Below are 72,089 nucleotides of genomic sequence, written 5' to 3'. Positions count from 1 at the left end.
ATTACTTCAACATCAATAGAAAAAACATAAGCTGCAGTATGATCAGCATTATGCAGAATATGGGCTGGACATTCAACACCTTCCATTGATTCATTCATGCTTTCCTTGAATTTTAAATAGACATTATTTATGACATTATTTATGTGCATATGTCCACCAAAATTAGTATTTGTGTTATCTCTATCAAAAGTTATACATTTCTTCATGTCCAGTCCTAACTCGACAAGGCTCTCTCTGCAGAAGCTCGCTATTTTCTCTGAGGTCTCATTTGGGAGGGATCTTGCAATACTTTATCAGCAAACACTTTTCATATGAAAAACATTGCACAATCAACAGGAAAATTTTCTCACCATTATGATTACTTGTATCTGTAGATATGCCATAAAAAGAAGAGTTATTTATATCTTTAACAATCTACAATAGTGTATGGAGCCATAACATTTTTATTGTTACAGCACATTTAGCCCTAGCAGTTGAAAATTTGCCTGCAATTTTGGAATAGTAGTATGTTTGTACAGCCATTTGAACTGAATGACTGATGATGACAGACAATATAAAATGCCATTGCATTTTCATCTGTGGTTTCCTTCATCAAGAAGTTTGTCATTTTACCAACTTCTTTTGAAGTAGAGACAATGCTACTTTTGTGCTTTGCTGTTTCTATGTGTTGCTTTATATCAGACTTCCCGCCATGTTCAATACTGAAAGTGCAATTACATTCACCACATTTTGCTTCAAAACAGCTTATATTAGGGACGTCTGGTAACCATATTCTAGAGGGATGGACTATTTAAGGCGACTACCAATCCGTTGTATGGGACACGTTTGGTCGTGTGCTGCTTGGATGACGTTAGAGAATATCAAAACTGCTACAACATATATCCGAAGATTCAAATTTAATTACTGTTGTGGAAGTCTATAATTATTATCATAAATAAACCATCTTTAAAATTTCAATCTAAACTAATAGAATGAATTATTTAAATTGTAAAATGTTAACATCAAGTTCTAAACGCGATTGCATGCATTGATGGGAGATAACTAAGATGGGAGATAACCAAAGATAAATACGGTCACAAATTTGAAGGGAGTCGACTAAATTATACCCAAATAAATTACTGATATTTCATATTAGCGACTCTACAAGAATGAAAAGGAAAGTCGATACAAGTGAGAATTGAACTTATAACCTAAAAGGTGCATAAATAAATATGAGAAGTTATTTTTCTGGCCCTCCACGATTTCTACCATTCACCAGCCTTGACAATTTAATATGGAGGGGAGAGCATTAGCTGACAGAAACAATAAGAGTGCTCAACACATTAATTTGAGATATTTAGTGTCGTCCCTTTAAATTCTGAACCAATATTGAGAATTTAACTAAAATTACCATCATGGGAGATCATCAAATATTGTTTTATTTGTAAAGCTTTTGAGAGATTTAGTTGTGTACTTAAAAAGAGTAAGTACAAGTTTGTTTCTTTGATATGTATAGTGATTGCGTATTTGTGCCGCTGAAAGAAACTGTCATCTCATTTGAAGAATGTTTCCAATATCTCTAATTAGTTCTGAAAACAAGCTGTTATTGAATTTCTGAAATTGAATACTATCAACCAACTCTTGACTTAAATGTACCACTTTATAATCATGTTAAAAAATATCTTCCAAAAAAAATAACTATAGTTACAGGCGTAACTGATTACAATGATAGCATTGCAATTGTTATCATAGTAAGTGTAGTCAAAACTATTTTATAGACATCAGAAATGAATTCAATCAAAACAAATTAAAACTATTCACTTACCATAGTTGCTGTAATAAATCTCTTCATCACGTTTTTTCCTCCATTTATATAAATAGGGTGTCAGAAAACTTTTAGCAAATATTAACAGTATAACAACAACAAGTAAAATCCATCCATATTCCTCGAAGACAAATTTGACTGAAATGTAGAAACCAAATGTAGCTTTTGATAATATTGGGAGAGAAATATAACCAAGAAAATACTTAAATATAAATTGACATTTGAAATATAAAGTATTAAGTTTTGAATATAATTAAAAACTAAAGAAACGTCAATAAATTTTCATACACTATTCAATATAGAACTGAACTGTAGGTGAGAGAAGTAGAATCAGAGCCCAATTAGAAATACAGACAAATGAATCATTACAATGTTCACTAGTGAGATGGTTGTATCAGCTAAATTTAATTAATATTTAATATGTAAAAGAATAAAAAATAGCATTCCATTCTAAATGCTTTATGTGTGTTTAATTACATCTTCTTACATTCCATATACAAATTCTAATATTGTTGACTGCTTTTCATCCCTCTTTCATTGATAGAATACCTATCAAGTACTGTGGCTGATTAAATTGACTGCAACTCTTCCCCAAAATTGGAGTCTAAAATATATATTTTCTTTCAGATTTTGTTTTTTTTTTGTTTTTTTTTTTCTTGTCTACTGAAATAAGTGTTTTTACAGTTAAACACGCTTTGAATTTCTAACCAGTCATCAGTGTGATTAGAGAGATAACTGTTGGTTACACTGTGACAAGCCTTCTGGAGATCCTTTTATATTCTGTGTAAAATCATGCTCAAGACCAACTGCTTAAACCTCACTTATGTGAAAAGTTATTGCATCAAGATCAATTAAAATTAATAATCGAGTAAATCCTATAGATTAATATACAGTGTAAAAAATTCTTCCATCATAAAGCAGATTGCATCACATTCAAACAGATTGTATCACATTGGGAATTAGTAAAAGAAAACTATTAATCTTCGTTTTTGTGTCTCGTTTGCAAGATTCTTTATGTGAATTCGTGTGTTGAAACAAATTTTGTTGTGTCTAGAGAGAGTCATTATGCCATTATAATTAGCACACACACACTGGTTCAATTCCACTCCTTTTCTTTATCATTAGTCAATTGATTAACTATCCAACTAACTAATTTGTTTTTGTTTGTCAAAGCTCTTTCATTGCTACTTGCAACCTTTTCAATGACTTAGTCCATTATAAAGGCTGTGTTTGTCTGTTGGATATTTCACTAATTGACTAATAATAAGAAAAGGAGTGGACTTGAACCAGTGTGTGTGTGCTAATTATATTGGCATGATGACTCTCTCTGGACAAAACTATTAAAGTTTTTCCATAAAGTAAAAAGAAAATATTTTTTCCTTATACAACTACAAACATATTAATACAGATATTCTTCAAATTGTTCTAAAAAAACTTCAATATCAATAAAGTGTTGTGAAATTTCAACATTTTTTAAAACAAAAAGACATGTAATGAACATAAAGTGTATCCAATAAATACAATATGTATATACAAAAATAGAAACAAAATGAAGCATTCAAATTATAATATATATCTTCCAATCAGAGCACAGTGGTACTACATGTAAGAGCAATACTGAATACCAGTTTAATGCCATATATGTAAAGAAATAATGTCATTTTTATGAATTCTTTTTATAAACTTTACATCAGTTATTATCAGGTTGGATTTAAAGACTGATACATCACATATAATAAATTTGTTTCATCTTAATACTGTAAGGCAAGTATGTAAATTAGATCTAAACAGTGTACAGTATGAAATACCAAGGGAGAATCTTTTAAAGAATTCTTTCCATAAAGCAAAGAAGTGCTATAACATAAACATTTACTCAAGCACTGATTATGACTAAGAGCTCCATATAAGAAGGCAATTAGTATAGACTATGTAAGAGGGTTAAGGTAGACTTGTACTTATTCCAAAACATAAAGGGATGTAATTATCATTGGTTATTTAAAACACAGCAGCTAAGTTGGAAAAAGTTTTAAAAAAACAAAAAAACTCTGAATATTTTTCATAAAGATAGGTGCCAGCATGGCTGAGTGTTTTAGAAGCTCACTTTACAACTGTGTGATGTTGGGTTCAGTCCCACTGCATAGCACCTTGAGCGAGTCTTTTCTACTATAGCCTTGGGCTGACCATTGCTTTGTAAGTCAATTTGGTGGATGAAACTGTATGGAAACCCATCGTGTGTGTGTGTGTGTATCTCTGCTTGCCATCTCTCCACCACATGACAACTAGTGTTGGGTTTTTATGTCTCTGTAACTTAGCAGTTCAGCAAAGGGATCCAATAGAATAAGTACCATACTTTAAAAAATTTACTAGGGTCGATTTGTTCAACTAAATTCTTCAGGGTAGTATGCCCCAACACAGTTGCAGTCCAATGACTGATAAAAGATAATGCATTTCCCTCCCAGCTAGAACGGTATATGAGATGTACAAAATAAAATTTACATTTTTTCCCATATATAGTAACTAGATTTAGTAAACAATCTTTATCACTTAATTATGGTATATAAAATGTGAATAATGAATATGACAAGCCAACATTCAAAGAGGGAAGAGGGCAGATGCAGATAAAAACAGATTCATTTGAATATGTTATTGGAGGTGCTCTTTCAGTTAGTCTGCACTTTGTTTTTATTTATCTAATGTCGCAAATAGTAATCAATAGCATCAGTGGTTACGAGCCATATCTGATGGCGAGAGCGATAAAGAAGGAGTGTCAGTGACCCGGGCCAGAACAAATACCACGTGGAACTCACTCAACTTCCTGTTGATGTTTACATCCTTCGCCGACGTACATCCGTGAAAGACATTGCCCCACGTCAAGCGTCTGTGTCTTCCTGTTTTTTTTTTTTTTCTTTACATTTATGACTACATTTTCCACTATATCTTTTCTTGAAGACTGATGTGTATAATACGAGGGAGGTTTGGCAGTTATTTCTAATGGGTGTAGAGACTCCTGTAAAATCATAACCTAAAATAAGATGTTGGAAGGAATAACACTGCACAAAGTACAGCTAAGATTACACAACAGACTTTCTAAATTCAATAAAAATGTTGAAAGCTTTCTATTTTGTTTGTGAATGTCCGATGAGGAAATATCATTGATTTCATTTACTTTCATTTCTTTGAGGAACAAGTGAGCGAAGACAAATAGAGTATTTTAACTATGGATCTGAAATATATTGAGTTTAAAGTAATTTAATTGATAAAAGAAAAAGAAATGATGAAAAAGTAAAACTTAGGCATGTTACTGTTAGTTACTTAGTCCCATGGTAACCCTCACCGAGCAGACCCACGATCAAAGACACTCCAATCGTGACCATGGTCCTCTTAGAGAATTTTGTGTCCATTGTGCCCTTTCCCTTCTTCAGACAGTCGGGTGTAAGTGAATATAATTTGGCTGCTGTTTCCAACATATCGAGAGACCGCATAGAAGTTTCTTCGTTGTTTGATGTCGTGTCATAATGAGTCAACATTGTTTTGAAATTTGTATGATTCCTAATAATTCTCACTACAGACACATATATAAAATATTTTTACAAGAAGAATTACAAAAGTAATTGTACTAACCTGTTTCGAAAAAACTCAAAAGAAAAGTTGGGTCCTTATTGACAATATTTTCCTGTTCTTCTTCTGCGATAACGTTTTCCACGTCCGCTTCTTCCATATTGGATTACCATATGTGAATTACGTGACTTTAGTGGTTTAAGAGTGACTTCCCCTTACTCAACAAAACGCAGCTATTAATGTTTAAAGTTAGAGTTGATAGTAGAGTCGATGCCCGAAACATTAGTATTTACCTCATATCACGACTCAAATTAAACACCTTATTTTTTATTCCAAACCAATTCTTGTTGATGTAAGCTAAAATTCTTTCAACTTTTTCATCATTTTCTCTACTAGTTCTTACTACTTTCTCCTACATCGAAAATGTTTTTGAGAAGGGATTAATAACAGAAGACCTTGTTATCCTCTTTGCAGCATACGACACAATCAACCATAGATATTCGATCAGCAAGATTATGGAGATTATAGAAGGTTTGCAGAATTGATTGAAAATACATTGTTGGAGAAAGGATTTCTTTGCTGAGTTGGGACGTAAACAGTGTAAGATGAAACCTTGTTTTGTTTCAAGGGAGTGTGCTTGCTCCCTTGCTTTTCAACATCTCCACCAATGACCAACCATGAAGTGATGACATGCGCTCATTTGTGTATGCTGATAATCAGAGTACTGCAACACACGTTATAAATTTTTCTGAGTTCGTGCCACTTAAAAAGTGTAGCAGGGCTACATATTTGTAAAATTTTACACTTCCTTTTTCCGAGCTGATATTCGAAACCGAATCTAAGGATTCTCGCCCATCTGATCCACCACTAACCAAACAAGCGGAAAAGATATTTCTTTGTGCTGTCAAGAAGTGATGGATGGACTTCCCTACATCCTGAGCTTTGTCATTTAAGGTTCAAGTGGACAGGAGGCGACCTACATAAGTAGTATTACTCCTGTGGTATGTCTATCCTTCTAGCTGTCATGACCATTATAAATACAGCAATCTGTTAAGGGACTGCAGATAGCCATCACTAGACGAACTCTCAAGAGACAGGCAGACAGCCAGCTAGTAGCTTGCGCCAGTCAAGCAGCCAACATAGAACCACATATTCAGCATGAATGACCCAATACAGTAGCAGTCGGAGAACATAAGCAGACACCACTGAATGACAGACACCACTGAATGACTAACACACACACAGACACAAAACATGCCCGGCTCTACCTCATCACATCAACACAGTATTTCCCCTCTTTATTTTCTTCTTCGCCAACTCGAAGCAAGTTGATAATGTCATGTGAAGTTTTTGGTGCATACAACAAGCAAATGCAAATGGCGATTAAATAAATTATTTAAACCACAATCCGATGCTTTCCCATTATTTTACTTTGATGTCATCCACATGCCTATTTCATCTGCTACCTTAATGACATCTTTTGCTACACCTTTCCTGCTATATATTACCTAATATGTTAGTAGACCTGCACAGCAGACAAATATATCAATGAGGTGTCTATCTTCGCTTTGATACACCAGCCTCACTTTGATACAGTAGCCTCGTTCTGAGCTACACTGTAGAAACTAGCAGTTCCTGCCAGGCTTTGGTCAAAGACACATGTCTTCTCTACAGTTCCATGTACAATCTCCCATGTACGACTCACATATCTATTCCCCTTGACACAAGATATATGGGTTGTAAATGAAGATATTTTATCACACACACATTCTCAAAATGACTGTTCCCATTACTCACATGCATACATACTGTAATACAAATATTATGTTACTTCTATCAGTGCAAAAGCAAAAAATCAAAACTTTCCTTGTATGTAAACACACATGTTTTTGCATCATACTACATGCTTCCACCTCAAAAGGTGAACACAGAATAAACAATATCTTATGGTGATTCATACTAACTGTTTTACCATTTAAAAACATGCACTTGAACAGCCAACAACAGCCGCTATAAACACACTCAGTCCACTCTTCTGGGTGGTTGGTGTTAGAAAGGGCATCCAACCAAAACAGACACAGAAGTCTGGTGCAGTCTTCTTGCCTGGCCAGCTCCTGTCAAACCATCCAACCCATGCCAGCATGGAAGACGAATGTTAAACGATGGTGATGATGGAAGAAAGGCTGACAATTTTCCTCTATCAGCAAGCACAATAGGGTGAAGAAAATCATTTCTGTGCTAATTCATTTAAAATATAAGTGTACTTCTTTCAACTAGGAAACTGTGAAGCAAAGCTCCAACTCCAGACAGCTAGATCTGGAACACTTCTTGAGTACTTTGTCTATCTATTGTACTTAGGTGTTACCATTGATCACTTGCAATTTCTAGACCTATGACCAAAAGTCAAAGGCAAAAGTCAGTGTTCATAATTCTATAAATAAGTTCACAAATACATGATGGTCAGCAAGTGCTCAGATTCTGTGTTCATCAGCTCTAGCTCTCTGCAGCTACACTGCGAAGAATACCAGCCTATATTGGAAAGAGTTCTTCATACTATGAAATTAAATCTATCTTTTAATACTTCCTGTTGATTGATCACATGTTTTAGACCAACAAATATCTGACAGCCTCTACATGTCTTCCTGGGTCTCCCTCTTCCACAGGTACCATCCACGTTCAGTCACATGCAATTCTGTATACAGCTGTCTTGAGTCATATTCTAGCAAGCAGAGCCCCTCTCTTGCCTTTAAACGATTTGCAACTAATATATAAAATAAAGTTCAGTGACAGCAAATATATTAACAGTAGTTAACAATAATGACTAAAGTCCAAATTTAATAAGATTAATTTTACAATGATGAAGAGGTCTAAAGAAAAAGGAGTTGTCTGTCACATTCATATCATCATCTGGTTTCATCATCATCATTGTTTGACGCCCATCTTCCAAGCATGCATGGGTAGGACAGTTGACAGGAGCTAGCCAGGTAGAAAATCTACCCATGGCTACTGTGTCTGTTTTGGCAGGGACTTTATGGAAGGATGGCCTTCCTAACACCAACCACTCTACAGAGTGGACTCAGTGCTTTCTATGAGGCACTAGCACAGGCAAAATTAGTTTTGGCAAGATTTTTACAGCTGGATACCCTTCCAGATGCCAACCACACTACAGTGTGGACTGGATGCTTTTAACATGGCACCAACACTGACAGGGTAACCAAGTAACTCACAAGACAAAGAATTATGAGAGGGGCAGGGTATTTATGTCAGTTAGAGTGTGACAGAGAGACTGTAGCAGGTACAGATATTAGAAGCAGGGGTAGATATTAGAGGAGGTGATCCAGTATCGAATGATGAAAGGTTTGAGTGTAACAGAGAAACTGAGAGGCAAAAATAGGTGTCTTTCTATAGAGGAGGTACATGGTTACCCAGTGAGAGAGAGCGAGAAGTACAGAAAGAGGCCAGAAACAAGTGTGCTGATGTAAAAGTGATACTTGGTTACCTGGTCAGAGGAAAACAAGAGAAGGTGAGAGAAAGAGAGTGTGTGTGAGCAAGGAGAAAAAGAGAGAGAGAGTAGGAAATAGCAAAAGTGTAAGAGAGAGCAGAAGAGAGATGATGTAGTACTAGGGTATACTCATAAGTAACAAGAATATGTGTTTAGAACCTGGTTAGAAAAATAGGGAGTGGGTGTGAGTGGCAGGGCATGTGGGTAGCAGTGATACAGTGAATATGGCAGTGAGGGAAAGAAAGGGGATTGAAAAACAATCATGATGTATGAGGAGGAAATGTGAGGAAGAGATGTAATTAGAAGAGGAGTTGTAATTTGATTCCTGAGGGTAGAGTGGGTGAAAAGTGTGTGGGATACATCTATTCTAGCACTCAGTTTTGTGGATGGGTTTCCCCTAGGACCTCATATCACCAAACATCTCAATCTACTGTCGTTTCCTCCATGAACCCCAACATCCTAAGATCAGTCCTCACCACTTCATCCCATGTCTTCCTGGGTCTCCCTCTTCCACAGGTACTATCAACTTTCAGTGACATGCACTTTTGTATACAGCTGTCTTGACTCATATGCATGACATGTCCAAGCCAACACAATCTCCTCTCCAGCACACAACATTTGTGTGTGTGTGTATATATATATATATATATATACACACACGCGCACACACACACACACCACACACACACGTGTGTGCGTTTGTATATGATCAGTAGTTCATATATCTGAAAAAGAAACACATCTAAAACATTAGAGCAGTAATATATTTAGATGGTTGATTGTTATGGCTGGTCAGAGTGACCATTGGTTTCACACCTATAAAGTGCTTAGCTGTATATGTGATTCATGAGACTCAAATGGTTGGAGGCACATAATCTCTCTGCAATTGGCAGGAGGAAACGCCATAGTCAGTTTTATAAACAAAAAATATATCCCTGCAGGTGGCACAGGGTTTTCTCCCTTACATCGGTTCCAACTTGTGAGATTTGTAATGTTGATGGCATGTTCCTATTTGGTGAATGGGAAATTTCAAGCTTGCAACAGGAGACGTCTCTGACGAGGACACTGACTAAACACTCCTTTTTTGGAGTTCAATAAGGCCCCAGGGTCAAGCAAGTTTTTCAGGATTCTTTTGCTCCTGTTGATATGTGATCTTCAGTTGTTCGAGAAACCTCCATTTAATTATATATGGCATGCCCTTCTCCTTTAAATGCCATAAGTGGCTGATCAGGGATGATATGTTGTGGCTGACCAGTATGCAAAAGGAAGACCTGTGGTTGCTCAAGCACTGCTTAAGAAGGCTGCCTGTAGAACCAACATATTACCATGTCTGTGCACTGTCTGTGTTACAGCCATTGTTGTTGCTTTTGTTAACTCTGCTGCTGTTGCTACTGGACCCAATGTAGGAACTATCACCATTGCTTTTGTTGCTGCACTGTTTTGAGTTCAGTTCCACTGTATGGCACATTGAGTCAGTGACTTCTACAATAGCTTCAGGCTGACCAAAGCCTTGTGAGTGGATTTGGTAGATGGAAACTGAAAAGAATCTTGTGCATACGCGCGTGTGTGTGTGTGTGTTTCCCCACCTCCATTGCTTGAAAACCCATGTTGGTTTCTTTACAGACCAGTAACATAGTAGCTCAGCAAAAGAAACTCATAGAATAAGTATCGGGTTTAAAAAAACAATTAGTACTAGGGTAAATTCATTTAACTAAAATTCTTCAAGGTGGTGCTCCAGCATGACCACAGTCTAATGATCGAAACAAGTAAAAGATAAAATGTGGCTATAAGTTAGTGAGATAGTAAGGCAAGTGGTCGTAAAGTGCTGGTGAAAGAAGGTTTATTTATCAGATTCATGACCTTTGTCGAGTGGAAAGGCAACTGAAAATGATTGATAAGAACAAAGCATATCATCAGACTTTAGAAGGAAGGAATATAATTTAAAGGTAACATATTAGGAGATAGAGTTTGTGGGTAATAAGAAATGTGTGTGATCATCATGAAAGACTTCAGAAACTCTGGGATCTAACAGTTGTTGGGAAATGGAATGGTTTTAGCTATGTTGTGTATTTTCCACTATATCATTTTGTACCATCCTCAGCTCTTTTGTCAGCCCCTGTAGTTAATAAAAAAATATTATTGATATTATTATTGTCATCATCATTATTATTATTGGGGTAAGCTGGCAGAATAGTTTGTATATGAGACAAAATGCTTAGCAACATTTCATCTGTTTCTTTACGCTCTTAATTCAGACTCCACTGAGGTCCCTTTGCCTGTCATCTTTTTGGAATCAATAAAATAAGTACCAGCTAAACACTGCGGTTGACTAGTCCTCTCCCCCAAATTTCAGTCCTTGTGCCTATAGAAGACTTCTTTTCTTTTCCCCTCTGTCTTACTGTTGTATACTGTGTATACTTCCCTTCTTTTATTGTATACCATGATTACTTTTCTTTTTTTTATCATTCCATTATATGTAAACCCCAACACTTTATGTCTTTGTAATGTCCACCTCATCCTTCACCCTGGTGGCAAATAAAAGAAACTATTATTATTATTTTTATTTCAATTGTTGTTGATGTTGTTCTACTTCTACTTTTATTTGTCCTAATTATCAGTCCTAATCTCCTGTCACCGTCACTACCTTTTTGTCATCACAGTCGTTGTTATTGACTTTGTCATCATCATCATCATCATCATCATCATCACCATCACCATCACCACTACCACCACCACCACCATCATCATCATCATCATCATCAGTCATAGCAGCATTACCATATTTATTTAATAAAATTTGTTTTCCATCTAGCATTGGAGAGATCTACCTAGTAACATAACTGCTTAATTTTTCATCTTCTCAGTCATTTCATCAGTAATCACTTGGTTTTTTTTATTGTTCTACAGCGTTTCTTGTTTTAACTATTCATCATTTACTCTTCACTACTTTCAACTAGAACTTTAACCTTCAACTTTGTTAAAACTGTTGACCTCTGCCTTAAGTACTTGTAACTTTCTTGATAATGAAATATATTTTTCTCATTTGTTCATCGATTTACATATCTCAGTCTTATCACGGTTACATTATACTGTATAAATGACTTACCTTAAAAGAAAATGAACATATTTGCATCAATCAAGAGATATATAAGTAAACATGAATAATAATGTTTCAAAGGTCATTTCAAACATTTACTCTCTTGTATTTACATTAATCCATAAAAGAAGAGTTCTGTAAGAGATTATACACGTTTTCTGTTTCAACATTATTTAGTAACATTTATCATTAAAAAAAATTATGGCTGACCCTCTTCCTCGCAAAATGGAAGCTCTCATGAAAACATCTGAGAAAGAATCATTTGAACTTAAAACTTTAGATTTACCAGAACCTGTTGGGGACGAAGCACTCATAAAAGTTGAAGTTGTATCACTATGTGGATCAGATATCAATTTATATAAGTAAGTTTTTGCTTAAATGAAAATATTTTACCAATATAACTTCTTCTTCTTCTTCTTCTTCTTCTTCTTCTTCTTCTTCTTTGCCACCATTATCAGTGCTCTTGCCATGAGCATCATCTTACATTTAGGGGAACATTACAAATTGCAGTGGAATCTTCAAACAACACTAGAATCTTTACTATTCTTTGGAACACTGTTCACACACACACACACACACCACACACACACACACACACACACCACACACACACACACACACACCACACACACACACACACACACACACACACAGAAATATACATACACACACATGCATTCATGCACACACACTCACATGTGCATAAACACATGGGTTCAAAATTCATATGCACACAAGCAAACATATTTTATATTCAATATCAAAGAAATTACAATCTGTATTTTGGAAAGATAGTCAAAATCAAAATGGAATGGAATAATACAAGAAAATTATTATTTTTCCATGAGAGGATTTTTATGGACTTAGAGAAAGGAAAATACTAAAATTATATTAATTCTATGACCTCATCCATAATTTCCCAACAGTTTTCCACATATTGGTTCTAAATTTTAGCACAGGGCCAACAATTTTGCGGGTGCAAGTACGTCAATTACAGTGACCTTAGTGCTCTACTGTTATTTATTTTATCAACCCCAAAAGGATGGAAAGCAAAGTCTACCTCAGTGGAATTTGACCTGAGAATGTAAAGATGGATGAACTGTCAATAAACATTTTGCCTTGTGTGGTAACAATTCTGCCAGCTCAGTATTTTAACTTCTCTACATATTAAGTACAAGCTTGACTGTGATAAGAGGCTTGCTTCCCAATCATGTGGTCTTGGGTTCTGTCCCTTGCATGGAAAACTTGAGCAAGTGTCTTCTACTGTAGCCCTGGGCTGACCAATGCCTTGCAAATGGATTTGGTAGACAGAAACTGAAAGAAACCTGTTGTGTGTGTGAGAGAGAGAGAGAGAGTATGCGTGTGTGCCTTGACAACCAGTTTTGGTGTATTTACATCTTGTTATTTAGTAGTTCAGCAAATGAGACTGATAGAATAAATACCAAACTTTAAAGATAAGTACTGGAAGCAATTTGTTCCACTAAACCCTTCAAGGCAATACCCCAGCACGGCCACAATCCAATGACTGAAAGAAGTAAAAGATAAGAGATATTCTTTCACAAATTTGTATTATATTGAAATTTGTATTATAATACAAATTTGTATAATAATAATAATGATGAAATTATTGTACACAGTGCTCAGGTGCACCACAACTTGTCAGAGTATATGCAGTAATGTACAAATGTCTGGAAAGCGAACAATGCATAAGTCACATACATGCTTGTGTGTGTATGGAGGGGAGAAAATCAGGTGTAGTGTTGGCGAATCTCAGAAAGTATGGAAGTTTTGAAGGATGCAGTGCTCCGACAACTAACAACTGATGCCGGCAGTTTGTTCCATGCTTCAGCAACTCTCAGCATGAAAAAATATTTCCTGAAGTCATGGGAGCTGTGCTGTTTTCTGACTTTGTAAATATGTCCACAGGTGTTAGATGGGTGGAGTTTGAAAAGGTGCTCAGAGTTATTGTTTGTACGATGGTTGATAATTTTATGGATGTCTGCCAAGTCAGCTGCCAGACGTCGGAGTTTCAATGTGTCCATGCCCAGGGAAGTAAGGCGTTCAGAATATGGCAAATGCCTGATGGAGGGTATTCTTTTGGTTGCACGTCACTGAACGGCTTCCAGACGATTGATATCCTGGGCAAGATAGGGGTTGCAGACCAGTGATGCAAATTCCAGGTGAGGTCTTACCATAGCTATATAAAGCCGCAGATAGATAGTCGGAGAGCGGCTCACAAAGGATTTGGTGAGTGATGCCAAGACACCCTCAGCCTTCTTGACAATTTTAGCGATATGTTTTGTCCAACGCAAATCACTGTTGACAATAACACCCAGGTCACGTTCACATGAAGACTTTTTGAGACTGGTGTTGTGGAGGGAGTAGGTGGACGCTGGGTTTCTCCTCCCAAAATGCATGGTGGTACATTTGTCCACAGCCAGCTTGAGTTGCCAGTCCATGATCCACTGCTGCATTGTGTCCAGGTCTGCTTGCAATATAGATCTATAGTGTACAGGATCTGACCTCTTTATTTCGAGGTACAGCTTGATGTCATCTGCATATTTCAGCACTGTGGCATTCTTTAAGTTGGCATCTATGTCATTAACATATGCAACAAATAAAAGGGGGCCAAGAACAGATCCCTGTGGTACACCAGATGTCATCTCATAGGGCGAAGAGTGCTGTCCTAGAACTGTGACAACCTCTTTTCAGCCAAAAATAAAGGACTTCAACCAGTTATAGAGTTCGTCTCTTACGCCCAACGCAGAAAGCTTCACCATAAGTCTTTTGTGTGGCACAGAGTTAAAAGCCTTAGCAAAGTCCAGGTAAACAACATCCACCCAGGATCCGCGATCAGTGATTTGGGTAATGTCCTCAAGAAACTCGATGAGTTGATTACAGCAGCTGGAGTTAGGAATAAATCCGAATTGTGACGGCTGGATGAGGCTGTGAGATTTCCAGAGGGTTTCTCTGATACAGGATTCCATCAGTTTGGCGATGCAGCTAGTAAGACTAACGGGGCGATAGTTGACAGGCGATGTGCAGTCACCTTTTTTGAACAGAGGGATAACACTGGCAGTTTTCCACTGTTCTGGAGTAACACCATTGTCAAGACAGAATTGGAAGAATAGAGAAAGTTGGCTTAGAAGAAAGTACCAACTGCATTTGAGAAGTAGGTATGTAACACCATCGAGACCAGGAGAGGTATAGTTGCGTTTATTCTTAAGGTGGCGTTGTAGCATTGCTGGTGTAAATTGCATAGTAGATATGGATTATAGTAAAAACGAACGAAAAAACATTATATAGGCTATGATTAATTTATCTTCTGACTGTATAAAGATGTCTGAACATTCTATATTTCTCATTGCCATTCAAAACACAAAGCCTTATTTATGCTCTCTTGGCAGAATTTGAAATTCCCTATAGATTAGATATTGGAAAAGGTAATTGAAAATATTTTTTTGAAATGCAACTTCCAATGTGTTAAGCTTCCATTTATTTTTCATGATATTTCTCCTGTATTTGAACATTGATGTCCTGCATACTTTTTACCCTTGAGATTATAATCCAAAACTGGAATTGCCAAATATCCCGTTAGTCTTTTTAATATAAGGCTTACTCTTCTCCTCTTATATCTTGCTATTTGTTAGCCAATAGATTTTTGCTTGATTTTGTCCAAAGGTTTTTGTTGTTCACACTTTCAGGCTATCTTAATGGTTGAGATATTCCTTAGGCATCTGTTCACAAATGTTTGGAGCTTTCAGGGGATATTTGCATTCATTTGCCATATTTTGGAATCATATAGCAGAACAGATTTGATGCTACTAAAGAAAATTCTCAGTTTAATAAGTTTGGACAGAACCTTTGCCTTCCAAATATGCTTTATGATTTTAAAGGACATGATTTACTCTTCCAGTTCTCATTTCAATGTCCTCCTCTACACTTCCAGTTACAGATATAATGCTTCTTAGATATAAGAAACATTTCACTTCATTCAACATATGGTTTTCAATCATGATTGAGCGAAAATTTACTAAATCACCTCTCTTGTATTTCTTTGAAAGAGGTGATTCAACAAATCTTCATATTTTTTCATTTAGGTTTTTACAGTTACAATATTAATTTTATTGTTATTAATGTCAGTTGTTTCAGTTTTGAAGAGCACAGGGCTGAAGTATCTCCTGACTCTGAAGAAACATCTTAATCTTTATTATACTAGTTTGGCAATGTTATAAGTGTGGGAATATCATGAATGATCTTCAAATTGTGAGATTTGGGATTTACAGTGATTTGTGAGTTTTAACTGTATCATAAATATTATTTCTACATTATTATTATTATCATTATTATTATTATTATTATCATTATTATATTATTATTATTATTATTATTATTATTATTATTATTATTATTATGTTGATGTTGTTGTTATTGCTGCTGCTGTTGCTGTTGTTGTTGTTGTTAAAAACTAACACTGAACATGTGCCGCAAACAGAACAATACTCTGCACAGTTGAACTGCAGGCAAATAACAGCAATCGAGACAATCAAAGTCACATGATCAAAACGAAAATCACAACACCCCCCCACACACACACAAAAAAGAACAATTAGCCAACAAAATGCAAAATACAAACATAACCATGAGCCAATCACAATGTAATAATGAGGCATTCATAAGCATTACACATCATCAATCATAAATTTAACCTATCAGGAACTTTTTTTGTTCTGAATGAATGCCAGTGCAAAGTAGTCTGAGGTTCTGGTTCTTAAGCTGGTGTAGGTGGGACAGAATCAATCATGGTATCTGAAAAACCACCATGGTGTTCATGCACTTGAATAGGATCAGTGTCAGCAACATCAGTTTGATCCTTACTTGACTGATACTCCTCGGTCGTTTTACCAGTAGGAACTAAATCTCTAATGGACACAGTACTTTCACATCCATGGTTAGGGTTAATTTGTACCAATTGGGCTTCATCTACTAACGGATCATACTTATTGCATACATGTTATTTAACAAACACTTTGTCAGGTCCTTGCATTAACCAAGTAGGAACAGAAACACCATACATAGAATGTCTAGGAAATTTAAAGAATTTCTCATGAATGATATTTCTAGTAGGTCAAACAATCATGTAGAGACTTCCTTGATGGCTCACTTTTAATAATTTAGCTAGAAGAAGATGATCAGTGACCACAACTTTTGCAAGTCCTCCAAGACTGATAAAATTGGTATTTAAGATGTTCAGTTTCAACACCTATAATGGCAGTATCCATAGGAAATGTAAGGCTGTTAGAAATTCAGTAGAATCATTGTCCTGGAAAGAGTATTGAATGAAGCATTTAGTACAAGATCTGTGGCACGTTAAATGTAACAAGAGACAGAATGAGTGAGCTTAGGTAGTGAAAGTAAACAGATAGCAAGTTCATATAAATAGAAGAGATTGTAGTAGTAGTAAGGGAAGAAGAGGAAAGAAGCACCATGTCTGTGAGCCAGTAGTTGTAGCATGTTAGTAACTAAATCTTCACAATCAATAGAAGGACCTTATTTCAGATTCAGTATAAGATTATGAGTATGTGAAACAGAGCAGTACCATCTCATGTATGTATGTATGTGTTTGCAGTGTGAAGTTGGAAGCAAAGTGAGCTGTAAAACATGGAAACTTTGTGGGACTGCTGCTGGTTGAAATAGGGTGGAAATGAAAATCTGTAAAGTTGGTGGGATCCCATTGGTGAAGACCAGTAAGATCTGCTGCAATTTGATAAATGGAAGACCTTGCAGACTGAACAATGCTGAACAATGCTCAAAAAGCATCATTTACTTCACTGGTGATAGTTTTTCAGATATTGCGGGGTTGAAATCAGTTCAAAAAATTCTGAGGCAGGAGGTACAGTCAAAAGGCAGAAGGATTGATAAGAATAAAGCATGAGAAATTGTCAAACATTTTTCAGGATAGAGAGTCTGTGAAAACAATTGATACACGAAAGCTGCAATAGGAAACCTAAATTTTGGAGTTGGTAGCAGCATGAGAAGCCAGTTCTGAAGATCATGATTTCTTGATATGATTTGCTGGTATTGGAATTAGGTTCTGTTATATGGAAGATATTATTTATGCTGGAAATGGTTTAAATCTGCTGAAACAAAGCAGGCAATGTTCAGAAAACAACTATCATTTTTGGTAATAAAACGTTTCTTTCTTATACAAAAAGATTTTACAGTGTGTTTGTAGCAGGAATACTCAACCTGATGTCATGATTAACTAGAATATTACCAGCATGATAAGAAAATTTAACCAATCATGACTTCGCATTGAACTGGCTCCAGCAACAATTCCATCTTTTTATGCTTTTCTCTCTCAGCCTATCTAGCACTATAAATTCAGCATACCTTAGCTACTTGATAGAGAGTATTAGCAGATATCAGAGACTAGAAAGCAGACAAAGTAAACAGCAGCTAAACAATAACAAATGATAACAGCTTCTGCAATCACACTATGAACGATATCATTCTAACTCTCTCCATGTTTTGTAGTTCATAGCAATGACAAAATTTTTCTTTATTTATGAAAAAAAAAAATATTTTGTTTGTCAAAAATCCAAATAGATTCCTCTCCTCTCCCTCATAATACGTTCATAAGAAGCATAATTCTATGTGACAGGAAGATATATATATAGTAAATGTGGAAGATCAGCAGCAATTGGAAAGTAATAAATTGCATATGAATTTTTGGGTATCCAATGGCTATTTACAAGAATGTTGGACATCAGCAAAATTACGTGTGTGCAGGAGAAATAGCTATGTTTGTATATGTAAGGGCAATAGATTATTCATAAAGTGGTGAAATACATATCAAATGAGGATAGACTGTATCTTTGGCTGAGCAAAACAAAAGAAATGCAAAAGGAAGTTGTTGGAACATATCTGAGGATGCCAAGCTTTACAGAAGAGATGAGGTACAATAATTTTGTCTAAAACATTGGTGATGATTACAGAGGTGATGTGTTACTGTGCTGGTGGTATTTGTACCATTAAACTGTTTAATCAGAATTTTTAAGATATATTTTTATAAATATAACAAATGAAGCTATTTTATATTCAGTAGACAATGTATAATTTTATTTATTCATTTATTTTTTTTTATTTCTTTAGGTGGAATGAAATTGCAAAAATCATAGCTAACATTCCATTTACTCCAGGTCATGAATGTGCTGGTACTGTAGTGAAATGTGGTCCATCATCCACAGTCATCATAGGCCAACGTGTCACTGTAGAGAACCATTTTTTTTGTGGTCACTGCTACCAATGTAAACATGGGTTACAAGGTATCTGTAAGAACATGGGGCAATATGGTCATGGAAACAAAACAATTTATGGAGGATGCTCCCAATACAGCATTGTACCTTCAAAATATTTATACTGTTTAAAGACCAATATATGTAAATATAAAATTATCTTATTTTTGTTTGCTTAAAAACTCTTATTCTTTTATACATTTCAGCCCTGGTGAACTTCATAATCTAGTTTGTGATAGGAGAACTAATGAAAATATTGTATTCACATAGTGCATTAGTCCTCAACCTTTTGTAGCTCAGTGCACCCTTTCACTGAATGATCTTTTATAAATGGCTCCTCCCCATGTTTTGCAAAAAAAAAAAGGCAAAAAAAACCCCACCAAATAGTTGATTGATTTAATCAAACAGAAATAAATTTTGCACTAAGATTTATAGTCTATATTTCTTATGCATTCTCACCCAGTATATGCTTCCTTTTATTAGGTCATCAAGTATGAAATTTGTCGTAAGGTATATGGTAAACTTTGACAGCTGCTCATTTTGCGCCATTATTATATTTTGATAATCTTTACCTTTTGTTAGAAAGCTTACACATCTATTTCTTTATTCTAACTCATTTTGTGCTTTATAAAGTATTTATAAATCACTTTTTGCTATTTTTGTTTAGAGATGGATAAGTCGGAAATTTGTACAGTTTTGAAATATGAGTTCTTTCTTGGAAATACAGCATCACAGACCACTCAGAATATTAATGGAGTATTTCATTCTAATATTATTACACAACAGACAGTATCAAATTGGTTTGCAAAATTTGATCTCACAAATGAGCAATGCAGTCAACCAGAAACAAAGGTGGATTATGACACACTGAAAGCCACCATCAAGTCAGACATATCTCAAAGTACCTGTGAATTATTGCTGTTTGGTGTTAGCAAGCAAACAATATTGACCCATCTAGTTCAAAGTGAAAAAGTTGGATAAGTGGGTTCCACATGAACTTAATGAAAATTAGAAACAGCAACGCTTGGAAGCTTGCATCATGCTACTTTCTCATCACAAAAATGAATCATTTTTTAATTGAACTGTAACATGTGATGAATTGAACTGTAACATCCAATACAACAACTGTAAACGTTCAGCACAATGGTTGGACAAAGACAAACCACCAAAACACAGTCCAAAAAGCAAAACTCATCAAAAGAAGCTGATGGTGTGTGTTTGGTGGTCTGGCACAGGTGTGATTCATTATAATTTCCTTAAACCTGGCTCATTAATCATGGCCAAAGTATACTGCAGCCAACTGAACCAAATGATGCAGAAACTTACAAAAAAACAGCTTAGATTAGTCAACAGATCCACTCTTATTTTATTGCAAGACAACACCAGACCACACATTGCAAAAAGGACATTGGCAAAACTACAAGATTTGGAGTTGAAAGTTCTCCATCATCCACCATACTCACTTGATCTTGCCCCCACTAACTACCACTTCTTCCAAAATTTGGATAACTTTTTGATAGGAAAAAAATTTAATTCCGATGATGCTGTAAAACAGGCCTTCCAAGATTTCATTGACTCTAGATTGCCAGGCTTTTACAGTTCCGGGCTGGACCAGCTTCTGCTAAAATAGCAAAAGTGTATTGACAATATAGGTGCATACTTTGATGAATAAAACTATTCCTTGTATTTATAAAACATGAGCAAACTTTTTTCTTTTCTACAAATTTCATACTTGATGAACTAATAGATATTTACCAAGATTAATGCTCTTTATGCTAAATTTTAATGAAAATTACAAAAAAATGTGAAGTCTGATATAATTATATAATATTGGCCCTAGTCATATTATCAGTTATATTTCTGCTCGCTGATAATACAATGTCCTATTTGTATCCTAATGTTAACAAAGATTTTTTTGATTGTAAGTTCTTTTTACTATTCAGCTTTCCTTGAAGCTACACTTTTAGAGCCACTTGGAGTGTCTCATCAAGCAATAGAATCTTTGGAAGTACAAAATGAAGATGTTTTGATTATTGGATGTGGAGCAATTGGTATATTAGCAACATCTGTGGCAAAAGCCCTTGGAGCCAACAGGTAAAATTTATTATCATTCAACCAAGGTAGTGGTTGAATATATTCTTAAGTCCACCATTTCGTCAATCACAGCAGCTTCCAAGCTTCACCACTAATTCAGTTCTCAACTAAATTGCAAACTGTTAACAGTTTTAAAGAGGACACCTCCTCAGCTACACTTTGGCATAAATAGTTGGGGATTTGGTGCAGCAGAAAAAAGTTACATCAAAATATCTGTGACCTCAAGGGGGGGCAGTAAGGCACCTATTCATCTTCAATTAACATAATTTTTTTTTAATTTTAAAATAAAAGTACACTTTTCTTAGGCTTAAATAATAGAAAAATGCATGAGGAATTCAGAATTGTTAGTCACATTGACAAAAATTAGTAGAAAAAGTTATGAAGTGAAATGTAATGAAATTTATTGTCAGTAAGGGAGAAAGCAAGAAGTAACGCCCCCAAGCTGTAATGTTAAGATAAGAATATATTTCTAAAATGAATGTTTACATTCTAACATGGTGAGTTGGCAGAAATGTTAGTGCGCCAGGCAAAATGCTTAGTTACTTCTTGCTTTCTCCCTTACTGACAATAAATTTCATTATATTTCACTTTATAACTTTTTTTCTACTAATTTTTGTTCAATGCAACAAACAATTCTGAATTCCTCATGCATTTTTCTATTTTTGTCTGTCTTCTTGTTCTGGGTTTAAATTCCACCAAGGTCAATTTTACCTTTCGTATACTTTATTTTTTTAATTAAGTATTTAATAAAGTTATTTTTAATATGCTGTTGAATTAGAGTAAGTTTAACTTTTATTATCAATTTTCTCTTTCAGCTTTAATTAACATGCTTTCTGTTTTTTTTGCTTTTCCTTTTTAGTTGCTTTCCGTTTCTTTTTTGTTAATTATTTAATCGGGCTAGTTCATTAGTGTGTTATATGCTTCAGATATGTGCATCTGAATTTATTGAGGCAGGAATATAGTCATTTTTGGCTGTGTCTCTATGGACAGACATGAAGGCATTGTAGTAAGGCTGTCCAGAAAAGGCATTGGTTAAAAGTGCTTATATTCTAAATTTAATTTTTAAATTTCAAAATTAATTAAAAGGGATTTTTCATAGATCAAATTTATATTAATGGGATGTAGGTAATTTTAACTTGTGTATATCTGGTATGCTTTTATAATTACAGTTGTATTGAATAATTATTGAAAGATCTAGATTAGCAGCAGTCAGTGCTATTATCACCAACTTAAAATTTAGTTTACTTAAGGTGAGCCTGGTAACTGATGGTTTTGGGGTCTTGTTTGTAACTTTTGGTGAGCCATGGTGCAACCAACAAGATGGTAAAATTCCTTGCCATTAATTTGATGTGGATGGGTAATGTCAGATAATTCAATCACAACATATATTTAAATTAAACATGAAAAGAATTAAAATATTATCATCACTTACATGGAAAAATTGAAATATTATCTTTCAGTATCTTAAATTATTAATTGACACATTATCTTATAACAGTAATGCCTGAAAACATCATAGATTACATGGAAAAATGCAGAAATGAAATGCTATAAGTAATTTTGAAGACAAAAATATTAATATGATAGCAAGCAATTACAAGGGAAAATACATAAAATTAATTTCTGTAATCTTTCTATTAAAGTATCAATCAAATATTAAGACTTTAAAGACTAATGAAATAAGATAGATAAATGCACGTGGCGCGCGCACACACACACACACACACACACACACACACACACACACACACACACACACACACACACACACATAAACACACAGACACACACACTATATAGTAATTACATAGAAAAATTGGAGCTTGAAAAGTAAGAATCTTAAGATTATAAACCTGGAAAGGTACAGGACAAGTTATTACACCTGGAAAAGTATAGGACAAGCTATTACTTCTAGTAAAGTAAACTTTTTACTTAAAATATTGCTTTTAAGTAAACTTTTTACTCAATATTGCAGCTAAAATTAAAATTTGAATATTAAAACTTATTTTATTATAGTTTACAAATAACACTATACTTATTTAAGTAGAATTTGGCTAATTTACTACCTTAAATACAGAAAAAAATTAATAATTAGACAAACTTACAAATTAACTGAACAGTTTTGTATAATAAATTTAAAAGATGAGAACTGTAAGGAGTGATAAATTAGAAGAACTGGCATTCTTTGCTGCAATATTTTAAGTAAAAAGTTTCTTATTCTTTACTTCACTAGAAGTAATAGCTTGTCCTATACTTTTACGGGTGTAATAACTTATCCTGTACTTTTCCAGGTTTATAATCTTAAGATTATTACTTTTCATGCTCCCATTTTTCCATGGAATTACTATTTAGTGTGTGTGTTTGTGTGTTCATGTGTGTGTATGTGTGTATGTGCATTTATCTATCTTATTTCATTAGCCTTTAATGGCTTAATATTTGATTGATACTTTAATGGAAAGATTACAGAAATTAATTTTATGAATTTTCCCTTGTAATTGCTTACTATCATATTAATATTTTTGTCTTCATAATTATATATTATCATAATTTATATTGTATCTATACCTAATACCTACAGATTTTACATCACCTCATACTAAAGCAACTGTAATTGTGTCTTTCAGATTACCACAAGTATTATATCTAACTATTGATAATTTGCAACATTTCTAATAGATACATCTCAATGTTTGCTTCAAAACATCAAATATCTTTGTTCATTTATTGCTCACAATAGCTAGAACTGTTATGTTTTATCTTCCAACATATATAGCTTGGATGCAACAGCATTAACAAGATTGGAAAAAAACATCTTTCCTCTACCAAGTCCAATCTATTTATAATTATTACCTAACATGTATCATAAATGTGTGTTTCTCACAAATTGGATGGCTAGCAGTGGACCCATTTATAAGAAACTTCTTTAAGAAAATACTGTCTATGCCCATGCTATCCATATCAACAATGTCTTTTATAGTTTCTTCTAGATTTTAACATTTTCCCCTTAATCATTCATCATCCTCTCTTTCTCTTTTCTCTCCATATACTGCTTTGGCAGTTGAAAAGCACTCAACTGCTAAATTTCTTAACACACACACAATCACGCTCATGCACACACACACAATCACGCTCATGCACACACACACACAATCACGCTCATGCACACACACACACATTTGTGTAAGAAATGATAATTATTTGAATTTTGAGGATATTAGTGGCTATTACTCTTTAGCCCCATTCAACACTGATCAAGTAGACCAATGATCAAAGCATATGGTCATGACCATCTAGTTTTTTTTAGGAGTCCCTAGAACTACATTATGTGAGACAGTGGGGTGTTATTTGATAGCAATTTCTAGTATGTTGGAAAGCCATCTTGAAGCTCATCTCTCTAACTCTGTGTTAGCAATACTGAATCCAGAAAAAATATGAAACGGTAAAATTACAATGGTGTACAGTGAAAATCAGTATTCCACATGGTGCACTTGTGTTTGGAGACAAGTTTACATTTAACTTACAAACAGGTAAAAATAAACATTGATTTTATTTTGTAAATAAAATTCTGTAAATATTGATTTTTATTTTCAGAGTTATCTGTACAGATATAGTAGATGAACGTTTACAACTAGCAAAAAAGATGGGAGCAGATGTAATTGTCAACTCTTCAAACCAGGATCTCAAAAATGTTAGTGTTTTACTTTATATTTAGACTCAGATATTTCAAATTCCTGTGGCATGAAGTAAGAGAACTTCAGAATTGAGAAATCAGGTTATATAATAATAATAAAAAACACCTAAAAAGTCTTTACTGAGTGAAGTTATAACAATGAGCTAATATAGAAAATGCAATTTCTCTCTCTTGCTCTTTCTCTTGTTAAAGATTTTGTTGGGAGGAAGGGACCCTCTGAAGCTGTTGAAATTCTATACTGATTGGCTGATGTTCAGCTTAAGAAGCTGCAAGTCAAAGTGTGCAGGAAAAACAGGGTGGAAAAAGAATCCTGGAATTGACATTCTGAGGAGCAAAGATGAAGCAGAGTAGCTAGTTTGAGTTGTAGAAGGAGAGACACAGAACAGGTGATAAGATGGGGAAAGATTTGTGTGCTCTGGTGAAAGTAATATGCAACTAGCAAGTTCTATGTACAAGAGGTTGCTGTCTATTGGTGAGCCATTACCATTGAACTAGATGACTTTCCTTTTGATGAAATCTGGGAAACTTGTAGGTCTGCAATTTAGCAACATCTTTCCAAACATGAAAGTAGTAGTCTTTTGTGGATCTTGCTTGAGTTTCATAAGTGTTTAAGCTGAAGTATTTTTTAGTTTTAAAGAGGAAAAAGTTTATGCTATTTTATGAATTTCTCACTAGGAATGATTATCAGATATTAATGTTTGAAATTTTTTGCTGTTTGAGAGTTTCAGCTCTGTTATTCAAAGCTAGAAAGAAAATACAGATAATGGGTTCATTAATTTATTTGATCATTTTATGTCTGTTTTACCATGCTAGCATGGGTTAGATGAACACTAATAAAACATTGTTTTACAGCCAAATGACTTTCTTGCTCTCCAATCCTTACCTGTTTTTCAAGTGAGGAAATTTTAATTCCACTCAGTGTTTAAAGCACAGAGAAACTGAATGATTTACTAATAGGAAAATGACAACAGAATATCTGCATAGCTCAGTGACTTTTCAAACAGTTTCAGAATTTAAGAATTTGCAAACACACACATGCACGCATGCACACACACATACACACACACACACACACACACACACACACACACACACACACACACACACACACACAAACACAAACACACATGCACACACACACGTGTGTGTATCTGTTTATATGTTTGTATACAATGGACTTTGTATAGCTTTTGTCTGCCAAATTCACTTTACAAGGTATCAATCAGCCTAAGGTTCTAAGGTTATAGTAAAAGACACTTACCCAATGTACCACAGAATGGGATTGAACCTGAAACTACATGGTTGTAAAGTAACTTTTTCACTACACAGTTTTTCTTGTACCTATCACCATGGACATTTCTGATTACAAAAATGCAACTAATTCAGTCCAATTTTTACAACTGTGTTTGATAAATATTGGTGTCTTATGACTTGGCATAATGATCCATTATTTTGAAAGGGAGAGGAAATAAAGAATGATAAAATTTATGCCTTCCTAAAAAGTGTTAGTAGCACAAATGAAGTGAATGGCATTAGCTAGAAATTGAAATCATCCCGTTGATACACAAGACATATTTTCTTAGCATCCATGCATCATATATAGGAAACACATTCCCAATTTTTTCATACCAGGACTTGTCAGTGACCCTTTTCTTCTAGCCAGTGGTGTTTGAGATTTTTGGAGGGGTTGGGCCACTAACAACAAAGTTCTTTTTATCATTGGCAGCTTACCTTACTGAGGTGTCAGGTGATGCCTGTGAAGGTACTTGGCTGTTACAACGCCTTAGACTCACCATCATCTGTGGTAATGCCACGAGCATGTTGACTGGCTTCAGTAGATTCTGTTGAACCTTGTGGTGTGCAACAAATTGAGGCATTTGCTGTTGAATTGATGCTTTTTCTCCCCTTTCTTCCTCTTTTTCTTTCATTTTTTGCTCTTGTTTGTGTTTCCTATGGTTTGGGATTTGTATTTTATTGTGGTTTTGTATTATATGTGTATCATATACATTTGTGTTATATTCAAATAAATATAAAAACCAAACTTGGGACTTATAAAGAGAAAGTTTTACATTAATTAGAACATATGAAACAAAAATTGAAAACAAACAGGGACTTTTAGAACAAAATTATGAAAATAACTTGTTTCATAAGCTTTATATGGTTTACTTCCATTTCAGTGATACAGATGTAAATTGTAAAATAGACAAAGATTAGTATGACAATTTTACAAGTGAATGTCATTTCTGTTGTTTCAGTTCATTATGAATTTAACAAATGATGATGGTATTAACCGAATTTGTGAATGCACTGGTTCACCAATTATGGTGAATTCCATGTTTGGCATGCTCAGAAAGGGTGGTCATGTTGTCATGGTAGGTTTGCCAAAAGAACCAATCCACATTGAAAATGCCACTCGAGACATAGGCAAGTGATAATGTTTCTCACTAATTTTAATTTTTTCACAACAGGTACAGGCATGGCTGCGTAGTTAAGAAGCTTGCTTCCTAACCATGAGATCTTGGGTTCAGTCCCACTGTGCTAATGTCTTCTACTATAACTCCAGGTCAACCAAAGCTTGTGTGTGTGTGTGTGTGTGTGTGTGTGTGTGTGTGTGTGTGTGCGTGTGCGTGTACACAAAGCTTTGGCTTGGCTGCAGTCCAATGACTGAAATGAGTGAAAAATGATAAAATAGAAGATATTTTATAATCGACACCAAACTAGTCTATTTCATTTGTATTGGATTAGTCTTGAGATAAAAAACGTGTCCATATCTTCCTTGTTCCTCCAAGACCAGTAGTATTAATTGCTTTAGAAATGTTGATAGTTGCAGGAAAAATATTAGCAAGGAAGAAATTCAAGAGAACCAATGTTCTGAGGAAGGAGTACAGTGTGAAACCTGTGAAGATGAACACAATATGAATGATATATATGGAAGTGAGGGATATCTGGGTGGAAGTGATTAAAGGCCAGCCAACTCTGCGGAGCAGAGGTCACTGTAGTAGCAGCAATGACAATGCTCTAGATTTTGCCCCTTATATTCACCAAGCTCTTCAGTCTCACTCTCTCACAGTAGGTATACACTCTGATCTTTAGAAACAGATTACAGTATGTCCCATTCCCAAGAAAGATAACTCCACTGATTCTTTCAGCTATTGCACTTGCAGTATTTCAAACATAATAGAGACAGCCATTAACAGTGAAGTTCTTACATCTTGAATCTCTCTTTTAAACTAGTACCAGTATAACATCTGCAGTGCTAAAAGATTCACTGGAAACCTACTCTTCCATGTTTCCCAATGGAGCTCCCATTTAGAAAAATTCAATGGAAGTAATATTCTTATCTTAAACATCAACAAAACTTTTGACTGTCTGCTATGTGGATCCTCTGCTGAAATTTCACATCCATGAACACCTTCAGATTGCACCACCACAGTATATTGACAGAGTTCTGTTCCACATTCAATCAACTCTTGTGTACCACCACATCTAATAACACCTGTTCTTATGCAGATGATATAACCCTTCATTCCTCCTTAACACTTCCCAATACATCATTGACATGCAACCCAAAACCCCACATGTGAAACTTACACTAACTCTATGAATGGAGACCTCCACAGCATTTTCCAAGGGACTATGCCCATCTTATCTCTTACAATAGAAGAAAAAAATAAAAGAAAAAAACATTCATATTATGTAAATCATTGTTACATCTTCTCTCAAACATGGGTAGCACTCAACTAGAGCTTTCATGATTGCTCCACATATTAGGTCTCACTATCACCAAGGATTTTCTCTATGAGAAGTACATCCTTAGCTAGAACAACATCCCAAAGACTGACCATTCTCTTCATGATCAAAAATACTTCAGTTTCCAACTGTTGCTGACACTCTACAAAGCTCAATTGATGCCCACAACAGAAAGGTGCTGCTGTTACACAAATATTCATGACTGTATTCGGAGAAAGGACACTTGAATGATTGGCCTAAAATCACTATCAGACATGCTCCAGCTTCTGATCAACAGGTGTACTGTCTTCTCTCTAACTTTTCTACATTTGCTAGTCCTTAACCTCCAGAACATTGGCTCTCTAGAATTTCTCCCTTGCAAGTATCAGCTTGCAACAGTTTAAGTAAAACTGCCAGCGCCCCAACTGGCCTCCGTGCCGGTGGCACATAAAATGCACCATCCGATCATGGCCGTTTGCCAGCCTCGTCTGGCACCTGTGCAGGTGGCACATAAAAAGCACCCACTACACTCACGGAGTGGTTGGCGTTAGGAAGGGCACCCAGCTGTAGAAACACTGCCAGATCAGACTGGGCCTGGCACAGCCTTCTGGCTTCCCAGACCCCAGTTGAACCGTCCAACCCATGCTAGCATGGAAAACAGACGTTAAACGATGATGATGATGATGATGATGAAATGGCATCAATCTCACCAGTATTTGAGAGTGAATCTGCAAGGCTATGGACACTTAACACTTTACCAATTTTGTATTGTATTTTTTTTATTTAAATAATTATTTTTATTACAATTTGAATTTGCAAATATTATAAATAAAATTAGCTTTTTCTAAATTTTCATTTTCAGTTTTTAAATCTTTGACTCTAAAAACAGTACATGGTAGACGTATATTCCATACTTGGGAATGCTGTGAAATGTTGGTGTTTAGTGGTCAAGTTGATGTTAAGCCACTGGTTACACATAAGTTTCCAATGAGAGAATTTGAAGAAGCATTCAAGACTATCTTCAGTGGAAAATGTGTTAAAGCTATCCTTGAACCCTAAATTGGAATACCATTAGCCTCAATCTAAATATTTTTTAAGTTTTGGTTTTTACTAAAGATTGCTAATTGTAATAAGTCAAATTTATAATAAAACAAAAATTTCATTGGTATTTAATATTTCACTTTTAAAAAACATGTTCCTTTCCTGAAAGGACCATACCTATTCCTCTAAAATATGTTGATATGTTTATCACCCGGAGAGCATTCTTAAAAAAATTGTACTGCAATTGTTCAATAAAGTCTAGTTACTCTTTATCACTTGTCAAGCTTGAAATATTGCTTATGATTTTATCTATGTCATTTTTACTGACACTTCACAACACATTCTTAGTTAAAATGTAAGAGAATTGGACTCAATATTGTAACCATATCTACATGTTTGCATGAAAGTGTATATGCATGTACATATGCATATGTGTGTCTGTTCATGTAAACAGGATTACATCTTAACCTGTTGAAGAGTACATTAATACTGAACTCATATGTAACCCTGCATAGTTTAAATATGGCAAACATTTATCACACTTTTGACAAAATATTCAGGGAGTGGTAGAGGAGGAGAGAGTGATGAATAGTAATAGAAATAGACAATGGGAAGAATAAGCAATGTATGTCAATAAGAAGTGGCTTTGAGAAGAGGGAGTGATAACTGACAATACAGAAAGGGTGATGGTAGGGTTTATCAGGTACTGCTGCCATTTTTTCACGCTGAGAGTTGCTGAAGCATGGAACAAACAGCCAGCATCAGTTGTTAGTTGTCGGAGCACTGCATCCTTCAAAACTTCCATGCTTCCTGAGATTCGCCAACACTACACCTGATTTTCTCCCCTCCATACACATGCAAGCATGTATCTGACTCGTTCACTTTCTAGACATTTGTACATTACTGCATATACTTTATATGCACTTTTGACAAGTTGTGGTGCACCTGAGCACTGTATACAATAATTTCATTATTATTATTATTGTTATGAGTAGGTCAATTCAGGGACAGTGCTTGCGACCGACTTTTTGTGAGTAAATCCTTTGTCCTGTCAGATTCTGGAGAGAGTGATGGCTTTTGGGGGGGGACCTTCGACCCTTTTCAGGTGAAAGAAAGTTCGAGGAAGCACCTCTTTAAAAGGCAGGATATGTGAGTCTGTTAGTCAGTTGGGGACAGAGCAAGTTAGTGACAGGTGGTTTCTGTGGTGACAGTGAACGTGAAAGAGGAAGACAGGCAGAGAAGATTAAGGAGCTGAGAAGGAATTGGGAGAGATTGCGGCGAGAGGGCATGGCGATTACGGTAGTAGTTTCTGAAATTGTTGCAGACTGGAAAGAACGTTTGGTAAAGTTTTGTTTGTGTCTTTTGGTTGTTGTATTTTGAGAGAAAGAAGGAAAGAGGAAAAAGAAAGAACAGTGCTAAAGAGAAAAAGAAATGAGATTATAAAGAACATTGTGAATTGTGTTACAGAGTTGTTGAAAAAGAAGGAGAAAGACTCTAATGTATTGAACTGTATCGTTAATGTGAACATTATTTGTTTTGATTCGACGGGAACTGTTTTGATTGCTTTGATGTTCTGTATTGTGCATGCCTTTGATTGTAACAGAACGACGTGAACTGTTTAAATGCTTTGATTTTGTTGCTTGTATTTTCTTTAATGTACCTGCTATGAATCACATTTTATTTGATGTTGTAATAATTGTATAAACTGTTCTTAAATGTAAGCTACTGCTTTCCTCTGTGTCTCTTCCTGTTGTTGTTGTTGTTGTTATCTCCGGTCGCCGGTTGCCGGGTTCACTGCCACCTTCCCCCACTGAATTCTCTCTCTCCCTGAGTCCGTGGCGAGTTCGCCGATCGATCGGGCCGGTAAATCGTCGTCGCTCGACTTGGTAGGGTCCCGGGTTTTCCGAAGAGTTTGAGCGACGGCAGGTGGTTCGTAACATTATTTATCCTCAGTTATGCTAGCAGAATAATAGTGACTAGAAGAGAAGATGAGTGGAGAGAGGATCAATCCGTTCCTAGAATATTAATGAATTCCTTTACATTACTAGTAAGTATAGTGCTATTTGCTATATAGATACAGCAAATAATTTTTACAAGTAATTTTGAAGCAAATGAATTTTACAAATGGTTTTGTAGCAAATATTTCTACAATAACATATTGAGCAAGAGAAGAGAGTAACAGTTTAACCCCTTAATGGATCGATTATTTTGACATGGCGTTTCATTTCAAAGCATATTTTTTTATTTCCTTTTTTTATTATATACGCTGTGTTAATTACAAAAAAAAGTTTTTTTATCTTGTTTCCTTTATTTTTTATTATAGAAATTAAAATGTACTTTTACTCATTTGGATTTATAGGAGTTAAACGAGTTAACTCGGACATTGAAAAAATACCTATAACTTAACTATCTTCGATTTTTTATAAGATGTATTGCTTTTAAATCAAAAGAAATTTTTTTAAATGAGATAGTTTATTTAGAATAATTTTTAAAACAAAGAGTTACACACAAAGTTATCTTGAAGACATCACACATGTACCTGCTTTCTCTCCAAATCTTCTTTCCTTTAGCGTCTCTCTTCTCTGCACATTTTTCACACTATCTGGTAGGGTTCTTTTTCTTATCACTTGGTGATATTTCCATGGGAAAGTGACCAGCTGGGGCAAATCTTGTTGGATGTGGGATCGATGATGGTCTTCCTGGTTTCGTGGGAGGCAATAAGGGCCTATATTTTTCAATAAACTTGGTGATTATTTGCATTCTAAATTTCAGTGGTTTCATAGCAGAAACTGAACTTTCCAATGATGCTTTATTCAAAACATAAGCATTCCAGATAGCCAAATCCATCAAATGAAAAATTACTTTTTTTTTAAACAACACAAGTAAATTCATGATTGCTCAAAAATGAAACGACACAAATCAAATAAACTCGTTTGAGTGCTAAAATTAAAAGTTAATTTTGACCGAGTATACTCGTCTGGTTCTAAAAAGATACATTTGCGATGCACGAGTAAACCCGAGATAATCCATTAAGGGGTTAAAGATAGAATAATGTGAAAGATAAAAACTTTGTGAATGTCCACTTCTAACTAAAGAAACTTATATTGATAACAGCAATTGTTGAAATTGCTTCAGTTATTCAAGGTCCAGCTCAATTCAACCATTTGTAATTTGGTAGTTGAGAAGATTGATTGACATTGTAATTTTAACAAATTTAGATTCATTAAAAGTCAACTTCAGCAGCAAACACAAACTTTCCTATGTTTACATGTTCCGCTTGATGTCAATCACTGATTTCCCCTTGAGTTTGTAAGGGGAAATGTCACAGAAGTTCTCTTCTTCCATGCATTTATTTATGGTTCTTTACAAGACAGCAACAACATTGGTAACACCAAACTATATTCAGGTAAATTGATAGCTGCAAAACCATAAAAGGCTTATCACAGTCAAAATGTTCAGAAGGTCATATGCACTTTTATGATAAAAAATTGAGAATATGTGATAAATTGTTAAACTGTTCCCCATAGTCTTTATGTTTGGTAAAGAGTATAAATGTTTATTGTAAATGAATAATTAATGCACATTTGCTTCTTGTAATGCTCAAGAGTCATCTCTTACATTTGCATACACTGTGTTCCATAATCCCTTCAGAAAATAACCATTGAATTTCTTAAGGTATGAACTCTTGATCAGCAGGACTAAACCTCATGGATTGAGTAGCTATAGGTTCACATCCTTCTTTATGTTTGCAAATAACAATGGCTTGTACCTTTTCCTTGTGGACAGACTACATACAGAATTATTTACAAGGTTTGAAATCTTGAGCTCAGATCTATTTCCTCTGTATACTATTGTAACTGAGAACATTGTTTAAAAATCTGTCTTGAGAATCACATCACTACAAAGATCCTTTCAAATGCCCAGACAAGTGTTTGGATATGGAGTGTCATTTAAGAAAAGATCATCAGTGCACTTGTTTGCCCATCACAGGAGCAGTAACTAAGGACTTGTATATACAGTGAGAAATAGGTTGAATAAGTAACCAAACTTACTGGTTACCAAAAATCTGATAAGACATCATCATCATTTAATGTCTGCTATCCATGCTAGCATGGGTTGGACAATTTGACTGAGGTCTGGCAAACCAGATGGCTGCACAAGGCTCCAATCTGATCTGGCAGTTTCTACAGCTGGATGCCCTTCCTAATGTCAACCACTCTGAGAGTGTAGTGAATGTTTTTACGTGGCACCGGCACGAGGGCCAGTCATGTGGCACTAGCAATGGCCATGCACAAATACTTTTTATGTGCCACCTGCACAGGGGCCAGTCCAATGGTACTGGCAACGACCTCGCTCGAATGTTTTTTTCATGTGCCAGTAAGACGCCACAGGTAACGATCACGCTTGAATGGTGCTTTTTACATGCCACTGGCACGGAAGCTGGTTTGTTGCTCTGGCAATGATTACATTCAGATGGTACTCTTAGTGCTCCACTAGCACAGATGCCAGTCATCGAATTTGATTTTCATTTCACTTGCCTCAACAAGTCTTCATAAGCAGAGTTTAGTGTCCAATGAAGGAAAGGTGCGCATAAATGGGCTGGTTACATCCCTGGCGTAGGCCACGAGGTTATGGTCACACTTGGCTTGCCAAGTCTTCTCAAGCACAGCATATTTCCAAAGGTCCCGGTCGCTAGTCATTGCCTCAGTGAGGCCTAATGTTCAAAGGTCATGCTTCACCACCTCATCCCAGGTCTTCCTGGGTTTACCTTTTCCACGGGTTCCCTCAACCGCTAGGGTGTAGCACTTTTTCTCACAGCTATCCACATCCATTCTTGCCACATGGCCATACCAGTGCAGTCGTCTCTCTTACACACCACATCTGATGCTTCTTAGGTTCAACTTATCTCTCAAGGTACTTACACACTGTCGAGTATGCACACTGACATTACACATCCATTGGAGCATACTGGCTTCATTCCTTGCGAGCTTACACATGTCCTCAGCAGTCACAGCCCATGTTTCACTGCCATGTAGCATGGCTTTTCATACACATGCGTCATACAGTCAACCTTTTACTCTGAGCAAGAGGCCCTTTGTACCCAGCAGAGGTAAGAGCTCTCTGAACTTTGACCAGGCTATTCTTATTCTAGCAGCTACACTTTCAGTGCACCCTCCCCCACTAGTGACTTGGTCACCTAGGTAATGGAAGCTATCAACTACTTCTAGTTTTTCTCCCTGGAATGTGGTGGAAGTTGTTCTCTGCCCATTTTCAGTGTTTATTGCTCCTGAGCATCTGCCACATACAAAAATTATCTTCCCAGTTAGCCTTCCTTTGATATTGCTGCACCTCTTATGTGTCCATAGCTTACATTGGGTACATCTTATAGAATTTCTACCTACGCCTTTTCTACAGATCAAGCAGGGCCAACTACCTGAAGGGATTTGTGGTTTGCCTGCCTTCCTACTTACTAAGACTTTGGTTTTAGCGAGGCTGACTCTAAGGCCCTTCAGTTCTAATCCTTGCTTCCACACCTGAAACTTCTCCTCTAGTTCTGATAGTGACTCAGCAAGGTCGTCAGCATAGAGGAGCTCCCAGGGGCATTCTGTCTTTAATTCCTCTTATTGCCTGGAGGACTATGATAAATAGGAGGGGGCTGAGGACTGAACCTTGGTGGACACCTACCTCTACCCAGAATTCTTCACTGTACTCGTTGCCAACCCTCACCTTAATGACAGCATTTCTGTACATGGCTTGCACGGCTCTCACTAACCATTCATCTATCCCTAGTTTCCTCATTGACCACCAGATAAGGGATCAGGGGACCCTGTCAAAGGCTTTCTCCATGTCAACGAAAGCCAGGTACAGAGGTTTATCTTTGGCTATGTATTTCTCCTGCAGCTGTCTTACCAGATATACAGTTGCGGCCAAAATGTTCAGGATGGCATTGTTTTTGTCAGAAAAGTAGGTATAAGTTTTTATCAGAGTTGTTTTATATTCTATAATTTTCACAGACTATAAATACGATATTAATTGTTATTGTCTGAGATTTTGGTGTAATTTGAGAGGATAATGCAATGGTTATGGATGATTTAGTGATTTACTGCAAAACCCATGGTGGCCAAAATGATCAGAATGGTTGAAAATATAACAAAATAATCAAGAATGACAGAGAATACTGGAATTATTTAATATTTGGTGTGAAAACCTTTAGCTTCAATCACACTTTGACATCTTCGACTGCATGAAGAAATTAAATTTTGAATTTCTTGCTGGGTGATCTTATTCCATTCTTCCTGAAGGCATTCCATAATTGCTCGGTTGTTTTAGGATTTCTGGCTTTCGAACGTTCTCCTAGAATATTCCACACATTTTCAATAGGATTGAGATCTGGGCTTTGAGCAGGCCAATCCATAACAATAACCTTTTCAGCATTGAGGAAGTTCATGACCACCTTGGCCTTGTGACATGGGGCATTGTCCTGCATGAATATGGGTGATCGCTTAGTTGAATTTCTCAGCACAGGCAAGACATGATCTTTTACAAGTTGATTATAAACTCCTGCATTTACCTTTCCATGTAATCACACCAAAGGGCCCACACCATCTCCAGATATCATCCCCCAAACCATGACACTTCCTCCACTGAATTTAACACTAGTCTTAAGGCATTTAGGCGACAATTTTTCACCTACTTTTCGACGAACGTACCTTTTCCCATCTGAGCTAAATAACATAAACTTAGATTCATCACTGAAATGCACCGTTTGCCATTTTACTTGAGACCACAACACATGTTCGGTTGCAATGGTAAGACGACACTTTTTATTCTTGGAGCTGATCAGGGGCTTCACTGCAGGTGCTCTTGCTTGTAGGTCATGTTCAACTAAACGACGTGACACAGTTTTTCGAGATAAAATTTTCTTCAGTACAATGCTCATTTCCTGAGAAACAGCAGCAGCAGTTTTAAATGTCCTTTTTAACCAACTTTACTATAGCATGATCTTCTCTCTTGGTTGTTTTCCTTGGCCTACCTGTAGATTTTCTTGCTTCACACAAACCACAATCAACGTAGACCTTAAGAATACCATGAACAACACTTTTTGACTTATTAACGATCTTTGCAATAGACCCAATACTTAAATTATCCTTCTTTCGAAGCTTAATAATCTGCTGACAAATTGGTAACGGAGTAAGTGGCATTATATTAACGAAGACATTCTTACTAATGTTTAGTAAACGAACCATCACGTAAACAAATTCAAAACATTAGAGTTCGCCAGTTAAATATACTAAAACACGGAGTAAAAGCAACTGTTCTGATCATTTTGGCCGCCATGGGTTTTGCAGTAAATCCCTAATTCATCCATAACTTTTGTATTATCCTCTCAAATTACACCAAAATTTCAGACAATAACAAATAATATCGTATTTACTGTGAAAATTATAGAATATAAAACAACTTTGATAAAAACTTATACCTACTTTTCTGACGAAAATAATGCTGTTCTGAACATTTTGGCCACAACTGTATAGCATCAGTGGTGCTTTTCCCTGGCACGAACCCAACTGCATCTCATCTAAACTGATTCCCTCACTAATTAATTGGGCTATGACCCTCTCCTGACCTTCATTACCTGATCCAACAACTTGATACCTCTGTAATTATTTGTATCTAAGGCATCACTTTTACCTTTGTAGCAGTTGACTATGGTGCTGCTACACCAATCATTGGGTATGACTCCTTCGTGTATCACCTGGTTAACTATATGGGTGACTTGGCTATAGCCAACACTGCCAGATATTTTGAGCATCTCTGCAGTGATTCCTGATGGGCCGGGAGCTTTCCCTATCTTCATATTCTTAATTGCTTTATCTACCAAGGTACTTTCAACTCAGATAGCTGGTCCCTTTGTTGGGTTGACATTCGGCAGACTCTCTTTCTCCCATTCATTTTCTTTATTCAGCAATCTTTCATAGTGGCGTCTCCAAACCTCTCTTTGCAGTCTTATTTAGTGCAAGAGAACCATCATCCATGCAGACACATTTCTCTCCTACATCACAATTCTCTCTCACACACCGTCTTGCAACACGAAATACCTCAAGTCTTCGGTCCTCACGGCTCAGAACATTGACAAATTTTTTCTTATCTGCTTCCCCTCTGGCTAAATAAACCTGTCTCCTAGCTTCCATGCTGGCAATCTGATACAATTCCCTGCAACCACCGTTCTTCCAAGCCTGTTTCTTTACTCTAATAGCCCTGTCAACAACATTGTTCCACCACCATGTTATTTTGGGTCGAGAGGGGACTTTGCGCCATCCACAGATCTGGTCAGTGGCCCTCAGCAGGTTATCCCATAGAAACCTCCAGTTGTCTTCTACATTGTGTTAAGCTATATCCCCATTTCGTCAAAGGCTTCGAGTAACAGGTCTCTAAATCTCTGTCCATTCGCAGGATCCTTAAGCTTCCTTCTCCTCCATGCTGGTCGTCTTCTGGGCATCCACTTAACCCTGATCCTGAAGTCACTAACTACCAGTTTATGTTGTGAGGTACATTCTTCGCCTGGGAAGGTTTTGGAATTTTAAGCAGCCATCATTCCCTTTTTCTGGCAAAGGATGTAGTCAATTTGGCTAGTGTATCTGCCAGAACGGTAAGTGACTAGGTGACTAGCAGATTTCCTGAAGTTAGTATTGCAAACCATAAGATCATTTGCATTGCAGAACTCCAGCAAGCTGGTTCCCTCCTCATTGCGGGAACCAAAACCGTAGCCTCCATGTACGCCTTGGAAGCCCCCTGTATGTTGTCCAACATGTCTATTGAAGTCACCAGCCACAAGGAGAAGGTCCCTGTCATCCATCAACGAAGTAGTCTGCAAGAGGGTGTCATGAACCTTAATTTCCATTAACTGTGATTTTGCAGTAAGAGAGTGTAAACACCAAGGAGCAGCAATTGAGAAGTCACAAAGAAATAACGTAAACCATAACTTTCTTCTTCATCAGGCAAACTCTTACCCAGTGACATTTTTCCCCCCGCATGAGAAGTATTCACTTTACTCATGGATAAATATTAGAGCCACAAACCCAGCAGCATTTCTTACTTATTATCCCTGCAAGTGTTACATCTTTAAAACGAACATTAGCTTGCTGAAGAATACATAAAGGCTTATGAGCTTTTTCCATATACCCTGACATACTGCTACAACCATAGAACAAAGTTGTTGAAATGTCTCAGAGTTGTGATGTAATACCAAAGTTCTAGTTTGATCATAACTGTGAGTTTCACAGATGTTGGCATATACATCATCATCATTTAATGTCCATTGTCCATGCTGGCATGGGTTGGACGATTTGACCAGGGCTAGCAAGCTGTAAGGCTGCACCAGACTGGAGTCTGGTACACCTTCCAGTCTGATATCTGTGTACAATTCATTTATGAAGGCATTCCTTACCAGCTACTCATGATATTGTTCAGTTGCTGCACTTTACATCATCATCATCATTTAGCATCCGCTTTCCATGCTAGCATGGGCTGGACGGTTCAACTGGGGTCTGGGAGGCCAGAAGGCTGTACCAGGCCCAGTCTGATCTGGCAATGTTTCTACGGCTGGATACCCTTCCTAATGTCAACCACTCCGTGAGTGTAGTGGGTGCTTTTTATGTGCCACTGGCATGGGGGCCAGGCAACAATGTGCAATTTTTATTGAGATCATACAGAAATTGAAGAAAATCATCAAAGACTTTACCAAGTAGGTGTCACCTTGTACTAAGTTATTACTGGCAAATAGATTTCTTTTTTATATCACCTTTTCTAATATTGAAATTACTGTATCAAAGTCTATTGTATCCACTTATACACTGTCAATGACATATTTTGTTTAGTATTGTAGTTTGTCAGGTGCTCTTCACAGCATTCAGCAATGAAATTTCATTTCCAAAAGTTCTTCACCAGTCAACAGCTACTGAATTTGCATCTACATCAAACTTGTCAAAGTAGACTATGCATTTTATGATGTTGGTTTATAAGCTGAATAAATTGTTATAAATCAAAAACCTCTGACATCAAAGACTTTACTCAATCCATAACATAATGTAGTCAGCAAACAACTTACATTGGTAAAAGAAAAGGTTTGCAAATATTAACATAAGAGATAAATAAGGTTTGACACTGATTTTATTACAAAGAATTAGTCAACCAAAGATTATAGTTAAGTAACATTTGCTCAAGATATTGTGCATAACACCAAACCCAGAAGTGGTTAGAAAGAGAACAATGTAACTAAACTTGGAACTATCAATATCCTAAAGAGAGCATTTTCTCTCAGGATTCTTCACATTTTATGGAAACCAACATTATTTCTATTTTCCAGAAGCCAAAATTTAAGCTGTGAATAAAGATAAGAACAATTATCTTTAAAACCAATTAGCAACTTTATAGTATTTTAAAATCAAAATGGATATTATTTGGTGCATTAAATCTTCTTAATAATTGTCAGTTTTCATATCATTTAAGCCTAAAGCTTCATTCTCTTCAAAATTCCTTTCATAATATGTGATTTTAAGGTCAGGGTCTTCTTCAGGAAAACATAAATCCTGTAAGGAAGAAAAAAAAATAATAGCCAATTTAAGGTTAAGGCACAAATGATGAAAAAGAAACTATTTAAGGATATTGCTGATCTATGTAAAAGGATAAATATCAATACAGAGAATGACAGTATAGTTAAGTGTGCATGTGTGTGTTTACATATTCTCTCTGAATATTAAATACTGTGAGCTACAAGAAGTGACGTTGTTGCCATTTTCCTTGTTGATAAATTATTTGTTGGCTTTGTGCCCACAAAGACGTGTGAAATAAGACATCCTTACTTGAGAAACTTGTAAGGATTAGCAACATGAAGGGCATCTGGCTGTAAAACTATGTGCCTCAATAATACATTCATCTAAATCATGCTTACATTGAAAAATGGATGTAAGAAAAGACAAAAAACTTTCCATAAGTCATTAGTTCAGCAATTGTAAATAATTTTGTACCAGTGGTACATTTAGAGAGAGAAAGGAAAGTGACACAAGATCACTAAGCAGCTCTGAAGACTAGAGACTGATGGAGTAGTGGTAAAAAGAAAGAATGAGAAGACAGCACATATAAGTATTAGAGGTTGGATTATGTTGGTGAGTGATTTCATGCCAATCAGCAGTGAGGCCTGAAGTTGAAAGAGCCAGAAGAAATGCCATATAAATATTTCGTTCAACATGCTAACAATTCTGTCAGCTGCCAAATATATTAATGAAAAATTTTTCTTCAAATCTTAGATTTCTAGATGCACTAAATACAAAAGAAAAATTAACTCTACAGCTTTCAACTTCAAATAAATAGTTTTACAAACTTATTCTGTTTTTACATTTCCTGTGAGCCAAACTTGAGTCAGGTCTATTTCAAACCCCAACAGTCCCCATTCTTCGTTTAATGTAGTTATATATATCATTCAGAATATGTAAGTTCTTATATCATTCTGTAACATTTAACAATTATTTTAGCTTACCTGGATATAACTATTGCCTGCAGGATCATCAAGGATCAAATGGACATTAAGCTTTTCTCCTGATATAATCTGTAAAACAAGCAAAATTTATAAGTTTCCAACTATCAGATCATTTAAAATGAAATGTCCAATTTTCTTAAGCATCAAGTTTGACAGTCGTTAACTCTAATGTTTAATCCTGACAATTCTTTGTTTTAAACATTGAAGAGTTACATCACTTTACAAAAGGCAATTCATTGTGTCTGATTGTATTGTGAATTTTCTCTTGTAAGTCAATTTTTGTGAGCCTGGGGATAGATCAAAAATTCATGTTGTTTATGAATTTGAGTTCCATCATGGAACCAATGCATTCCAGACAGCTTGAAACATCAATGAGGTGTTTGGTGAAGATGTGGCGAATGAGTGCACTGCATGTCAAAGGTTTGAGAAGTTCTGGTCTGGTGACTTTACGCTTGAAAATCAGTCCCATGGTTGACCTGAGACCAAGATGGATAATGGTGAGCTAGAAACTGTAGTGAGTTAGCAGTAAGGTTTGATGTTTTGATTCCAACTGTATTGGATCATCTAAAACAAATCGGCATGGTAAAGAAGCTGAACAAGTGGGTACCACACAAACTAAACAAGCATCAAATGACATATTGTCTTGAAACTTGCTATTCTTTGCTGTCATGGCATAAAAGCAAACCATTTTTGCATTGTATTGTTACGTATGATGAAAAAATTATTCTTAGCAAGCATTCTGCACAGTGGTTTGATAGAAATGGAGTGCCAAAACACAATGTAAAAAAGAATATTCATCAAAAAAGCAAATACTGTATGTTTGGTGGTTCAGCACTGGTGTCATCCACTACAGCTTCATGATAACTGGTAAGTCAATTACAGTGGATGTATACATCAACCAATTGGATGAAATGATGAGTGAACATGCAATTAAACAACTGAGATTGGTCAATACATACAGGCCAATTCTCTTGCAAGACAATGCTCAATCACATGTTGCACAAAGAATGCTATTCAAGTTACAAGAATTGAACTTGGAAGTACTCTGTCATCCACCATATTCACCAGACCTTGCACCAACTGACTATCATGTTTTCCAGGCATTAGACAACTTTTTGCAAGAAAAAAAATTCAAATCTAAAGATGCAAGAACAGCCTTTCATGATTTCATCACTTCTTTCTCCCCAGAATTCTTCACTGCTGGCACAAATAGGCTACCGATAAAATGGTAAAATTGTGTTGATAATTTAGGTGCATACTTTGATTAATTACATTGCTTTTTATTGAGATAAAGTAAAATTTTGAACTTCAAAATTGGACATTTCATTCTTAATGACTTGATAATATGCATCAAATATCATTGAACAAATCAAAGGAAATATTTTACATATGAATTATTAAAATTTTTTTTTTGTCACAAATAAATTACTTTTACTTCAGTATGATACAATATAAAACTAGAGTTTCTTTCTCTAGACTGTAACCAGATGTTAAATTTTTTTCAAACTGTTTTTTATATTTTTGCTTACTAACAAAAAATTGGATGAAAAGTCAATAAAAAGTATTTTTTAATTATTTTATGGTTCAAGAAAATACAATACCCAAAATGAAACCATCAAAATTTCATTTTACTCTAATAAAGAAACCTTAAATTGCTCACAAAACTGTGCAACGGCTGCACAGGCAATAAACATCACTAATAACACCTAGAGAAAATCACCCATCTTCACCAATTGGGAGGTACTCATACACCTGTGTAATGTCTGCAAGATGATTATCAGGAAATAAAGGCCTAAAAGCTCTCTCTCTCTCACACTCTTTCCAAATTAAACCCAAATATTTTAAGTAACTGGCAACAGGATCTGTATTAAGCTAGAAAAAGTGTTCTATCCCTTTCCTCAAGACTTCTTAACTAAAATGACTCAAAAAGTAACACACAACTGTAAATAAAGGCAATCACCTATGCTGATTATGTTTTGCTTCCATTTCAACACTGTAGACACAATAAAATTCCACCTCAACTCTTTTTTCCAGCCACTTCCCCTGTCCCATGTACTTCACCTCTAAGTGCACAAAGCTGCCAAGTACAAACTCTTTTCTAGTCACTCCAATCTAAGTAGTCCAGATAGCATTCAATCCATTCCCATAAAAAAAACAGTGCACACTTGATCTAGCTCCTATCTTCTACAAGAAAGGCAATTTCTTTGAGCCTGTAAACTAATAACATTAAACTTTGTACAATGATGCAAACAACTGATGTTGTGAACTGACCAGGACTATCTAAACCAAGCTTCTATCACTAGAACTTAAAAGCAGATTAGATAAAAAAAACAAAAAACTACACACCCAAAATGCCACACTGTACTCTATATAATAAACCACTGAATGTTAGAGCAAACAGTATGGTTCACTTCGAAAAATCATATCTTAAACAATAAATCTGTGGTTGGGACCTATTCATTCAATTAATAACTTATATGTCAGATATGCACTCTAAAAGATATATGGCAACTTAATCTCTTTAACAGCACCAAAACACAGTGACTGTGCATAGCAAGAAAACAATCTCACAACACTACATGCTCCTATTCATGAACCCACAATACACAGTACACACTCTCAAAGAGTGTAATTGACAATAAAAGGCAATGCCCCAGTTTCATGACTAAAACTAATAAGGGAATAAAAGTATTATAAGCATTAATTTGATAGCAAAGGATAACAGATAATAGCTTTCAATTTTCATTTACTTAAAGCAAATAGTAAAACAGTCATAAAATTTTCACCATTATAAACTGCTTCTATCTTACTTTAAAGCTAGAAAGAGGTTTACTTCAGTTACCAGTTGTCTAGAGATGGAGACATTTCTTACAATTTAACAGGCCTAAGTTTTTTAATATGTCTTACTGAACAGAAACTTTTCATTAATAGAACGTTCACAAAAATATAGGTCAATTAGTAAAAATTAAAACTTACTTGGGAAATGTTATTACTGAATTCATTCATTTTTGCTTTTGTTTCTTCCTCAGCAGAGTCGCCAAAGCAAAAGGGATTGTTCTTTGACAGCTTCAGAGTAAAAGAGAAATATTCATGAATTTATGTTTAAGTGGATAACTGCATACAATTACAAATGTGTGTGAGTGTGCGTATTAATAAAATACAGAAAACATATTTGCTTTGTTTTATGAAGCATAGATGTATTTTGTCAAATTAATTGCCAGGATTACATAATTGTTTGTTGAAAATTATATAATTCCATCAAATCACCAACTCCGGTGTTTAGCAATAAATACAAAGAATGGTGTTAATTGCTTAATAATTGCATATATATATATATATTTCCATTATGCAAATTATCAACAACATCAATATATATATATATATATTTCCATTATGCAAATTATCAACAACATCAATAGAGTGGTGAATCTGAAGGCATAAGGTGTGTGTATATATATACATATTTTCTCTTTTATCTTATTCAGTCATTAGATTGTGGCTATACTGAGGCATAGCCTTGAAGAATTTTTAGTTGAACAAATGAATCAACCCAAGTACTTATATTTCTTTAAAGCTTGGCATTTATTCTATTGGTCACTTTTGCCAAACCACTAAGTTATGGAGATATAAACACTAACACTGGTTGCCAAGTGGTAGTGGAGGAAACAGACACACACACACACATATAAACATATTTATATATATATATATAGCTTCCGTTATCTAGGTGACCAAGTCAGTAGTGGGGGTGGGTGCGCTGAAAGTGTAACTGCTAGAATAAGAATAGCCTGGGCAAAGTTTAGGGAGCTCTTACCTCTGCTGGTGACTAAAGGCCTCTCGCTCAGAGTAAAAGGCAGACTGTATGATGCGTGTGTACGAACAGCCATGCTACATGGCAGCGAAACATGGGCCGTGACTGCTGAGGACATGCGTAAGCTCGTGAGGAATGAAGCCAGTATGCTCCGATGGATGTGTAATGTCAGTGTACATACTCGACAGAGCGTTAGCACCTTGAGAGAAATATTGTACCTAACAAGCATCAGTTGTGGTGTGCAAGAGAGACGATTGCGCTGGTATGGTCATGTGGCGAGAATGGATGAAGGTGTGTGAGAAAGTGCCAATTCCTAGCAGTTGAGGGAACCCGTGGAAGAGGTAGACCCAGGAAAACCTGGGACGAGGTGGTGAAGCACGACCTTCGAACTTTAGGCCTCACTGAGGAAATGACCAGAGACCGAGACCTTTGGAAATATTCTGTACGTGAGAAGACCAGGTAGGACAAGTGAGCCCAGCCCACTTATGAATGCCTTTCCTCCCTTGGACACAAAGACCGGTTGAGGCAAGCGAAGTCGATATAGAACCTCATCCGACGACAGACACCCATGCCAACCCCCCATGTTTGCGAAGACATGTTGGGGCAAGCGAAATCGAAATCGAAACCGAATTGAACCAGCCAGGATCCCTGGCCTGGTGGTACGTAAAAAGCACTATCCGACTCGTGGCCGTGGCACGTAAAATACTCCAATGCGACCGTACGACAGGCACCCATGCCAACCCCCTTTGCTTGTGAAGACATGGGGCAAGCGAAATCGAAATCGAATTGAACCAGCCAGGATCCCTGGTCTGGTGGTACGTAAAAAGCACTATCCGACTCGTGGCCGTGGCACGTAAAATACTCCAATGCGACCGTACGACAGGCACCCATGCCAACCCCCTTTGCTTGTGAAGACATGTTGGGGCAAGCGAAATCGAAATCGAATTGAACCAGCCAGGATCCCTGGTCTGGTGGTACGTAAAAAGCACTATCCGACTCGTGGCTGATGCTAGCACCGCCTCGACTGGCTTCCGTGCCGGTGGCACATAAAATACACCAATCTGACCGTGGCCGTTGCCAGCCCCGCCTGGCACCTATGCAGGTGGCACGTAAAAAGCACCCACTACACTCATGGAGTGGTTGGCGTTAGGAAGGGCATCCAGCTGTAGAAACATTGCCAGATTAGACTGGAGCCTGGTGCAGCCTTCTGGCTTCCCAGAACCCCGGTCGAACCGTCCAACCCATGCTAGCATGGAGAACAGACGTTAAACGACGATGATGATATATATATATATATATATATATATATATATATATATATATATATATATATAACAGGCTTCTTTCAGTTTCCATCTACCAAATCCACTCACAAGGAAAATAGAGGACAGTTACCCAAGGTGCTACAGAGAGAGACTGAACCTGGAACCATGTGGTTGAGAAGCAAGCTTCTTACCTCATAGCCATACCTCTGCCTTTATAAGTATGTGTGTGTGTGTCTGTGTGTGTGTGTGTAAATATATATACATACTCACACACACATATACCATCATCATCATTTGTGTCCCAGTTTTGGTATTACACAATAGTTGTAAATGAGCATCACCATTATACAAGCAATGTCATTTTTTTCCAATCTTCTGTGAAACCACATCTCATCATGAGAAAATATATATTACCTTGCTTGGAAATATGAAATTTTGCAATAGGTAAGGCATCTTAGCCTTACCTGATGGCCTTATCACAGAAAATCTGTGTCAATGAATTCTGTCTAACCCATGTTAGCTTTGTGAAAAGTAATGAAGTTTTGGAAAATTCTTCTCATAAAAATTGCTTGGTTAATGATATTTTTGATTACAAGAAAATCCACACAAAAAAATTCAGATAAGAATTAAATTAGTTTTGTTTTCTTTCTTTCCTTAAATATTCTAATATTTTCTAAAGAAAATTATGCTTATGTCCATCTAGTATAATCCACTGTAAGAAAGGTTTAAGTTTTAAAACATCACACTAATAATTAGTTTCAACAAGTAGTCATAAAAAAAAATAACAGACAAATGAAATACAGTCTATACATAATTTCTATATTTTTTAAATAAAAATCTTTCAAAATTCAAATTAGGTCAGATCAAGTCAGGTTTGGGGGCATGAACCATTGCAGTACATCACTGCATCTACCATTTATCGGTATTTGCTCAAATTGCCACAAGCAACTCTTTGAGCAGTATCCCAGTCAGTCCCCATCTATATGAGATACTCCTTTATCAGTCATAACCATGTGGCATGTGACTGACCAACATGAGCCATCACCGTGGCCAGATCCTCAAGAGAACATGATACACAGGATCAAACTCAGAAAATGGAGCAACATGACCAAACAGTCTGAGCCAACGCTCCTGAATCATACAAGTAACATGATGCATTCTAGTTTCTAAGTATAACCTTTGGTTGGATAGGAAATCCAACCAATGGCAACCCATAAATCTTATGAAGCATCCTGGCACCAAAGGAGTTCATGTAGCTCCTGAATTATAGAGCAAGACAGGATGGACCAGGGGCCTGAAGATCTGAACCCTTGACCTCCTGCTCAGATATCAGACGCACCAAAACACTTTTGTACAGTGATTATTTATTACGTAAGGACAGATTTATAATCAACATCAATATTCTTAAATTGGCTGACTTTTGATTTAGTGGTTAAAAAAAAAAAACTTTCATTTCTTTCATTGTAAATCATTTTTCAGCCTACATTTGGTAAAATTAAAACAAAATTCCTTTGACTTACTGAGTCATTTATATCACTAAGTAAACCTTCAACTGTTGTAAACTTTCCTCCTAAGGAACCCATCATAGCTTCAAGTTCAAGCTCTGGAATAGAAATGCTGCTGGTTTCACTCTGTAATAGACCAAAGAAATTCATCATTAGTTAATGATGCAATGATTGGCAAACATATTTTGAATTATCATCATGTAAAACAATTTTGTATATTTGAAAACATGTCATAACTCATTTACATGATTAAATGTTTCAATAAACTAGGATAACTATATTAAAAGTGATGTCAGAAAATAGTTATCTAAAGAGGAAATTTCTAAATTCATTTTCATACAAAATGTTACAGCCAACATTTTCAGAGTGTTAGAATAAAATTAAAAGACTGATAAAAATTAATTTCAATCAATGAACGAGAATAAATTTTCAAAATTACACTAAGAAAACTAAAAAAAGTACTTAAAAAACCAAAGAAAATGTATACCTTCAAGACATCTCGAGACAGATCAGTAATTGTTCGTATTCTCAAATCCAAATGTTTCCCTTTTGGTTCTATGGCACCACTACTTTTAACTTCATTATCACGATGGCCACATTGTTCACAAGATGTAGCCATTATAACTACCTCTTTAAAGTGAGGAATATCTAGTACAGTTAAGGTGATGACATTAACAAATGGCAGTTATTTATTTCAGAGAAAGATTTTTAATTTGTAAAAGTTGTAATAGCTTCTTCAACACTATCAATATGTGAGTTTCTATATATGTGTGTATATATGTATATGTATATATGTATGTGTGTGCATAATTTATATTGACAGATTACAAAACCATTTTTATCAACAATCCTTTTAATAACTATCATTCCAAAAGAAAGTTGTAAGGCTCAGAAAAATATGTTTTGCTTTTTAGCTGTTGTTTCTATTAATGCCATATTTGTTTTACTTTATTTTTTCTTTTCTTTTCTTTTCATTTTTTCACTTTTCTCTATAATATTTTGCAATGTTTAGAAAAAATTATTAATTCATGCATTAGCCTTTATTCTAAAATGCAACTCATCACCAGAATAAAACATGATATTTATTTAGTAAAATATATCCTACTTAATAAATTTTAGCTATCTAGCAAATGTAGAAAAGGAAATATTTAATCAAATTTTATTAAAATAAAAGGATACTGATTAATTTCATGTTAGTAGAACACATCGCATTGCAGTTAGGGCAATTTATTTCAAAGGATAACACCTATAATAAAGAAATATAACAGAATATATCAATTTATATCAAGCCAGTCAAAAGCTTGGTTTCCAAATATTATCACAAGAAAAAACTTCAAAATACATACATTTCTTACAAATAATAATTTTCAAACAATATTTTAGACAATAAATATTTAGCAGAAACATCCGTTGCTCTACTCTCACACCCTAATGAACTTATCACCCACCCATCCTAATCTTCTGTCCATACTTTCTCATACTCACTTTCTTGTAAATTATAATTGTGAGTAGGAAGAATTAGCCAATCATTTAATATGAGGTTTCTAGTGTAAGACACAGTGAGAATGACAAGAAAAGAACAGGTTGGTGCATTTAAGTAGGAGTGGGCAAGAGAAATACACAACTTGATAGCTCAGAAGAGTAGGAACTGTCACAATAACAGAAGAAAGAGAGAAAAGAGATGGTATGTTGGAAAGATGGTTGGGCTTCCAATTTTTGAAAATTGGTGAATTCTTTTATATATTTTAGATGCTATTATGCCTCCATTGACAATAACAACCTTTGAAGTTCATTGGTCATAGAAGTGTTGCAAACAAAATTAGTTCTGGATGATGTTTGTATAGACAAGATTATGGAGAAGTGAAGGGTGGAATTGTGGCATCATTTGCACAGAAATATGTTTAATTAGAAGTGACAGTATTCTTTGTAATTTTGGCACAAGGCCAGCAATTTTGAGGGAAGAGGGAAAATCAATTACATCAACCCCAAATAGATGAAAGGCAAAGTTGACTTTAGTGGGATTTGAACTCAGAACCTAAAAAACTGGAAAAAATGCTACTAAGTATTGTGTGTGTCACGTTGATGATTTTGCCAGTTTGCCAAGTATACCAGCATTCAAAGATTGTGACTTGGACAGCTTCTAGTCAATACACTCTCTGCTGGGAAAATTTAGATATGAAAAATTGATGGAACCCAAAGGCAGAAAAATCTCATGCTAAATATGGTCAATTCTAAATGTGTTCATCTGATATTAAGATAATTAATATTTTTTTTTTGTTAAAGTTCTCAAGAAATAACCACAAAGGTTAAGCATTCAAAATAAAACACTGAAGGAATTGGCAACACAGAAGCTGTAGGTGGTCACTAAAAGACATTTAAAATAATAAAGTCAGTAAATTTAAGATAATCAGGGGATGAAACTTTCACCAAAAATAGCTGCAAGTGATAGAAACAGTAGATTTTAAATAACAAATTACACCTTTTCAGAAAAAATTTGGAACTGATGTTGCCTGGATAGGAAAAGATAGGAGTTGGATGTTATATGTTTCAGAGAAAAATTGATGTATGTGATTTGCATATTAATAAGAGGTAGTTTGCAGGGTCAAGAATGAAAGAAATATCATGAACGCTGGTGTAAACACACACACATTTAGGATCTTTGCATAAGAAATTTTATATAAAGTGTGTTGAAATTTAGTTTTGTAATGAATTATTTCTATATACCTCATCTTTAAGGTTCAAAGTATTGTCAGCAGGAATTCCAGCACTTGCAACAACAGTCCGATCATCTTCTTCAGGCTATAAATTATATGTAATACAAAGAAAAAGAAATATTACAATGATATACAATCAAAAATTAGAGAGAAAAGTGTATCAAATAAAAGGAAACAACAACAATATCACCAATAATAATTTCTCAAACAAAAGTTTCCATATACTCAAGAAAGTATTTCCTCTAAATCATAAGACAATGAAAAGAGGTTATATTTTCTTTAAAATACACTGAAACCCTTACTGCAGCCATTGTGTTTCATGTCTCCCACTCTGCTATAAACCTGAAGAAATTCAAGCTGAATGTAAACCTACTTGACCTTAATAGTCTGAATAAGCGTGCAAAAAAGGCTTGGTCACTCCTCCTTGCAGGAAAATGTGAAGAAAAGGTTGACCAGCACAACTGAGCAATAAGTACATCATAATATCAGTAGCAAGGTTCTGAACAACTTAAGCATAACAAAAGATCAAGGTGTGTGGTAAGAGGTTTGCTTCCCAACCACATGGTTTCAGGTTCAGCCCCACTGCATGGCACCTTGGGCGTTTTCTACTATAGCTTGGGTCAATCAAAGCTTTGTGAGTGGATTTGGTAGTCAGAAACAGAAATAGCCCATCACTTGAATGTGTGTGTTTGCAAGTGTGAATGTGTGTATATTTGTATCTCCTTGTCTTAACATTGTGTGCCAGTTGTAAGTGCCACTGTCATCCCGGCAATATCATCATTTTGCAATATTCTTTGCAAACATGTCTAGCCTTAAGGTAAATATTATCTTGGAAACAGGTGAGAGTTGGCAGCAGGAAGGGTATCCAGCCATAGAAAGTCTGCTTCAATAAGCTCTATTCAACCCACACAAGCATGGAAAAGTGGACATGATGATGATGATGGTGATGATGAATATAAATATCAGTAGAAATAAAAATTACTCACTGGTATGCCAAGTGATACATTCTGTTCAGCAGACCTTTTATAGTTGTGCACAACCATTTCTGTATCTTTGTTTGGAGCATGAGTGGAAAAGTAAATTAAGGATCAATAAATGGAATGAAGAGAGATTTGCTTTTCATAAATACTGTACACTGTGAAAAATGTGCCATGTGTATTTGAGTATATTTAATACATACTACAAAGGAAATGAGCATTAAAATGATAATGTTGTTTGTTTATTATACTAATAACAAGAGTGTATAATGAACAATAGTTATTTTTTTTATCCTTTCAAGAATATGACTTTCATTTCTATCTACCCAAACTTAACAAAATTTGTACTTAGCACCTATGAACCATGACTAGAAGAGCCTCTACAATTAGAATTAGTAGTTAAATCTCCCTCAAATCCCATCCTCCTATTCTGAAAAATGGAAAAAAGAAGAATAATGTGATCCTAAGTACACTATGCTTGAACAAAAGATTCCAGGTTCTGAGTTCAAAGCTCTTCATGCCTGATGTCTGCTGATTCATGTAGACAATCAGTGCAGCAACATATCAGACTATCCTCAGATAAGAGACCTGGTCCAAATGCTTGCAATATAGTGGATTTGACTAAAAGCCAACTGCTGGTATTGAAACAGGTGACAAATTAAGTCTACCACACAAAGGAAGAAGCAATTAGGGTTTTATAGCATTTTGATCGCTCCTGATATAACTGTCACAAAGCTCAGGGGGACTTCATCATCATCATTTAGCATCCATTTATCATGCTGGCAAAGGCTTGTCCACAAAGCAAGCATGGTGAAACAACAGTTAAAAATAATGATAGTGAGGGAGGCTGGGATGCATATTGTATCTATATCCACATTTGGATCTCTCATCCAATATACCCCTGTCGAGTCTACATCTGTCTCCCCAGTTCTTTGATACCCTCTCGTCTATTTGCTATGCTATGCTGTCAGTCTAACTAAAGATGGCAATGGATCTCTCCCTACATCCTGTACTATGCTTCCTGTCTAATACTCTCTTCACTCAAACACTCACCCTCTCTCCTATTCACCAAAGCACATTGCCATGCAATAAGGAACAATATTGGATCTACTCGAATTCAATAATCCCTTATCATCCTTATCACTCCCCACTCTCACGAGATCACTGTATAAGGGATTGCAATGGATTTGTTTACCCTCAATACATTTACCACCTCCCTTTCTATAACTACCAGTTACCACACCCTCTCTCCTAAACCTCTTGTTATTGACAACTATCACACCCTTTTACTTTTTATCTACTTCTATTACTATCTATCACTCTCTCATCCCCTCTATCACACTTTCATCCCACCCACTCAGTTTCTACCATCATATTCCAGTTCTCTTCACTTGAGTGTTTTGTTCACCTGTTGTTACTGCTCTTCCATTCACCTTACCTTGAGTAGACAAATTCATCATAGAGTAGTGAGGACTCATTAATCTCACAGAGTACAATGCAATCTCAATAGTGCTTGTACCACGAGCTATATGCATCCAGTTCACTCTGTGAAATGGTTGGTAAAAAAGAAAAGGCAATGTCGAAGTGAAAGGACATTTTTAGTAATGTAGAGGACATCATAACCTCTCTAGTTTTAGTGCCATGTTAAAAGCACCCAGAACACTGTGAAGTAGTTGGCAATAAGAAGGGATCTAGCATAGAAACCAAGTCAAAAATGAAAGGTACAAGCGATACATGGCCATCTAACCTATCTACAAGGGTAGTAACTTTAAATTGTAGCTAACATGGAGCATGACAACCTGTCCAACACATGTAAACATGTGAAACGGACATAAATATACGGTTGATTTTATATATATATATATATATATATATATATTATATATATATATATATATATACAGAGAAAGAGATAGTAGGGAAGAGAGAGAAATGTGATTCACATCTCTTTTGAGTAAAATGTTGCATGTATAACTTGTACGAAAGACAAAATATTAGTTAGTTGAGCATCTGTATTGAGATAGGTAGGGGAAGTAACTGCATTGACATGAGATGTGAATGGATGACAAATACTGAGAGTGGAAGGTACTTGTGACAGAGAATGACAAAAATATGGGGAATAATGGTGGTGATGGCTGTGGTAGTGGCAATAGCATAAGATTTCAGGATGTTTGGTATCACAGGCAAGCTGACACAAGAATAATGGATATTAATCACCATATAAATTTAAACCAATTAGATGGAAATTTTATGTATTATCTTTGCTTAATGGAAGTTATGTTTATTAGAGATTGGGTTTTTTGCAGGAAATCAAAGGAAAATAATTCATAAGAAAATATATCATTAGGAAAAAAGGTATATCTTTAAAGGATATGGATTCTCCATAAAGCTGTTACCACTGGGGTCATCAATAATCTGAAATAAAAAATATTCATTAAATACTTGCTTAGAAAATATATAATTTTTTAGATAGCACACACAAAATTTACATACGTTCAATATAGTTTTTAATGCTTTACAAAGTACAATATGTATACATAATCACCATGACCACTTAAATATTGCGTAACCAGAACTAAGAAATGTAGTTCAGCTGTTAGGTAAACTAAACACTCCCAAACAAATTCCAATCAATAACCTACCATTAAATATATTTATCCCTTTGTATCTTCTAATGTTCAACCCTTCTAGATTAGCAAATGCTATTCATTTCTCACTAAAAATCACTCAACATAGTCGTCTTTGTAACCTCTACTATTATTCATGTATAATTTTTTTTAATACTTACAAGTGTAAATGGTTTTTCCATTTCAAGAAGTTTCTTCAACTTAATGACAAATTGAGCTAATTGTTCTGCTAATTCAGGATGTTGTATCTAGAGAAAAAGGAAACAAATATAATAAAATAAGCTTGTTTAGACAATGGTATCAAATTTGGATATAAAGTCAGTAATTTTAGAGAAGTAGTTAAATCCTTTGCATCAACTCTCCATGGTTCAACTACAACTTATTTTAACTTCAAAAGGATGAAAGACAAAGTTGACCTCAGTAAGATTTGAATTCAGTACACAAAGAGGCAGGAGGAATAATTCTGCCTTAAGTTTGTTTTAATATGTAATATATGAAATATATCAAAACTATCTCTTTAATTTATAAGAAACTCAACAAAACATATAACCTTGCAGCTTTCTCTTTCAACTGTCCCTTTTTGAAGATTCTTATGAAACAGATCAAGAAATATCTCACAATATCTTGAAATATTTATTCAATTAAACTAATTCTATATTTGAGAAGGCTGAATTGAGTATAATATCAACATGGCTAAAATAGATTAAGAAAATGAAAGGGTTGTTTACAACAATAATAAAATAACATTACTTGGTATATAATGGGTTAAGCTTAAGTAAGAATAAGACATAATACAGCTAACACAGATAATTATGTCTCAATCTGCATTCCAGAGTAGCTAACACAGAATCAATACTTAAACAGTGGTGTGTCAAAATCACTTAAAATAGTAAATAATCAACACAAGGGAAAGGATTAATTTATTAGTTTAACAAGTCTTAGTAAGAATCAGCAGTGGCTGTAAATTGCTTTGGGAATTTTTTATCTCTTCAGAAAACAAAGAGATTTCTTCATAAAAAATGTAAACTGCATGAGATGTATAAGAACCACATTATAATCTGTAGTAAGGCTTAATTAAACTATTTATTAAGTGAATTTTTAATGCCAAAGCACAAAGAAGAATTAATGACCAGATAACAAGGCAACCCTTAATGAAGATGGTGATGAATTGTGATGATGGTGGTAGGCATCACTATTAATATTACCACTGTCATTATTATCAATTATTACAATCTTTCACTTCATTATAATTTCAACCAAAGATGGAAAATATAAGAAACACCAGTATACATTAAAAAAAAACCTGTCAAAATTAAAGAGAAAATAATCTTAAAAGAGTCTAAATTTCTAATAACTTACTTTTCGGAGGGGTTGTTGAAACTCAATTCCTGTTATTGCATTTGTTATCAAACCTTCAACGTTAGTTATGCCTGCAACAGAGATTATGAGAGAGATGTTTATAGAAAACCAACTAAACATCTGAATCCAATGCATCATCTTTAATAAGAAGTTATTTAAAAAAAAAACACTATGAACAATAATTTTAGATTCACAACCATTGTTAATGTTAGTTTTTCTATATATTCAAAGATTAAACACATATGGAATGTAGCAGATTGCCATGCCTCACATTTCTGTGCAATCTAATCTATGAGACTTAACATCCCAGCCTCCATTACTTATTTCCATTCCTTCAACTGTTGATATTTATAAATATATTATGTAGAGAAATATTCATTTTTGTCAAAATTGCAAAATTTACTTTATAACCTCTTTGATGATATTTTAGCTACCAACAATTTACAATGTTCTTGTAATATTTAGTGAACAATATACATTAAAAGATATGTGACTAAACAGAAACTATAGAGAATTATCAATACATTAACATAATTTCTAGAATTCCAGGTATATCTTGAAATGGAGAGGAGCTGCTTTCCTTCAATATTTTAGTGGTTTTATATTTACATCTTACTTTCATTTCAATAATATACATTATCATCAGCATCTCTACATATGCTTTTGCTATGAGACATTGCTTTATGACCAGATGACCTTTTGATAGAAATCTTTTTAGCTACCCCTTTAAAACATACAGGCACATATGTTTTTTCTAAAAACCAGGGTATACACAGTACAGGAAACATTAATTTTGTAGGCTCAGTAGGTTGTTCTTTCAATTTAAGAGTAAATTTTCCTATAGTGCAAAATCTTATAATCATGCTGTCCCAGAGAGCAGCATTTTCTTACTGAAAGTGTTTCAAAGAGTAATTTGCAATTTCACAAACGTACTTCTTTTGTACATGAACTTATGAATATTGAGCATTAAACACAAACCTCAAGATGCTCAAAGCTCTGAACAGACAACTGAAACACAATATTGCAGTAAGTCATATCATCATAGTTTAACATCTGCTTTCCATGCTAGCATGTGTTGGACAATTTTGACTGAGGACTGGCGAACCAGATGGCTGCACCAGGCTCCAATCTTGATTTGGCAGAGTTTCTACAGCTGGATGTCCTTCCTAACACCAACCACTCCGAGAGTGTAGTGAGTGCTTTTACATGCCACTGACATGAGGGCCAGTCAGGCGGTACTGGTAACGGCCATGCCCAAATGGTGTTTTTTTTTATGTGCCACCGGCATAAGTGCCAGTAAGGCAATACTGGTAATGATCACACTCGAATGGTGTTTTTTACGTGCCACTGGCACGGATGCCAGATAGCTGCTCTGGCAATGATAACACTCAGATGGTGCTCTTAGTGCACCACTAGCATGGATGCCAGTCATCGAATTTGATTTCGATTTCACTTGCCTCAACAGGTCTTCGCAAGCAGTGTCCAATGAAGGGAAGGTATGCATAAGTGGGCTGGTTACACCCCTGGCATAGACCACAAGGTTATAGTCTCATTTGGCTTGCCGGGTCTTCTCAAGCACAGCAATTTCCAAAAGTCTTAGTCACTAGTCATTTCCTTGGTGAGGCCTAAAGTTCGAAGGCCATGCTTCACCACTTCACTCCAGGTCTTCCTGAGTCTACCTCTTCCACAGGTTCCCTCAACCGCTAGGATGTGGCACTTTTTCACACAGCTATCCTCATCCATTCTCGCCACACGATCATACCAGCGCAGTCGTCTCTCTTGCACACTACACCTGATGCTTCTCAAGGTACTTACACTCTGTCGAGTATGCACACTGACATTACACATCCATCGGATCATACTGGCTTCATTCCTTGTGAGCTTACGCATGTCCTCAGCAGTCACAACCCATGATTCACTGCCATATAGCATGGCTGTTTGCACACATGCGTCATACAGTCTACCTTTTACTCTGAGCGAGAGGCCCTTCATCACCAGCAGAAGTAAGAGCTCTCTGAACTTTGCCCAGGCTATTCTTATTCTAGCAGCTACACTTTCAGCATACCCTCCCCCACTACTGACTTGGTCACTTAGGTAACGGAAGCTATCAACTACTCCTAGTTTTTCTCCCTGGAATGCGACGGAAGTTGTTCTCTGCATATTTTCAGTGTTTATTGCTCCTGAGCATCTGCCACATACAAAAACTATCTTCCCAGTTAGCCTTCCTTTGATATTGCTGCACCTCTTATGTGTCCATAGCTTACACTGGGTACATCTTATAGAGTTTCTACCTACGCCTTTTCTACAGATCGAGCAGGGCCATCAACCTGAAGGTATTTGTGGTTTGCCTGCCTTCCTACTTATTCCTACTTATTAGAACTTTGGTTTTAGCTAGGCTGATTCTAAGGCCCTTCGATTCTAATCCTTGTTTCCACATCTGAAACTTCTCCTCTAGTTCTGATAGTGACTCAGCAATTAGAGCAAGGTCGTCAGCATAGAGGAGCTCCCAGGGGCATCCTGTCTTGAATTCCTCTGTTATTGCCTGGAGGACTATGATAAATAGGAGAGGACTAAGGACTGAACCTTGGTGGATCCCTAGGTAGTTGTTCCTATGTGTTTTAAAGAAAACCCATCATATTTGTATAAAAATACTTTGATACAAAGGAAGAATATTGTTTTATAATCTAAAACATCAGTAACATATATAGGGAGGTTTTATATAAATGAAATTTTCATACAAGTGTCCACTAGTTCATTTTGAAAGTAAATGTGCTAAAAAAATCTATTGAGGATTTTTTTCAGTGTCTTTTCCTTCCCTATTCTTTGCAGATACTATTATTAACTGTCATTAGATGATGACAAAAAGCAAAGAATTAGAGAAAATATTGAAATTTTTACTCTCAGACAGCTGGTGATATATACAAGAAAAGAAGCACAATTGTCTAAATCAAACTGAAAATAAAGATCTTGAAGAAGCTGTGAATAATTGTCTATTATTCTATAAAGGAAATAAATACTAAAGGTAAGAAAAAGCCATGAACTGATGAAAAAGGGAAATGGTTCAATACTAAATCAGCCAAGTTACAATACTGATTCAAGGATCACATAATACTTGATTCAATGTCAACAGCAACTCACTTCCTTTCCCTGGTGGAACTTCAAAGTCTAGTTCTGGTATTTTTACTGAAGCAGAATCAGTTTGAATAACTTGCCGGTTTAAATCCTGTAACATAATACGAAAAATAAAACAATCAATATTCTTGTATAGGTATATTTTTGATACAATTGATGAAGGCAGAAAATATAATTAAAGCTGAAATTTTTTCATTGTCAGACATGTTCTCTACATTTAGGGTTTCTGTGCAAGAGTGAGTGGTGATGTTAAGCTACGTGGCAGATTAAATCTACCACTTAAGAAGCACAGTCCATTTGATAGGCTTCTGCATAGTTTCTGCCAACCCATTTTGTCTCACAAGGTTAGGATTGATTCAAAACTATAGGAAAAGACTTAATATAACAGGTCATTATATTCAGATCTAATTCAAAACCACTAAATTGCAAAGCAAACCTATTAACCAAACAGCTATGTGTTTGTGATACAGTTGTCATCATCATCAACACCGTTTAACGTCCGCCTTCCATACTGGCATGGTTTGACAGGAGCTGGCCAGGTAGGAGTCTGCACTAGACTTCTGTGTCTGTTTTAACATGGATTTTACGGATCGGAAGTCGTTCCTAACACCAACCACCCAGCAGAATGGACTGAGTGCTTTTTACATAGCACAAGCACAGGTGAAGCCAGTTCTGGCATGGTATTTACAGCTGGATGCCCTTCCTAATGCCAACTACTTTAAAGTGTGGACTGGATGCTTTTTCAGTGGCACCAACACTAGCAGGATCACCAAGTAATTTGCAAGACAAAGATCTTTTGAGAGGAGAGGAGGCATTGGAAGAGAGCATCTTGTGTCAGATGATGAAAGCTTATAGTTAGACAGAGGAGACAGAAACAGGTGTCTTGCTGTAGCAGATGTACATGGTTACCCAGCCAGAGAGAGAGAGAGAGAGAGAAATGAGGACAGAAACAGGTGTGCTGCTGTAAAGGGGATACATGGTTACCCAACCTGAGAGAAGAGCAGGAGAAGGAGAGATGGTGGCAAAATACCAGGCAAACTCACAAGGGACTGGGATGATAATATAAATGGGATGGTCAAGTAAAAGAAGAGAGAGAGACAGAGATGGTGGCAAGTGCCAGGGTACACCCTAGAGGTACGGAGGTCATAATATAAGTGGCAGGGCATTGCTAAAGAAGTGTAAGTAGAGAATGGGGGAGGGGAATGAAGTGAATGGTGAAAACTTGGGTATATAGTGGTGGGAGCATTGGATAGCAATGATACAGTTGTATTCTATGACATTCAAAATTGAAAACAATATTAACCCTTTAGCATTTACACTAGTTGTATCCAGCCAAAATATTCTACTTGTTTTATGTCGAAACTGGTCAAATCTGTCCTTTCACACCAACCCTACATTATCATTCTAAAAATTAACAATTACCTCATCAAACTCACAAAGTTACAACATAATGCATGATGAATTCAAAACAATGTGAATAAATAAGCTTTACATTTGACAAAATAATGTGAATGCTAAAGGGTTAAATAGTAAGTGATATTGAAATGCAAACTTAAAAAAAAAAAAAATCATAAAGAACCTCTTCTTAGCTGAAAACAGGCTAAAATCCCATTTGAAGCTGGAAGTAACTGCTACCAGTCAGCTCAGATATGATCACTTAACAACAGCAGCATGTTTCTTAATGTTACAAAATGCATTAACCCTTTCGTTACTATATTTCTGACCAAAATACACCCCTTATGTGTTTCAATTAATTTCTAACATAATCATAATTTTAGTCTGGTTTCATTAAACAACTATAACTTTTTTATTTATCAATATATTAATGTGATTTTTGGAAGATAATTTAATGAAATGTTCTCAACCAATTCTATACTATAATTTTTGTCACAAAGTGACTCTAATTACAGGTAGATACAGGTAAATTCAACAAAATATAAAATTATTAAAATTTTGTTCAAACATCGCTATAGAAAATGGGTTATTAGCTAATATTCAATTGGATATACAACAAAATTTTACGATAGAATTTGTTATTCTGGGTAACTTTCTGATACCCATAATAATATTTATGGCAAAATAGGCCTTAATTTCATTTAAGGTTGTGGGAAACCACAAACTATCCTTTCTTTCGCTTTGTTTACATTTAGCGTAACGGTTCGTTTCCGCCGTAATGATTTCAAATGGGCTCATTCGAAAAAGTAAATAGAAATAGTCTAAGGCTTTACTCTCCTGGGAGACTGTGGCTTGGTCCAGTTTCTTCAGAAAAATCACCGAACGAAACAGTTTTTAAATTTTCACTCCATTCAGGTGCCAATTTATTTTCTTTATTGCTGTCGGAGCTCTCGGATTCACTGTTTTCACTTTTGGAAAATGAAACATCGGATTCATTATCAAATACCGCGTGCTTTTTTTTTCAGTCATAGAGTTAGATTTATCAAGGTCTTCAGTAGAAAAGCCTTCGAATTCTGACTCGCTGCTTGATATAATGAAATTCGTATCCATTTTTTTGTCAGAATTACAAATTTTGAAAACACAATAGGAACAAATTTCGGAAAAAAATCTCCCAAAATTCACGGAATTAAAATTACACTTCGATCGTAGTACAAAACTGTAGATGAACTGTTTACGAAGTATAATCACATGTTTTCACGAATGTTCTAAAGAGATTTGCTCTGATATTCTCATTTAAATAGGAATAGGTAAATACGGGCGGGTTTGGGTGGTTTGGTCACATTAACCAAACTTTTTTGGGGGTGGTTTGGTAACGAAAGGGTTAAGACATGCAACATTTATGCTTGTTAATAATTAAAATTGTATAAGTCACTGTACTAAAATGAAATTTTAGCTTCAAAACCAGTTTTTTTGTTTTTGTTTTGGGGATTTTTTGGGGTTTTTTTTTTGGTTCATAAGGAAACAGTCATTGAATCAAAAATTACCACAAACACTTGATTAGCTTCAAATTCTGCCACACTGAACTGTGTCCTCCTTGCTTAAGGTAATTTAATTGTATTGTCTACACTCCTGCTTCCTGATTAAGATACTTATATTAGTAAGTAATGTATATTTTCAAAACACCAAGATGAGGAACTTGGCAACAGAGTATAAAAAAAAAACGCAAATTTATTTGTTGTTTATTTATATTTCTTAAAAATCATAATGTAGCAGAATAGCAAAGCTTACAAGTCTTCTTGCTCTACTTTGGTTTAAGGAAATATATCTTGAAAACAAAACTACAAATATGCAGTAAATATGTAGAACTATTCAGTCTTAAAGAATGAAAATGTTTACATTTTTTGTAAATGGCTGAAGTGATTCTAAACATTGTATCAAGGCTACATATTTTGGTGGTGGGTACAGTTAATATAATCAACCTAGTAATTGGAAAAGGATGAAAGCAAAGTTGAACTCAGTGTTCGTTGACCATATTATCTGCTGAAGAGCTAAATTAGCAAGTACTTTGTAATGAATGCCATTTATATGATAATCTGTATGGAATAATAACTAACAGGTATGATAATAAAAAGACAGTTTCTTACCTTCTTAGAAATAATTCGAACTTTGTACTGCACACCTAGTTGTTGTATAGCTGAACCTGGCTTTAGTTCATTGTTATGAAATCCACAATGATCACATTGAAATGACATAATAATCACTTCCTTGAAAAATGGGATTTTAGTGAGTAAGATTTTGGTTTTGCCCTGGTGCAAAAGATTTTTAAAATATCAATAATTATTCAAATTGAATTTTGATATTAATAAAAATTAATAAAAACAGTTTTAGAATAGTAGAATTATCTTCATCAACTTGTTACTACATATACAGTTACACTTTCACAAAATTAAAAAGAAATAGTACCAAGTTTGTAAGCAGACCAAAAATAAATTTACTGTAATTAACACCACTCCATTCTGCGAGAGAAAATATTTTATTACCAAGAGAATAGCTCTCTGAACTTTATACAATACAATTTGTTCTTATTCTAATAACTATACTTTAAGACCACCATCACCACTGCTAATTGGGTGCCTAAGTAACAGAAGCTATCTATTACCTTTAGGGATTCTTGTGAGCTTTTAAGAAAATCTATTTCCTGTGCACTCTTACAGATTATTACTCCTGTGCATCTGCTACATACAAAGTTTACGTTCACTGTCAACTTGTCTGATATCACTGAACTGCTTGTGTATTCATTGTCTGTATTGGATACATTGTACAGAATTTATACTTTGATAACATAGTCCATCAATTGCATTCTTTTGAAGTTGCCTTGCTAGCAATTGATGATTAGTGATTAACTAATGACACCTATCTGACATGCGGGTGGTTAGTACATGTCCCACTTCACTAGATATTTTCACATCTAAGAGACTAACCTTAACTGTATGTCTGTTTCCCTATCTTCATATGCTTGATTGTGCTTTTGACTATATTAACTATCAACTACAATAGCTGGCACCACTTGTTGTCTACTGGGTATTTTCTGAATCTTTTATACATTCTTCTAATTCAGAAATCTCTAGTAGTGAAGTTTTCACATCTCTTTCTTCTGAGCATCAGCAAGGGCAAGTATGCAGCTATCATTCCATGCACACTTTCCCAGACAATATTTTTATTCACACCGGCACACTGCTTTGTAATCTAACACTTCAAGCTGCTAATCCTTTCAATGTAAAATTTTGGCATCCCTCTTACTGCCAGCTTCTCTCCATAATGTGTCTACATGATACCTAACTTTTCTTTTAGCTACTTGATATTGTTCCTTGTTCTTCCAGAGACATGAAATTGAATTAAGCTAAGAAAATTACTTATTTAGCTATTTAAACTTTCAACTAGTTTTTCCATTGACAAATATTTCTTTAACAATGACAATTACTCTGTAATTAATCAAAAACTGATATTTACCTGTAATTCACAATTGACACAAAGGCTTTCAATTTCAGTGACATCAGGGTCATCTCCACTAATATCTTGATATATTTGCACCACCTTAGCAGGTACTTTATTATCCGTACTCATTTTAACTCTCCAACAATTTCTTACTGAAAACCTACAAATAAATATTGTGAATTTAGTGAAGAAAAATGAAACATTCACTACTAATCAACAACATATGATTTCAATAATTTCACCAGTAGACTCTCTCAGATTACTTTCCACTTGGAACAATATTTAAGTTGTTAGGTGGGAAATTTTTTCTTTTGGTATAAGATTTGTTAAATAATATTACTATACAATATAGTTAGTTATTCTCAAAATCATTCTAGCTTTCTATGCCGACCAGTTTATATTCTTGTACATTTACTTAGTGTTTCTTAGCATGAACAGTGAAGTCTAAGCTTTGCTAATGGGGTCATAAAACTAAAACATGTCTGGAGTTGTCTCTCATACTTGCTGAATGAAAATAATATTAGTCAATGATAAAATTAGTTTTTTTTCTTATCTGCATAATTATATCTAGTTAAATACCATCCTAACTAAACAAGACAACTCTAAAATTTTAATTAAATTTAATGGAAATAGAATTTGTGCGATGCTATAGCAATTGAATGTAATTTTGGTAATACAGTGACAACTATGGGCATGTTAGTGCTTTATTAGACCTCCTCTATGAAGTATAGATTTTTGTGAATAACCACTTTGTAATGTGAACAATTTAAAAAGGGATAAGGGAAATATACCTTGGGACAAACTCTACATGAAAACCAAAATGATCAATGCTAACATAATCTAAAGTCAAGAAATGTTTAATCTTTTTCCTCATTAAGCATGCTAGGTGCAGATGTGGCTTTGTGATAAGAAATTTGCTTTCCAACCACATGGTTCTGGGTTCAAGCCTACTGCATGGCACCTTGGGCAAGTGTCTTCTACTACAGCTCTGAGCCAATCAAAATCTTGTGATTTGGTGGACAGAAATGAAAGAAGTAAACAAGTCACCATCATGCAAGTGGTGTCCTTCATTTCCAACCTTCTCTGAAGACGTCTAGTCATGGGAAATATAATAATTTCCGTCTGACCCATGCAAGAAAGGAAAACTTTACTATTTGATTTTCATGTAGGACATGTTCTAGTGTATTTTTCCTTCATCTCTATTTCAAGTTATCATGTATCAAGACTGTATCAAGTTATCATGTATCATGTCCAGTGATGTTTCTATACTGCCAAAAATTACATTCACTCTCCACCACTGCATTACTCAATTCTATTTCTCATAAAGTTTAAAAGTTTAGAGTTGTCTCCCCTGTCCATTTTGCCCAAAATTGATTGTTAAGTTAATAGTTCTTACTCACTACAAGTCTAATTTTATTAAAATGCTTTGGTTCACTACATTAAGTTGTTGGCAATGATCTCATCTTCCTCTACTGACTATAACTTATACTTGCATCAAGCATAATGAAGCCTGCATCACTCTTCCTATTCCATCACCAGTCTCCTAAATTCATCAATGGTTGTGGCACATCGGGGTCTTGACCACAGTTTGAAAGAATGCCTACGGTTTATCTTTCCCTAGGTCAGTTCTCAGATGATGACTTAACAGAGAGTGAGTTTCAGACAAACTTAGTAAGCTGTTATCTTGTTGGTTATGTGACAACATATACATGTCAAACAAAAGAACACTGATAAAAAGAATGAATGACATTAGATCACCAGTAACAAATTGCTTCATATTTTTAAAATGGATCTGTTATTTATTTTACCACACAAATTTCTATGTTGTGACACGACTAGCTGCATGTCACTGATTTTAATAAATTAAGAATTGGGGAAAATTTTTGTTATTTTGTAAGAACAAAGTTCAGTTTTCAAAACAGGAAATTGCACAAATAAGTGGATTATTTCATCAATCAAGTTGGTAAAAAACTTCAAAAAATTACATCAAGTCTTGAAACTGCATAATATCTAGAGTTAGCATTCTGGTGAAGTGTGAATAAGTAAACACCAGAAGAAATTATAACCATGTAACAAGTGTAATAAAGTCAGAAGTAAAACAATATTTATCAACAATTCAGCAAAGAGCAGCAAATTCAAGGTACACCAAGATTTCTGATACAAGAACAACTTGTTCTATCACTAGAAGCTATTTAATTTTCTAAATACAAAATTAATCTATAGAATGATGGTAAATCAGTACTGAATCCTAAAGCTATCAAGGAAACTAATATTCTCAGGCTGTTGATATCTACACTGAGAGAAGAGGCTCTGGTTTTGATAATTCTAATACATTTTTCATCTTTGGTTCTGAAGAAAATCTATAAATTTTTGCAAATAATGGTGACTGTCTATTTTTATGGGCCTTCAAAATTGCCCTTTATCTTTTCTATCAGTTGACAGCATTTCATACTAGGAAGAGAGGTACAATATTACCAACAGTGTACATTTTCCTTCAATAAAAAAGACGCATACATAAAAGTATTTGAAACTATTTGCTCATTAAAAAATAATTTGTAACCTACTTCTTTTTATCATGAGATTGTGAAAATGGCTTTCACAATGCACTAAACTATGTTTTCAGTCAACAAATTATAATTGTCAGCTTCCTATTTCATTTGAATCAATGCAGCAAAAACCTTGTTAACCCTTTCATTACCAACCTGGTTGAAACCAGCTCTGGCTCTGAGTACAAATGTCTTGTTTTCATAAGTTTTGAATTAAAATCTTCCACCAAACCTTAGTCACAATTTATGTTCCTAACACTAGCTGAATGATAACTAAGTTAGTTTACTAAATTCTTTGTTATATTTAAAATAATTGAAAGAAACATAGAGCATCTCAAAATAAATACAATAATGAAAGGGTTAAAGAATATCATAATGAGTAAGTATGCCTCAAATGCAAGATACTGTTAGCCTTAGCTTTTATTCCCTACACCATACTGTTGTTGCTTTTGAAGTAATTCAAATCCATCTGACAACTTTAAAGACATGAATTAGTGGACCTGTTAGCTGTTGATAGCAACATGATTTACAATATTTGTGAACTTTGTAGCTAGTTGATTCTCATAGCGTTCTTCAAGGTCAACTATGCACAAAAATGCACTTCAAGATAAGGTTGGTTATGTGTAACCAACAGTTTATAAGACTGTTGAAACTACTTGTCTAGAACAATCACATAGAGAATTTTGTCTCATATATCAATGATTGTATAAGTGGAACAAAATAACATCCTAAATGTGAGAGAACTGCAGTAGCAATTATCACACTGGTAAGATCATATAATGAACTGGACTATGAGGATTTTATGTGAAGTATATCTTAAAATACAGAATTGTATTTTTGAGGTATTTCATGGTTTTTAAGTTTCTAATAATATTCTTTTATCAATGTTCTTGAGTAATGATACTCTTTTGGCAATTAAATTCAGTCATATTTATTTACTCATAAACTACCTGAAAGGTATAGTGACTGATGTGAAACTAAATAAATCAATAACATATTTCTAATATCATCACTTTTGAAACAATGTTGAAGAGGTGTTACTGTCACTTGAAATTTTTTTTAATTATTTCAATAGTAGGATATATTTTCATTCATTCTTTTGTTGGCACACTTTTGTCAAGTGCATATGTCAGTGTACACTACTTGGTCAAATGGAGATCACCATAAAGTTGGTGACAGATCACTTTCTTAATTCAGTTAATGCAGAGACCAACCAAAGAATTCAAGTGAAGGGATTTATTCTGGAAGTCTAAGTCTCATAATCATATGAAATTGATTAATAGAAGTGAAAATGGAATGTCATAACATTTCCAATTGCAAGTGATTTGGCTTCAGCAGAAAAGTAAGACAAGTTTTGTTGAAGATACAACAGCTATATTTCTATCCTTATTACATATACTAACTTCTTAGCAAGCACCAGTCTCCAGATCTAGATGGAATTAAGATAGTATAATGTTCATGGCCCACTGAAACATTAACTTAAACTTCTTCATTTGATAATAATCAGTGGAAAGGCACTAAGATTTTTTTTCTTGTGTAATGAGTAACAAATTCAAAGTTTTTCAGTCTAATGCTCTTCAAACATGTTACATAAACACTTCTCTGAACAATATGAATATTCCAGATCGGGTTTTAGGCACCTTTTCAGATGTTGAGAAAACAAAAATACAGAAAAGTAGGTGACTTGTGAGATTTGGCTGTTATTATTAGCAGAATGATTGTTCACATTTTCTTGTTGGCTTGTGCTGGATTTTGTTTTATGGATACCAGTTCTGCAATGATTATATTTAGTTGATAAGTTTAAGAGTTTTATTCATGTAAATGATGTCTGTTACTTCTGTATACTGTCTGTGCATGAGAAAATGTGTCTGGTTAAGAAATGTTTTATAAAGCATATACATCGTGTTAGAAATGTGTCTGGTTGTGGAGAAAAATTAGAATAGTTCAGTAACTTTTGTTTCTGTTTTGCCATCCTTCCAAAGTAAGTCTTTATTCTAAATATAAATGTAGGTCATTAATTGTAAGATCCAGTTTAGATTTGTCAAAGTACAAACCCTATCACATACTTCCTGTTTTCAACTATTGCAGCGCCATCTATAATTGTTTTTACAATCATGTACAATGCATGCATATTAATTTATTCGTATTTACAATGCATGTAGAAATATTTCTGATCAACCGACATTTAGCAAATCTTTCTGAAATCTCCAAAATACCCGAAACACCAACTGATTGAAACAAGTTATTCAAAGTTCACTTTTCAGCCTAGATCTCTGCATTGGTCGACAATTCTAAACTTCTGCTGCGCGCTGACGAGCCTGGGGGTGAGGTGTGGACTTTCGGAAACTTCACAAGATCCAATTTTTCCATCATAACTTGGGGTAAAATTGATATATATTGAGGGTTTTTTTAACGGAATTCCACGTTTTTGGTTAAAGAGGATTCTGAAAAAAAATTTCATAAATCGCATTTTCAAAATTTCAATTCCAACTCTTTATTTTTCACTTTTTCCGGATTTTTTTTTTTTTTTGATTCCGTAAAAAAAAAATCAATAAGGCGTAGGAGTGGCTATATGGTAAGTAGCTTGCTTGCCAAATACATTGTTCCAGGTTCAGACCCACTGCGTGGCACCTTGGCCAAGTGTCTTCTACTATAACCTCGGGCCGACCAAAGCCTTGTGAGTGGATTTGGTAGACGGAAACTGAAAGGAGCCCGTCGTATATATGTATATATATATATATGTGTGTGTGTGTTTGTCCCCCCAACATCGCTTGACAACCGATGCTGGTGTGTTTACGTCCCCGTAACTTAGCGGTTCGGCAAAAGAGACCGATACCTCGACTAGAGGCGGTGCTCTAGCATGGCCACAGTCAAATGACTGAAACAAGTAAAAAGAGAGTATATATCCATCCCCACTACCCCAGGGTCGTCAGCGAGCATTATTTTTTTCATATTCGTTTTCCACACACTTGTTAACACCCACCAGGCTGGTTATTTTATTTATTTTTTGGCGATCCTTAGGTATAGGTACCGTAAGTGGCTTTGTTTACATTTCTGAAGATAACAGAAACCCTTTTCTCCCACCCCTAACACAAACCCTAACCACCACCCCACCCCCATATATAGAGAAAAAAAACACTTTCTTGAAATGTATCCGGTACTTTTTGGTTCCCGGGTGAGGATCTTTATATTGACCTTTTCTTTTTCCGTTTTCTCTGAGTGCTGTTCAAATTAAAATGAAAGTATGTTTCCTTACTTTTCTACAAGTGCTAGCTACTTCCGCGGGTGCTTCTCAAGCTCAAATTAAATTATTTCTATTTTATTACAAAAATCTGCAAGTGATCGCGAAGAGAAAGTATTTTTCCGCGAAAGATAAATAAATAAAATGCACGTGCTTCTGGTTTTGGTTCTTGTATTTCGCGTAAACTTTTTTCAACACTCCATATTTTCTAGAAAATACGCCATGCTACCCTTCATTCCACGTAATTTCTATTATTCTATTTCGTTTAAAAATTTACTCTGGCTGCCACCAAACAAATATCAATTTTCAGAAGAATTTTCGAATAATCTAATATTATTTTGTTTAAAACCATTAACTTTCTTCATGCAATAAGCTAAAATGCAAATGTATTTAAACGAATACTAAATGGTGTAATGAAATAGACATTTCTGGAAAATTTGAAAAGAAAAAAAATTACTTTCAAAGGCTAAAAAAAGTCACTTAAGAAGATATGTAAAATAGACTATTATAAAAGTAAAAATTAGACTATTATAAAAGTTTAAAAACCTTTAAATATTAATAAATGAAAATTTAATTACTTACTAGCCACAATCAACAGTATTTTAAAACTGTCGTTAGTATGTCGTAAGCACCGGTGTTTAGTTAGAAATGAAACTGTAGAATTTATTGTCGGTTATCGGCTTTCGGAGACAAGCCCAGCTACATATTTTTGTTACGCCTCAATATTTCCCCTTTTTATTAGATTCGATGTCTTAATAACCAAGGCACTACTGGAGTTGTATTTTAAAGAATTTATGAAAGTTCTGTCTTTTTTGAAAATATTTCTGGAAAATTTGAAAAGAAAAAAAAATTACAAAGGTCACTTAAGAAGATATGAAAAACAGACAATTGTAAAAGTAAAAATTAGACTATTATAAAAGTAAAAAAACTTTAAATGGCGATCCTTCGGTATAGGTGCACACGTGACTTTGTTTACATTTCTGAAGATAACAGAAACCCTTTTCTCCCCCCCCTAACCCCCCCGCCCCGTATATAAAAAAGAAACACCTTCTTGAAATGTATCCGGTCCTTATACTGAAGTTACGCCCTTTAGATATTAATAAATGGAAATTTCATTACACAATCAACAGTAACTACAATCAACGGCAGTTTCAAACTGTTATTAATGTCTTAAGCACCGGTGTTTAGTTAGAAATGAAACTGTAGAATTTACTGTCGGTTATCGGCCTTCGGAGATATGTTCAGCTACATATTTTTGTTACGCCTCAATATTTCCTCTTTTTATTAGAGTCAATGTCTTAATAACCAAGGCACTACTTGAGTTATATTTTAAAGAACTTATGAAAGTTCTCTCTTTTTTGAAGATAGCGCCAATAAAATCGAACATTTTCGGATAATATAGACCAGTTATCAGCAACATGCGGCCAGTGGGAGTTTCTGAAAGGCACGCCCAACAAAAAAATTACCTTTGCTTTTTTCATAGTGCAGATTGCCTGATGATGAGTCATGTCTCGTGCGGCCCGCTTCTCAAAAAAAGTTGCCCGTAGCCTGATAGACAATGCAAATTGGAGAGAGTTTGATCTCAACAACCAAATAGCGCAAGCGATAAACATGTGTCCGTCTTATTCATGCTTAGTGAAAGATATTTCTCTTAAGCAATGGAAATACAGATGGATAAATAAATGATATAGTGGTGCTTATATTAACAATATGAGTGAAGGAAATACCTCACGAGAGCATATTACCGTAAATCCTCGAGTATAACCCGCATTTTTCCCCCAAAATTTAAAGGTTAAAATCACTAGTGCATACTATATATGAGGTTAAAAAGGGAAAATATTTTCTAAGCAATGTCCGAGTCTCTATTTGCTGTCTGGCAATGTTTATTCAATGTTTAATCCCCTGCGTATTATACTCAAGGATTTACGGTAAGTATGAATATTGTAGGCTTCTGTATATGTGGCTATAGCGAGTTAAAACACTGTTCAACAGAGATTATCAAAGCAATTACTTTTTAAAGAGACCCCTCAGGTGTAAGTAACATTCATAAAGAAAAGCATGCCCAGGGCTTTCACCAGCTGGCGGCAATGACCATTCCATTCCACATTATCGTGTTCCAAAAAAATTTATCAACTAGTCATATTGTAGCTATCTCCCTTCTTATTTCAGACACAATTTTACTGACAAATGCTCTTCCTGTCACCAAACTTTAAATGTTTTTGAAATAAATGATTTCTTTATTCCACAAGTCTTTGAAAGCAGTCATCAGCTATGCTGTCAAAAAAGACTGTCAACATAAGCACCACTTTACTCAAGCGGTAACATATGTGGAATTTAAACATTCACACCCACATATGATGAGTTTCCTGCTATAATATATAATACTATACATTTTGGATAGTATAGCTACTTTATTGACAGTAGTCTTGACTTATGGTCTCTTAGACAACTCGTGTACACACACACATATATGACGGATATGAAGACAGGGAAAGCCTAAGGGTATGAAGACGGAAAACCAAGGATATGAAGACAGGGAAAGCCTCTGGCCCATCATGAATCACCACTGAGATGCTTAAAATATCTGGTGGTGTGGATTATAGTCTAGTCACCCATATTGTAAATCAGAAGTCACCCAATTCCTGGTGTAGCAGCACCATAGTCAACTTCTA

The 72,089-nt window shown here is 35.2% G+C and overlaps 3 protein-coding genes across 4 annotated transcripts in view; 1 reads left to right on the top strand and 2 right to left on the bottom strand.

The window, feature by feature from the left end:
• LOC115211679 overlaps positions 1-5,576 on the bottom strand; it is a 226,936-nt gene extending 221,360 nt beyond the window's left edge. Inside the window, exons 1-2 of the mRNA XM_029780325.2 lie at positions 5,426-5,576; positions 1,805-1,942 (exon numbers count right to left, since the gene is read on the bottom strand). Of these exons, the coding sequence (XP_029636185.1) occupies positions 1,805-1,942; positions 5,426-5,522 (235 nt within the window). The 5' untranslated portion in view covers positions 5,523-5,576. The remainder of the gene's footprint in view (positions 1-1,804; positions 1,943-5,425) is intronic.
• A 6,486-nt stretch (positions 5,577-12,062) lies between these two features.
• On the top strand, positions 12,063-30,086 carry LOC115212403 (L-threonine 3-dehydrogenase-like). Its single transcript, XM_029781296.2, has 6 exons — positions 12,063-12,323; positions 19,117-19,403; positions 21,203-21,353; positions 24,945-25,041; positions 27,300-27,468; positions 29,636-30,086. Exons 1-6 carry the CDS (start codon positions 12,163-12,165, stop codon positions 29,830-29,832), a joined length of 1,062 nt encoding a protein of 353 aa, XP_029637156.1. The 5' UTR covers positions 12,063-12,162; the 3' UTR covers positions 29,833-30,086.
• Positions 30,087-40,222: 10,136 nt separating this feature from the next.
• LOC115211862 (zinc finger protein ZPR1) lies at positions 40,223-70,258 on the bottom strand. Of its 2 annotated transcripts, none has more exons than XM_029780589.2 (15): positions 70,000-70,258; positions 63,646-63,790; positions 62,280-62,441; positions 58,747-58,831; positions 55,609-55,679; positions 54,411-54,497; positions 53,997-54,037; positions 51,632-51,713; positions 50,656-50,730; positions 49,111-49,177; positions 48,419-48,579; positions 47,947-48,057; positions 44,327-44,416; positions 41,351-41,419; positions 40,223-40,403 (listed from the first exon to the last, which is right to left on the bottom strand). In XM_029780589.2, exons 2-15 carry the CDS (start codon positions 63,757-63,759, stop codon positions 40,293-40,295), a joined length of 1,326 nt encoding a protein of 441 aa, XP_029636449.1. In that variant the 5' UTR covers positions 63,760-63,790; positions 70,000-70,258; the 3' UTR covers positions 40,223-40,292. The 2 variants fall into 2 exon arrangements, with proteins under 2 accessions (XP_029636449.1, XP_036359244.1); XM_036503351.1 differs by lacking the exon at positions 70,000-70,258 and adding an exon at positions 69,433-69,572.
• Between the last annotated feature and the right edge of the window lie 1,831 nt (positions 70,259-72,089).

Source organism: Octopus sinensis, linkage group LG5 (genome assembly GCF_006345805.1).
Source record: "Octopus sinensis linkage group LG5, ASM634580v1, whole genome shotgun sequence".
Lineage (NCBI taxonomy): Eukaryota > Metazoa > Mollusca > Cephalopoda > Octopoda > Octopodidae > Octopus > Octopus sinensis.
Note: the sequence above shows the minus strand (reverse complement) of the source record. Positions and strands in the feature narration are given on the sequence as shown.

Bases quoted from the DNA above. Each gene is read 5' to 3' on its own strand.
- LOC115212403 (XM_029781296.2), top strand. From the start codon at position 12,163: ATGGCTGACCCTCTTCCTCGCAAAATGGAAGCTCTCATGAAAACATCT. The intron at 12,324-19,116 runs GTAAGTTTTTGC...TTATTTCTTTAG, and splicing joins TCAGATATCAATTTATATAA to GTGGAATGAAATTGCAAAAA. The intron at 25,042-27,299 runs GTTAGTGTTTTA...CTGTTGTTTCAG, and splicing joins CAAACCAGGATCTCAAAAAT to TTCATTATGAATTTAACAAA.
- LOC115211862 (XM_029780589.2), bottom strand. From the start codon at position 63,759: ATGAGTACGGATAATAAAGTACCTGCTAAGGTGGTGCAAATATATCAA. The intron at 48,058-48,418 runs GTATACATTTTC...GGTCTATTACAG, and splicing joins TGTCTCGAGATGTCTTGAAG to AGTGAAACCAGCAGCATTTC. The intron at 40,404-41,350 runs GTAAGCTAAAAT...TCTTCCTTACAG, and splicing joins CAGGCAATAGTTATATCCAG to GATTTATGTTTTCCTGAAGA.